Consider the following 71,520-nt stretch of genomic DNA (forward strand, 5'->3'; position numbering starts at 1 on the left):
ATCTAGTGGAAACAATAAAAAAGGCAATGAATGGACTGGATCCCCAGGCTAAAAACTGCGATAGCAGTTTGGATAGAATAGTTTATCACATGGATAAATTATGATGTAGACATTGCAATCGGATGAATATGTATATTGAAACCTTTAGTATGTGGATCTGTGTAGGAATCAATGCATACCACATGTTTGCAGACAGAGCAGCAACCGCAGGCTCATTGGCCAGTGTGTGCAGGTAGCTGAGTGTCTGAGCCAGGTAAAATAGATGGCATCAAGATCTCACATAGATTCCTGTTTCTCGTATGGGCAATAGTAAGCCTCGCCTTTAAAGCATGAATGGCGACCAGGCAACATCAACAATATTTTATACTAGTATTTTAGCCCGTTACATTAACAGGTGCTAGAATATATGTCTGTCTTTATTTCCGTCTCTCTCTCTCTCTGTCCTGTTGTCTTTTTCTGTCTGTCTCTCTCCCTGGCCCCCTTTGTCTGTCTGTCTTTCTGTGTCTCTCCCTGTCCCTGTGTCTTCCTTCTTTTCTTTCTGTCTCCCTTCCTCCCCCTGGTGGTAGAATATATGTCTGTCTTTCTTTCTGTTTCTCTGCATACCCCTGTCTTTTTCTTTCTGTCTCTCTTCCTCCCTCTGTCTGTCTTTCTGTCTCTCTCCCTGCCCCTGTCCCTGTGTCTTTCTTCCTATCTCCTTCCCTACTTCCCTGTCCAGCAGCTGCAGCATTCCCTCTCCCTCTATTTACCGCAAGAGGAGCCTGCACGGACCTAACAGCCCGAGCCCCCAGGAGTGTAACTTCCCGGCGGCTCCTTTCACGATCGCCATCTTCTCCGACGCAGGAGCGGCTCTTGAGAGGAGCCGCTGCAGCGTCTTTGAGAAGTTGAAAAAAACTTTGGCCCGTCTCCGTGCTCGGCCGCGGCGGGCTCCAGTTGCCGCGGCCTGCAGCCACCGACAGCCGCCGTGGCCGACATCCGCCTTGCTGTATTTTTTTTTTTTAGTTGAAAGACGCGGCGGTGGTTCCTCTCATGATATGACGCAGGCGGGGATCATGAGAGTAGCCACCACTGCGTCTTTCAAAGAACCGTAAGCCGCGCATGCGCACTTCCTATGGGTCACTACAGCTCACGGAAAACGGACCCACGCGATGGGAGTGCGCATGCGCAGCATAGCATTTTATTATATTAGATAGGGAAGAAAAGAAACTGAGTTATCAGCTTAATACCCTTCACTATTATGGTCTGAATGCTGATATTTATTATATTGCCTTCTTTAAACATTTAAACATTACATATTACAACTGTTTTAAACATTTATTTATTTAAATAAATACATCTTTTTTTCACTTGCAGTCCATTCGTTGTCCTTTGTGATGGTTTCCACCAGATGGCGCCATTGTAATTGAAATACTGTATCTTTTACTTTGCAGCCCATTCATCTTTCATTGTCTTTTTTTACCGTTTCCACCAGATGGCGCCATTGTAATTTAAATACTGTATCTTTTACTTTGCAGTCCATTCATCATTCATTGTCTTTTTTACCATCTCCACCAGATAAACATATATTTTCCCCATCAGTTTCAGCTTATTTAAATTGTGTGTTTATTTTCTCGCCCACGATTTATCTACAGGTTGATTTTTATTTTATTTTGCTATGTATTTATGGGTGTTTTCTGTATTGACTTGCACTCACTAAATAGCCACATCGCATTTCACCTTCTGTTAATCATATGGTTTGTACTTTTCGATGCTTTCTCCACTTGACTTATTTGCATATTTTGTCATACTTTGTGTTGTCTGGATCTTCTGTTGTGATATATAATGACTTACCCACTCTTCTAGAGGGCCAAGTCTTTTCTGTGCATGTCCCTAAGGGCTTTGGTGCATTGTAATATTTATTTGTTAGTATATAGTGCTATCTTGAAGTATGTATACTTTTAAAGCACTGTTTTTGAATGGAAAATTAATAAAGATTAAAAAAAACTTCAACCTAACGGAAAAGTTCATTTGCGAGAGTGAAGCCCCTGCAGCCTGTGGCCAATCAGCTGCTCCCAAGCAAGTCCCCGGATGTGTCTCCAGCAGCCAATCAGTGGAGCCAGAGCGAGTTTGGTGACGTACTTCCTGCAGTCGAGGGTGCGTTAACCGTTACTGTTATTATCATCGTTTTGTAAGTTTGTCACTTTCATTTGAACTACTTAATTTATTGCTTTTTAACAACGCATGTAAAATTGTAGTGCCAATAAAGTTATCGTTATCCTGAATCGTGACCGCGGAAGGAGTTCGTTCGCGTTTCCTGTCGTGCTGCCTGCAGCCAATCAACCGAGTCCTTTCTTCTGAGGCTGCCTCGAGATGGGGCGTGGCGAGGATAGCGGGTTGTGATTGGCCTGTCAGCTCTTCCCATTTGCTTTCTGGGTTTGTGTGCAGAGCAACCAATTAGCTAAGTTCTTCCGGTGCTGCCTCCAATAGGGGGTAAAGGGTGGTGGGAGCTGATGCTTTAAGGTACTGAGTGATGCGTTGAATGATGGTGGTTGTGCCAAGTGCTGCTTCTCTCAACTAGACTGCACCTAATATTAAAAGCCAGTTACAGATCTGTTTACAAAGCATTGTAGTTTATAGGCTACTTGGGTTAGTGGTCTGTCCAGTTAATGTTTGTTTGTTTTGAGTTCAATATGCTGCCTTTTGTGCGAAGCAAATAAGGCATTTTGCAATCAGACATAATGAGAAGGAAGAGCAAAACTCCAGACAGACTCTGAAGGCTGGAACTAGTCAAAGAGGAGAAACCCACAGTTAATGAGATATACAGTACTTTGCAGCTAATTACAATGTCTGGGTGGCACAAATAAGCAATTCCATCTGAGTTTTCAGGATGAGAGATTTGCATACACATTACTTCAGTTGTGTGTAGATGATCTGATGGATATTCATTAGGGATATCCTGATAACTCAATTGGATTGGTGTCTGGTGTCCTCTAATACTGAGGGCTGACTAACTATGGGACAGTGGTGGCTGCATGGTACACACCTCTCAGTCTGGCACTCCATCTCATCTGCCCCTGTGTCTCAGAGAGGGTCTGTTGGTACAGGCAGACAACCAATAGCAAAATATGAACGTGCTATGCAACTTATAGGATTCCTCTTTGCTGATGCCTCACTAGAGGGAGACAGGATTAATGGAAGATAATATCCAAAGAGGTCATGGAATAAACAACACAAGGGACATTTAACTGGTAACCATAACTTGAACGCTAGTTTTCAAGTTTAAATACCTTCTTGACTGTGACATAAATACACAGGAGGGAAGTTTCTCTCAATTGAAAGGAAACTCTGAAATGAGGAGGCATAGGATGACGGTGAAAGGGGATAGTCATAAATAATGTAAGGAAATACTTTTTCACAGGAAGGGTGGTGAATTCATGGAATGGCCTCCCAGTGGAAGTGAGAGGAATGAAGATTGAAATAATAATTTTAAAAAAAAGCTTCTAAGTACATAGGATCTCTAAGGAAGAGGAAAGGATGGCATGAATGGACAGACTGGATAGGCCATATAGTCATTTTTCTCTGTTTCTCTATTTCATTTTTCTGTATTACTGCTGATCGTGCTTTCTGTGCCAGAAGCTCAGGATTCAGAATGTAAACTAAACCGTTTAGATAACCCTGATAGACAGAATATAAAGTGTCTAATAAACTTGAATGTTGATGAATTCAGAAAGAAGAGTGCATGGATAAGGCCTATGCACATTTAGTATAATTTGTTAATGTCAAATCTAAGCTTACTGTGCAAATTCTGTATTTCAGTTTTCAGAAGCGTCAGCATGGCTATGTTCCGCTCAGGTGTCCTGGTTCTGACTTCACCTCTGTCTGCCCTGTCTTTGCGAATTGTTCCTATTCTGACCTCTGCCTCCAAGATAGTGGAGGACACACTTTATGTTCATTTCCAGCCAGGACTTTGTTTATCAGGCCCGGCCCAGCCCAAATCAAGCTATATCCCAGCTACAAAAGAGGTTTACAACTTGGTGACAAAACTGTATTCCAGCACCAGTACCTGCAGCCACTTGGATGTTCGAGTTCTTTTATCTAACATTAGGAACCAGAATGCACATCAACCTCCTCTCTGCTCAGTTCAAAACTTGTCTCACCCTCCAGAGGTGGTTCTCACAGATTTCCATAGCAGTGAGGGAGGACAATACAACCCAGTGAAGCAGCGCTTGGAACGCTATGCAACCAGCTGTTACAGTTGCAAGCCCAACTTGATATCTGTGCTACTGTATCCAGACTATGATGAACCTGACAAGAGCATGGTTTCAAAAGAATCATCTGCAAATGAAGCCCTGGAAAGCTATAATGATGTGGTAGTAGGTGGGACCTTTGATGGACTTCACAGCGCCCACAAGATCCTTCTGAGTGCATCTTGTTTGCTGACAGAAAGCCGCCTCCTCATTGGAGTTTCAGATAAAGACCTGCTGGAAAGTGAGTCTTTATTTGCTCAGTGGATTATCCAGAGGGGTAACCAGTCTTGAGGTAGGTTAACCTTTGTAGGTTAGGGCTCACTTTCAAGTAATGGGAAATCGCTGATCTCACCATAAACCAACTTAGTGTGGGAAGATTGTTAAAGATGTATGGCATGGTTGTATTGGCTTGGCAGATTTCTCCTGCTTCTTTTGGCATCCAGCTCTGCCAAAGCTGATCATTGTGGGGCTGCAGCTAGCATGAAGCTTCTTTTGCCATTGTCTGGGGTTTTTCCTCTTGAGATCTCTCTTTCACCCTAGAAAGCTCAGCAATGGCCACAGACTGTGTCTCCTGCCTGAACCTCGAATGCAGTGTCCACCCCCCCCCCCCCCGCCTCAGATTGACCTGTAGGTGTCACCGTTACTACTACTGCTATTAATTATTTCTATAACGCTTCCAGATGCAAGCAACGCTGTACAGAGCCACAAAGAGTAAGAAAACAGTCCCTGCTCCAAAGAGCTTACAATCTAAACAGGCAAGACAGACAAACAGGATGTCAAGGATACAGTTAAGGGGAACGGCTGGAGGGCAGAGGAGTAAGGTTAAGGATTGAAAGCTATTTCAGTCTGCTTTTAAACAAGGGAATTGTGGCTGTGAATGCTGTCTATGCAGTAATCCTGGCTGACCTAGGGAACAGTATTGGCTGAACCCAGGAATTCTGCATAGCATTACACAGTGTGCTGTTGAGACATCAAATGGATCCAGTACTAATTTTAAGCAATTGCTTTTAGTATACAAAAAATGCCTCCCATCTCAGCATCTTAAGTGATTTTGGAGCTGAAACAGATAAGTTCCTTTTTATTAGTTTTAAATGTTCTGTTTCTCCACCCAGAGACTTACTCCTGTAGGAGTTCTGCACAATGTGAAAGATGCATTGCCTTCCCCTCACCAATACTCCCTCTAAGGATTGGTCAGGTGTGTGCAAATGTTTTCTCATGTGAGCAACAAAGTTCAAACTTTTTTTTATGTTTGAGCAACAAGTTCTAAAACCCAACAATTTTCCAGACTTGCAAGTATTTTGACCATGTAAAATCTGTGAACTACACTCCTAGAATGTATGAGCAATTGCTTAGCTAAGAGGGAACATAGCCCCAGACCCAGAATTTACCATCTTCTTTACAGAATTTATAAGAGCTAGCTTCATGACCCTATGAGAAGCAGAAATATGGTGCAGCTATCTTAGGTCTGTTCACTAAGCAGTTGCTAATAGACGTAACATGGGAGAAAGCTAGAAACATGATGGCAGCTAAAGGTCAAATGGCCCATCTAGTCTGCCCATCCGCAATAACCATTATCTCTTTCTCCGAGAGATCCCACGTGCCTATCCCAGGCCCTTTTGAATTCAGACACAGTCTCTGTCTCCACCACCTCTTCCGGGAGACTGTTCCATGCATCTACCACCCTTTCTGTAAAAAGTATTTCCTCAGATTACTCCGGAGCCTATCACCTCTTAACTTCATCCTATGCCCTCTAATTGCAGAGTTTCCGTTCAAATGAAAGAGACTCGACTTGTGCGCATTTACATTACGTAGGTATTTAAATGTCTCTATCATAGCTCCCCTCTCCCGCCTTTCCTCCAAAGTATACAGATTGAGATCTTTAAGTCTGCCCCCATACTCCTTATCACGAAGACCACACACCATTTTGACTCCATCCTTTTTATATCTTTTTGAAGGTGTGGCCTCCAGAATTGTACACAATATTCTAAATGAGGTCTCACCAGAGTCTTAAACAGAGGCATCAACACCTCCTTTTTCCTACTGGCCATACCTTTCCCTATGCAACCTAGCATCCTTCTAGCTTTCACCGTCACCTTTTTAACCTGTTTGGCCACCTTAAGATCATCACATCCAAGTCCCGCTCTTCCGTTGTAAGTTCTTCATCCCCTAAACGGTACTGTTTCTTTGGGTTTTTGCAGCCCCAATGCATGACCTTGCATTTCTTAGCATGACTGTTTCTTTGGGTTTTTGCAGCCCCAATGCATGACCTTGCATTTCTTAGCATGAAATTTTAGCTGCCAAATTTCAGACCATTCTTCAAGCTTCGGCAGGCCTTCATGTTGTTCACACCACCCGGCATGTCTACTCTATTGCAGACTTTGGTATCATCTGCAAAGAGGCAGTATCATTTATAAAAATGTAAAAAAGAGCAGGCCCAAGAACAGAACCTTGAGGCACACAACTGGTAACATCCCTTTCCTCAGAGCGATCTCCATTGATCACTATCCTTTATCGCCTTCCACTCAACCAGTTCCTGACCCTGCCCGTCACTTTGGGTCCCATCCCAAGGGCACTCAGTTTATTTATTAGACGTTTGTGTGGAACACTGTCAAAGGCTTTGCTAAAATCTAAATACACCACATCAAGTGCACATCCTCTATCCAATTCTATGGTCATCCAACCAAAGAAATTGATCAGATTTGTCTGATAAGACCTACCTCTAGTGAATCCATGTTGTTTCCGGTCCTGTAATCCAGAGGATTCCAGGACCATGCTCTGTTTTAAAAGCATTTCCATTAATTTGCTTACCACTGAAATCAGACTTACTGGCCTGTAATTCCCTACTTCCTTACTTCCACTTTTGTGCAGAGGGACCACATCCGCCCTTCTCCAGTCCTCCGGTACCACTTCCAACTCTAGAGACTTATTAAAAAGGTCAGTCAGCGGAGCCACCAGAACTTCCCTAAGTTCTTCAGCACCCTCGGATGTACACTATCTGGCCCGTCACTTTGTCTACCTTTATTTTAGCTTGCTCCTCACAAACAACTCTCTGAAAATCAATTAGGGTCTATTATTCCTCCATTCCTATTCACATTTGTCTTTTGCAGTCCCGCTCCCAACACTTAAGCCAATTTTCTACCACTCTCTGGGTGAAGAACTTCCTTATGTTTGTATGGAATCTATCCCCTTTTAACTTTAGAGAGTGCCCTCTCATTCTCTCTACCTTGGAGAGGGTGAAAAACCTTCATTATCTTGAATGTTTCGATCATGTCTCCTCTCAGTCTCTTGTAAGCACTAAGTCCAGTATGACCCCATCCCGTGCGGGTTGAATTACCAACTGCTGGAACAGTTCTCCTTGTAGAGAATCCAGAATCTCTCTACTTCTAGAAGATCCTGCAATAGGGATACCCCATCAACATCCGACATGTTAAAATCGCCTATTAGCAAGACTTCCCCCTTTTTTAGATATATTCTGAATGTCTACTATTAAATCTCTATCTACTTCCTCAGTCTGTGAAGGAGGCCTGTATATCACACCAATGTAAATATATTCACCATCCCCTCTTTCCTAATTGATCCACAGTGCCTCTTCTTTGCCCTTCCTGCAATTATGTGGCTTTAATATGTTCTTTAACATATAATGCTACTCCTCCTCTTTTTCTTCCTACCCTGTCTTTCCAGAACAGATTATAGCCCAGCATAACTACATCCCAGTCATGGTTCTCTGTGATCGCCACTATATCCAACTCTTCTTCTTCTATCAGGAGGAGCAGGAAAAGCCACTCCAGCCTGTGGTTATCAGCAGTGCCCAAAGTTCCACAGTGTTCTCCAGCAAAGGACTTCAGGCACCATAAGATTCACAGTTTGAAAGGCACACATTGCATGAATCAGACAGAGAAAAGTGCATTGGAAGGGAAAGAATAATCTACATTTCTGAGTTGCATGCACCACCATCACTGCCAGATTCACTCCAAAGTCTCAACCATGTAGCGTCCTCTACTCTCTCAGGTCCTACCATCGCCACAGTTACAGCTTTGACTTGACATTGAAGCTGGCAGAGGAAGAGGCAGACACAAGTGAAAATAATCACAGGCAAGCTTGGGGTGGTGGTGGGGATCAAGGTACGGGACCTGGATGGTCACCCCTCTCACTCCAGGGACTGCCCTGATTAGAGATCTCTCATATGCAAATATACCATTGTGGAGGACTTGAAGCCTGGAATTGGAACCATTACTTTATGGGAGCGATTACCCTGCAGTCAGCTAACTTGCATGTGATCTCTGACTGTCTAAACAGAGTTCCGTTTATTTGAGGTAGAAGCTGGCTTGGTGTTATATTACTTCATCAGTACTCTCCTTTTCTGACATTTTAGATAAGGTTCTGAAGGAGTTAATCCAGCCTTACCAGCAGCGTGTGGACAAGCTGTCTCAGTTCCTAGTGGACATTAAGCCTTCTTTACAGTATGAGATTGTGCCTTTGCTTGACCCCTATGGACCATCCATCACAGACTCAGCATTGAAGTGCATTGTGGTCAGTGAAGAAACTCGAAAAGGAGGAAGCTCGGTGAACAAGAAAAGGCTGGAAAATGTAATGTATTTAGTGTTGGCAGAAGACCGTGTCTAATATAAATATCTATACTCTCTGTTGCATGCTGGGGAACCTTCACTGTCCAGTTAGAGAGCTGGGTGGTTGCGTCAAACATTTAGCCTCATTATTTGGTATCACCCACTGATGAAACCCCTTTTGCTTTTTACCTTTTAACTTCTTGTTCGTGTCAGGATTCTGTGCTAATCACTTTGATGTGTCGGATGGTAAAAACTATATGTTAAGCACAACCTCTGCTTTTATGAGTTCCAGGTAGATTACCCAGTGATTACTACTTGAAGTGAGCATGGTTAATTCTGCTGAGCTTGAGGAGAGCAGCGGTTTATGTAAAATCTTACCCACTGACCAAGGGCGAGCTGTGAAGTCTTGCAGGGAAACCATGTCCAAGATCGATGTAGAGAAAATGGTCACTGTCTAGGAAGAGTGTGAGTTGTTGAACCCAAGTGGAAGTTTCTCCTTATGGATCATTACTCTTGCTTTATTCTCCTAGAACCTGCCTGAGCTGGCTGTCCATGAAATTCAATTAGTAAAAGACTCCCAGCATACAGAAATTGAGGAGGAAAAGATAAGTTCTTCCAGTATCAGGATCCGACTGCTAGGATCACTACTGCAGCCCCCAAAAGTAAGTTTAGGAAAGGCTTCTGTAGCTGATGAGTTTTTATTTTTAATTTTTTTGGGGTGGGGAGAGGACTTTCAGTGCTTTTTTTTTTTTCTTTGGAAATGCCATGCAATTCAGCTTTCAGTTTACATATATCATCTTTGATTCAATTTTTAGAAAAATGTAAACATACCTTCACACCCTTATGTGATCGGACTAACAGGGGGGAGTGGAAGTGGCAAGACATCCATTGCGAGGCATTTGGAGAAGTTGGGTGCTACCCTGATTGACAGTGACAAACTTGGCCACGAGGCCTATAATATCGGGGGTCCTGCATACCAACAAGTCATCAAGGAATTTGGATCAGGTATTGATAAAATAGAGTGAATCTACATATATGGAATATGATCTAGCATGAGGTAATGAAAAAAGGCAAAATTTTATATCAGTTTAACAGGAATTTCAAAAGCTGTCTATAGTACAAAAAATATTTGACCATATCTATTCCTCACACTCACCCCCACCCCCCAAGTAAGGTGCACTGGTGTTATTTGTAGGGTTATCAGATGTCTGGCAAAACCCAGACATGTCCTCTTTTTAGAAGACTGTCCAGGTGTCCGGACAGACTTTCCAAAATCCGGCAGTTTGTTCGGGTTTTGGAAAACCCTGATGAGCTCTGGCCGCATCTGGAGGGCTTTTGAGCATGTGCAGTTGATGTTGCACACATTCGTGCATGCTCCAGACCCTCCATATGCAGCTGGAGCTCGTCGGGGAAGAAGAGAGGAGGCGGGGCGGGGGTGTAACTGGGTGTGACAGGGCCATGTGTCCAGGGTTTTGTGGCCCCAAATCTGGTAACCCTAGTTGTTTGTGAGTTTCTTAGATATACAGTAATTACACAGTCTAGAGCAGGAGTTCTTAACTCAGTCCTCGGGACATACCTGGCCAGTCAGTTTCCAGGGTACGCATAATGAATATGCATGAGACAGATCTGCATGCACTGCCTCCATTGTATGCAAATTTATCTCATGCATATTCATTGTAGAGATTCTGAAAACCCAATGGCTTTTAGAGCAAGCTGAAATACATGTTTTGTTCAGAAGGCATTGCTTTATTCAGTGTATAATAAAGAAAAAGATTCAGACAAGGCAGAGGAATATGTAAATCAAAGAAATGCTGATCCTTTGCATAGAAATACTACAATGAGAGTCTTGCTCACTTTTGTCCTGCAGATATTGTAAACAAAGATGGAACGATAAACCGAAAGATAGTGGGCAGCAAAGTATTTGCAGACAAGGTAAAATTCAAATGTTTGGCTGCTCTCTTTGCCCTCCACTTGTAGCTCCAGCTGTGTTGTAGGATCAAAGGATCTCCCTCCTTTGTAGTTCCTGCTCTAGGTTCACAGGATTGATATTCTACCTACTCTTTTTTCAAGCTCAGAACATAGCACACCCTTTAAGGGATTAAAATAAAATAACATAATCTTACATAAGACTCTGTTTCCCATTTTTCTACTTGGAATTGTCTTAGCATGTTGCCTTATCCTGTAAGGAGCCTCCAGAGTAGGAGAGTCACAAGGACTGGAAGTTTACTTAGCATTGTAGGGTGATAGACCAGGAATATTTGATCCTATTGGCACTAAATCACATGTTGATGTGAATACGTTTGCTTGTCAGTTAGTTTAGGAAGTAGAACCGGGGCTGGGCAGACTTTTATCATCTGAGCCCTGAAAATGGAAAGAACGAATCAGGATAGAGTACACTACCCCCTCTAGATTCATGGGTTTTGCACTCACAACTTAAATTATTTGTAGTTTTTATCCCCCAACCAGACCTCACTATAACTTACTTTTTAAAGCTTCCATAATTTACTTTGGGCCGACTCTGACCTACCCCAATCTCCCTCCTGCCTTCAGGACCCCTCTGCAACTTACTTTTTAAAGCCTGGTAGTCTAGTGGTGAAGTGGGGCAGGAGCCCCCATCACTCTTGACACTATATTATTACAAACCATTACATCGATTAAAATTCTTGGAGTCACCATAGATCATAAACTTACATACCATGAGCACATAAGTTGCGTCGTAAAATCCTGTTTTTATAGATTACACATGATTCGTTCTATATCAAAATTTCTTGAGCCCAAATCGTTAAATATACTAATCCACTCATTAATTATTTCTAAACTTGGCTGTAATTCCTTTTTAATGGGAATTACACAAAAGGAAAAAAGGCATCTACAGATAATCCAAAAGAGCCATTAAACTGAATCAGCTTGTTTAGCATGCTGCTGGCCCGACGCTGCTTAGGGAGTTAAGTAAGGCTCAGTTAAGTAAGGCTTAGGGAGTTAAGTAAGGCGAGTTTCCGATTGGAGGATGGGAAGGATGGGGATTTGGCTGCGTGGCAGGTGCTGAGGAGGGGGCGGTACTCGCTTAAGGGTCCTGCTGCACAAGGGATGGGAGGGAGGGCAGGATAGAAGCTGCACATGTGAGAGAGAGAAAGGAAAGAAGAAGTATTGGGGTGAAGGAGAGGAAGGGAGAGATGATCATGTACATACCTCAAAAATAAGACTTGGTGCCTTTTTTGGGCCTAAAATTAATATAAGACACTGTCTTATTTTTGGGGAAACATGGTAGGTATGCGACATCAAGACATTGTCTCTGTTACCGCTCCCCAACTTTGGAACACCTTACCAATATATTTAAAAGAAGAAAAAGACTTTGACCATGTCAAAGGCAACTTGAAGTATTTCTTATTTAAGGATACCTATAATTTATAATACACTATCGACAGATATTTCATTTCTCTTCATTCAATACCCTCCTAATTGTTCTTCCCCTTAAATGTTCCCTTTTCTCTAAGGATTATATTTCTTCCCCTCCTCTCCTTTTGTACCAGTTAGTCTGTATTTTTGCATTTTTTAATTTTCCTATAGTATTTTAATTTATATCGTACACAATTTTAATCAAACTGTATCTCGCTTAGCAATCTAGATAAGCAATTGAATTAAATTTTAATAAAAACTTGAAACTTGATAAAGGGCTGCCTTGAGTTCCGGGAGGTAGGTGGGGGGTGGGTCAGAGTCGGCCCTAAGTAAGTTGTGGAGGGGTCCAGGAGGCAGGAAGGAGGCTGAGATGGCTCTGAGTCAGCCTTAAAGTTATTCACGGGCCAGTTTTGCCCCCATCTCCTGCAAATATGGAGGGAGGAGTATATTTTATACCACATTAATTTTGTGTACTATGAGTGCAGGTGCGATTTATCTCAGTGGGGGGGAAGACAAAGTGAATAAAATATTGTTAGTACAGTAGAGTCTCAATTGATCAACATAAATGGGACTGAGCCATTGTCCCATGATTGATCCATGCATAAACGAAAGGCATAGAGCATTTGCTTTTCAAGTATTGTTATTAACATTATTCAGTAATAAACTAAGAAGACATTTTTAAAACAACAATTGTAATAATAATAATATAACAGTTTCTATGCCGCAGGACAGTGAAGTTCTATGCGGTTTACAATGATTAAAAGATGAGTAGAATTAACAAAGTTAAGTGCTAGTGATAAACAGCTCTAGAGGTCAGATATTGTGGACTAAGATTGTACAGGTCAGTTACCTAAATACTTCAGGAACAGATATGTTTTTAGGTTTTTCCTAAATTCCCCATAAGTAGTAGGCATAAGCAGTTTACCCCATAATGCTGCCTGATGTGAGAAAAGATGTTGATGAAGTCTTTTAAATTGACATCCTCTAACCGGTGGGGAAACAAAATTCAAGTGTGAGCTTGGTTGAGAAAGAGAAAAGGTCAGTTATATATTTAGGGGCTAAACCGAATAGTACAGAGCGCAATTGGAGCCCCATTTCTCACTGGCATTGTTCAGCAGCAATTGATCTAAGACTCGAAACAAAACAGCAGAGTCTCAAGGGGTAAACAAAAGTTCTTTATTTTGTGATTAAGGTTTGTTTTCTTGTTTTCCTTGCAATGAGCCTTGACTCCAAGTTGATTAAAATTTGATATACCATTTATAATAGCTGTCTAGGCAGTGTACAAAGTTACAGTATCAAAAGTTTAAAAATTTTGAGGGATACAACAAGGACATAAGACTGGAAGAAATGGAGAGGAGGGCTGAACTACAATTGAAATAGGACAGAACAGAAATGGATGGAATCGGGAGGAGTAGGGACGACAAAGGTCATAGGCATCCTTAAATAAGAACGTTTTTAAGTCTGTCTCTTCCTGTAAATATAGTCGAAGTGACTGATTTTTTTCCAGTTTTATCTAGTTTATGTGCAGGCTCACTTGAGTTCTTTTCATCAGCATCGTCTTCATTCTCACCCCCATTCATTCCTTTATGTCATCTTCACAAGCATTCTGACAGCCCAGTATTTCTTGCAACAAAGGAAGGCGATCATCTTTCTCGACTGCTTTTGGTTCAGTCCTTGTTCTTTTTCATCCTCAGAAATTAACTTTATCCATGATCTCGCTAGAGTCTGTGGTTTAATTTCATTCCACAATTAAACAGTCGTTCCTTATTAGAAATGATCAAAGAATATGGAGATTACGCTGGGCTTTGATTAAATTTGGAGAAATCCGAGGCATTGGCATCCTCGGTGGAGGTACAAGCCCTTTGAGGGACTCAGTTTCCGCTGACTTGGGCGACAGGGCAGTTTGTTTATCTGGGGGTTTTGATGTTCATGAAGGTCCATACTATATATCATACAAATGTGGATAAGCTACAGCAGAAAACGACACTCTTGGAAACTTGGAAGGATCTACCCGTCTTGTTAATGGGCAACACTAGTTTGGTTAGGGTGCTTATTTTTCCAAAGTGGCTTTATATGCGTCAGACTCTCCCACTGAGACTGACAGGGAAGGATCTGCGTCATTTTCACAGAGAAATGAATCGCTTTTGTTGGGCTGCTACGAAACCCCCATTTCCATTACCTATGCTCTTGAGAAATTGGTCACAGGGTGGGCTGGGTTTGTCAGATGCGTGTTTACTCAAACATTTGGGGGATTGGGTGAATCAGACTTGTTGCTATTCCTCTCTTCGGATGGAACAGGAGTACTTTGCTCCCTTTAATGTTTTTGCTTTGCTTCATAGTCTCAGGAGTGTGGTTCCTGCCCAATTCCGAACTCGTGTTCTGTTTTGTTTTTGCAAGATGCTTGGCGATGGCTTCTGAAATGCTTGGAGGGGGAGCCGCAGGTCACTGATCTATTGCCGTTAAGGGGCAATCCAGCCTTTCAGCCAGACTGGGAGAGGAGGGTTTATTTGTCATGGGAGACAAGAGGTATTTCCAGGTTTGAGCATCTCCTGGGGGAGGAGGGGGAATTAATGTCCCGTGATGACTTGCAGGTGGTGGTAGGGGATACCTGGGGAGCGCAGTTTGCATGTCATCCAGTGAGGCATTATGTAGGGTCCTTCGACAGCACAATTGGGTAAACATATGGGGACTAGATTACGGGGGGTTTTCTCCTGGGAGGAGGGGACCCCCATATCGGTATCACGAATCCATAAAAGTCTACAGGTTTTACAGCCACATAAAGACTATCTAACTATTCGGGTCATATGGGAGACGGAGCTGTGAGTAAATTTGGGATATTGGCGGCACTCTTCGGGCGACACCAGGGGTGATCCCGTGTGCTTGGTTGCAGGAAACATACTACACTTCTCCCTCCGGATTCGCGGGGGATAGGGGCAGAGCCGGACCGCAAATGGTGAAATACTGCGAATATCTTCTGGTCCGGCTCTGACCCACCCCCGTCTCCCTCCTGCCTTCTCCCGGCATCCCGGCCTTACTTGGTGGTCTAGCGGGCTTTCAGGGTAGGAGCGATCTTCCTATGCTCCTGCCCTGTGCAGATCGCCAATAGGAAATAGCTGTGGGGAGTTCCCGTTGTAGTCTCATTTTTTTTTTTTGTATACTATGCTTCTGATATAACAGATTCCTTATCTGAGTTGGGGGGAGGGATGATGGATGGACTTCTCCAGGGCTCATAAGATCAAGGGCCCTGGTGTGCTTTGCTCTTGCTTCTAGACTTAGGTCTGTCAGTAGGGAATTGTTGGGTAGGTGATTTTTATATATTATTTATAAAAACTGATGATGACTCTTTTCCTCTGCTGTGAATGTTGTTCCATTGTTTCTTGCTCGACTTTGATCTGTTTAGTCTGTTTATGATAAGAACATAAGCATCGCCTCTGCTGAGTCAGACCATAGGTCCATCATGCCCAGCAGTCCGCTCCCGCGGCGGCCCTCCCAGGTCAATGATCTGTAAGTGATCCTTTACTCAAAAAAACATTTTGCTCTATACAGTATCCCTCTAATTATACCCTTCAATCCCCTTTTCCTTTAGGAAATCGTCCAATCCCATTTTGAAACCCAAAATCATACTCTGCTCTACCACCTCCTCTGTTTTGCTATTTTCATCAATAAAATTGTTTGAACATAAACAGTCGTTCCTTTTCCTTCATCCAGTGCACAAACAAGTATTGGTAAAAGCTTATAGTGATATTTTTTCTTTAATGTTTCTGATATGCTCTGGTCCATTGGCTATATCATTCTGCCAATTATTTAGTACTAAATCACATATGTTTAAGGGGCTGGAGGAGTTGTCGTACAGTGAAAGATTAGAGAAACAGCCTCTTCTCCCTTGAACAGAGGAGATTGAGAGGTTGTTCACCCTCTCCAAGGTAGACAGAATGAGAGGGCACTCTCTAAAGTTGAAAGGGGATAGATTCCGTACAAATGTAAGGAAGTTCTTCTTTACCCAGAAAGTGGTAGAAAACTGGAATGCTCTTCCGAAGGCTGTTATAGGGGAAAACACCCTCCAGGGATTCAAGACAAAGTTAGACAAGTTTCTGCTGAATAAGAACGTACGCTGGTAGGGTTAGACTCAGTTAGGGTGCTGGTCTTTGAGCTACATATGTAAGAAATGTTTTGATTGCAATTGGGTACTGAATCCTTCCAACTGCTAAACTCTTCATTAGTCCACTTTTTATTGAAAGTATCGAGCTACTATTTTTATCTTTATATTTTTTATCTTTATCTTCATATATCAATCCATCTTAATAATGCAGTTACTCATACAAAAATCCATTTGAATTTAAGTCACTTAGCTTTAAGTATTGATTTAATCTTTTTTTTTTTTAATCTCATCAAAGCCACCTCTCCCAATATGCATGTTTCAAACGAAACTCTCTTCAGGGTCGAGGGGAGTGGACGTGGCAGCCAGGAAGGATGCCACTTTGGGGTCATCTGTGTTAAAGGCCACCTCAGTAATCCCACCCCATACTCAGGGGACTACTTTGATACATCCCTAGTGTTCAGGGTTACTAGACACATTGAACTAGAAAGAAAGATTAGGTTCTTATCTCAATAATCTTCTTTCTTGTAGACGTGTCTAGTAGCCCTGAAGTCTCGCCCTGTAAGTGGGCTTTGACTGCCCTTCTGCCTTAATATCAGTCTGTGCCTGGATTTGGAGAATTCTCTGTCTCTTAGTTAAGCTGAGATAAAAAATCAAAAAAGAGAGAGAAATCAGGACATGAGTAGCTACAAACTCCATAAATGTTAGTGCTGGTTGCACACAGTTGTTGTTTTTTTGTATTGGTTTTAATACTGTTAATTGGTATGTTTGTTAGGAAGTTTTCCCATTTCCCTCCTTATGGTTATATCTTTCATTATAATGATGCTTGACTGCTTTTGTACAAGCTTAGGGGGCAGGAGTAGCTGGCTGGGAAGGAGGTGGAGTTGAAAAGATGACTGACATAATTCTGCAAGCAATTTGCTGGTTCAGATAGATAACACTAGCGTTCAGGTCTACTATACACATTGCACTAAAAGGATTATTGAGATAAGAACCTAATCTTTCTTTAATTTTAGCTTGGTATTTTTCCAGAGATCATATGATTTTATTTGTTTTCTCAGGAGCAGTTAAAGTGTCTGACGGACATCGTCTGGCCTGCTATAGTCACGCTGACCAAACAGCAGATAGCAGAAGCTGCTGCTATAGGTAACAGTTTTTGACTGATTTACAGATAAAAATAGCAGGGAAGAATTATATCTCTCTCTTCTGGCTGGTCCCTCTACTCACCTCAGAGAAAGATAGCAGTGTGTAATCAGCAAGGCTGCACAAATGAAGGCATCCTGCAGGGACCTCGAAGGGGGTCTTTATCTTGGGAATGAAAACGTGAGAAGAGGTACCCTGCCAGACTTGGGATGGGAGGTAGCAGGATCAATTTACAGAAGTCTTGGATTAGAAACTCACCTCTTTAGTGTTTTCCTGGATGGGTTCTTAGCTAGCTTTCTCACTCCAGTCCTCCCTAGGGCTTTAATGCAGCCATGGCTAGGGAAGATCTCTCTCCTTCGGGATCCTCTCTCTCTCTCAGGGGACCTCCCAGAACTGATTCCACTCTGGAACAGATATATTGCTTCCTGCCTTAGTCCCACCCCTCTGAGTCAGGCCAGTTAGCACCACCTCCTGGAAGATAGCCTAACTGCCAGCTCAATGAACCCATGCCCTCTGCAGCCCAATGATATATTAGCATCATTATTGAGGGAGAATCTCTGACTCTGTCTCAATGCACTACACATTTTCTGTAAAATGGCACTTAGAGGTAGTAGTGTGTAATAGCAAGGGAGCAGAGCATAGGATGGCTTGTCTCCAAGTTACGCCCATAGCTTTTAGAATACTAAGGAGTTGATATTCAAAGCAATTTAAACAGCGAGAAACAGCTTCTGGCCATTTACTGTATATACTCCAATATAAACCAAGGATCCACATGGTTTTCTGGTATACAAATGACATGTTATGTTGTTTTGTTATGTTATTTTTGGGCCCCAAAATAGTAATTTATATTCGAGCCTCCTTTGGATGATGGTGCTTTTTTTCTTCCCCTCCCCACCTGATGGCCAACAATGCTATTTTCCACTCCTCCAGATCCTCCACCCCCTTCCCATGACCGGCACTGCTATCTCCACTGATGACCATTGCTATCTCCTCCTTCTCCCCTACTGATAACCGGAACTCCTATCGCCCTTCCCCCATGGCTGGTACTCATATCTCCCCCCTCCCTCGTTGACCAGCACTCCTATCCTCCACCACCTGCTCCCCCATGCCCCAGACCAACATCCCACTTTCAGTCCCGGAAGCCAACGTCAATGCTCTGGGCTGGGCTGAAAGGCCTTAAGCGTCTGTGCTGGCTCCCGCCTCTCCAGGATTCTCGAAGGGAGACGCTCAAGGCCCTTCACCAGCTCAGCACAGGGCGTCAACGTCGGCTTCCGAGCATCAGGTTGTAAGTGCGATTTCAGTCTGGGGCAGGGAGGAGCGGGTAGTGGAGGATAGGAGTACGTAAGATGGTATCCTCCTCTGTACTTTTCTTTTCACTTGGGTGGATCGCAGCAAAGGAACAGTGCAGGGAAGGCCGTGGGCAGCAAAAGGAAGGAGATGGTGGCACATGGATGGCAGGAAGGGGAAGAGATGGGGCACATGGATGGAGGAAAATGGAGAAGGAAGGAAGAGATGGACAGTATATCAAAAATTAATAAACTTGGAGTTGGTGCACATGGACGAAGGGAAGGGGAAGAGTTGGAAAGTTAGATTTGAGATGGAGGCAGAAAAGTGGAAGAAAACTGAATACGAAAAGGATGTAGTGCAAAAGGTGAAGGAGAGGAAAGAAACAGCAAATGCATAAGGAGGCCTTAGAAACAGAGTTAAAAGCACAGATGGAACAAGATGACCAGAAAAATAAAATTGCCAGATAATGGTCTTTATTTTCAATTTAGTGATTGAAATATGCCAACTTTTAAAATTTACTTCTGTTGTTTTTCTATTTTGCACTGTTCAGGAAGAAATGTGGTGTACTGTGTGCAGAGTCTGACATGTTAGGGTTTCATTTGTGTACTTTTAGTTTGTGGGTTTGTATTTGGAAAGGGTTTTTTTCTGTATTCTGAATGTGTGACTGAGGCCAGGTGTTCTGGTGGGGATGACAAATGACACTCACATACCCAAATTTCTAATCCCCCCCAAAACATCGCTGGCAGGAGGGATGCCCAGTCCCTCCTGCCGGACACCCATAAAGTAGCCCCCCTCCTCCAAACCCCCCCATTCAGTTTTTGGATTTAGGACTCTGTACAGGTGTGTCTAACACATGTTGGTTTTTTGAGGGCAAGATGAATTTGTATAACGAACCTTCTTTGGTTAGCTATCAGCTTAGTCCAAGACTGCTTGCTAATAATCAAGATATCACTGACAGACCTTTCTTTCTGATGATAAATTAAATCTTTCCCAGGCAAAGCTGTTTGTGTGCTGGATGCTGCAGTGCTCCTAGAAGCCGGCTGGGAGGATATGGTCCATGAAGTGTGGACTGCCATTATCCCTGAACAAGAGGTATCTTTCCTGTGCCTAAAAACAACTGTCTTTATTTTCCACAGATCATCTTTGAACAGTTTTGGTTCTTCTATGCTCTGACTCGTATTATGGACAGTGACTCTGCTTCTTCCAGGCTCCAACTCAAGTACTGGACAGAGACTCTGCTTGTTCTAGGCTCTGACATATAATGGACAGAGACTCTGTTCTAGGCTCTAACTGATAATAGAGAGAGATTGTGCTTGTTCTAGGCTCTAACTTGCACAATGGACAGAGACTCTGCTTGTTCTAGGCTCTGACATATAATGGACAGAGACTCTGTTCTAGGCTCTAACTGATAATAGAGAGAGATTGTGCTTGTTCTAGGCTCTAACTTGCACAATGGACAGAGACTCTGCTTGTTCTAGGCTCTGACATATAATGGACAGAGGCTCTGTTCTAGGCTCTAACTGATAATAGAGAGAGATTGTGCTTGTTCTAGATTCTAACTTGCACAATGGACAGAGACTCTGCTTGTTCTAGGCTCTGACATATAATGGACAGAGACTCTATTCTAGGCTCTAACTGATAATAGAGAGAGATTGTGATTGTTCTAGGCTCTAACATGCACAATGGACAGAAACTGTGCTTGTTCAGGGCTCTAATTTATGTAATGGGTGGAGACTGCTTCTTCTACATAAGAACATAAGAATAGCTTGTTCTCACGTTGGCCAATCCAGGTCACTAGTACCCAAGGAGTAGCAACATTCCATGCTACTGATCCAGGGCTTTAACTCACAGAATGACAGATGCTCTGCATGTTCTAGGCTCTGACTCGTATAATGGACAGAGATGGTGTGAGTGAGGACGCCGCCAGGATGAGGCTTTTGAACCAGCTGAGCAACAGCGAGAGAGTAACACGGTCCAATGTAGTGCTGTGCACACTCTGGGATCCTGAAGTCACACAGAAGCAGGTAAGGGAGATTCTAGCGCAGAAGGATTCCATTCCAGGTTTTCAACTCCTCCTTCATCTCCAAACGGCTCTGCTGCCCCCGTCAGTTTTCCTTATGCACACAAGCCATAAGGTGTATTTCTGATCTGCTCTGTACATTTTTTATTAATTTTAGTGTTTTCACGTTTTTTGTCTTGTGGATTTGGTGCATCAGAGCACCCCAGTGCAGGGGAAGGCTCTGCCTGTGTAGAGAAGAAACAGACTCTGGTCTACAGCTGACAGGTTAATCCCTTGGGGACCTGTTTGGCCGTACAGAAAACTTTGTGGAGCTTACTGAATAGCAGGGGCTTGAGTACAGACTGTCAGGCACCTGCAGAGGACTCAGCGGGGCCCTTCAAGGTGCTGGTTGCATTTTTGCTTCCCTCTAAAACATTTTGCCCGGCCGGTAATCTCAACCTAAGACGTTTATCGGAAAAACTTTTTAGCACTGATAATTTAAACCTCCCTGACGACAAACAAGTCGAAACTCAGCTTGAGTTGGAGGCAGGAAGTAACTGGCAGCAGCGGACATTTGTATAGAAATGAACATGAAGCTTTTTACTGACATTGTGCAATATCACTGAGTCACTTTATTTTGTACTTGGTCACGGCTGTGCCGAAGAGGAACTAGAACTTTGAAGAATATGAACTATATGATTTAAAAGAAGTTCTTTGCTAGTTTACACCATAGGGCTCCTCCACTTTTGGCTAACGCCATTTGCATGGATCATTGAGCACTTAGTTGAATTGAAAAGTTGTCGTGAAAATTTGTTTTGTTTTGTGGTTGTGTGTTATTTAATGTTATTTTATAGAATAATTTTAAACAAAATGTTTTCAATTTTATTTAAAATATTTGATTGCAAAATCCAAATCAATTTACATTTTATTAAAAATTAGGTTAAAAAACAAGCAAAACAAGACAATTAGAAATGAATTAGAAAATACCACACTACATACGTTCTCCAAATTCTACAGAGGGGTGTGGCAGCATGTGAGGACACTATCTTCGGGTCCTTGGTATTAGAGCAGACCAGAGGTCCCGCCCTAAATTTCTGGATCCAGAATGACAAACCTATTGCACTAGAAAAAAAGATTAAGTTCTTACCTTGCTGATATATTTCCCAATAGATAGGTGTCATTCTGGAGCCTCGCCCTATCAGTTATTTACTCTGCCTGTCTACTGTCACATTGAGAAAGTTTGAGCCAAAGCTGAGATGTTACTGTCAGTCAGACCTCAAGGGCATGAAGAATAAGCTAGTTCATTAATACATTGGGGAATGCTTGAGCTCCATAAATGTTTCTGTTTGGTATGGTTGTTTTGAAGGTTGAATTGTTTAATTACAATATTTATTATACTTTCAGAGCAGAGCAGAACAGAACTGTATTTCAGGGAGTTTCCCCTTACCCCTCCTTCTTTGGTACAAACTGAAGGGGACAGCAGAGCCCTCTGGAGATAGAGGAGGAGTTGAAAACCTGGAATGGATTCCTTCTGCATGGCTTGTGAGCATGTGGAGAATACTGTCCAGAATGATATACATATCTATTAGAAAAGATATTAGCAAGGTAAGAACCTAATCTCTTTATAGAAAGAAGCTCAGCTAAAAATATGGTGAGATTTTAAAACTGTAGACCTCACTGTATCCTGCAAAATTATGGCTTACCTTTTCTTGCCTTAACCACTTTTTTGGATTTTCTTGTTCTTGTTCTGAATATTCTTTTCATTCACATTCTTAATGTGTGTTATTCCTTAATTATTTTAGGGACGATAATCAAACATTGTTCCACAGGTAAACCCACAGTACCTCTAATTATTCTCCATTCCATCCCTGTACAGACAGAAGTGCACCTGTGTTCACAATGTGCATACTTTCACCTATTGTGGAAAAGGAGCAGAGTTAGATCATGATCTTCAGGATGCACTGTACAGAGACACCTATTCCCACTGTTTCTAGTCTAAGAACATAAGTGTTACCATATGGACAGATTGAAGATCCATCAAGCCCATTATGTTGTTTCCAACAGTAGCCAATTCAGGCCCACCCTGTCTGTTCCCAAAACAGTTTAGCCTCAGCTGCCTCTCTTTCATCTCTAGATCCAGCATTTACCCTCCTCCTGCAGCCCAGCAGCTCGCTGACCCTAGTGAACTTTATCACCTTCGCAGCTGGCAGCAGAGATGCACATTCACTGTGTGTATTGGCTCCAAAGGCTTCCATCTGCTGTATCCCATCAGAGAGGGAGCAGGAAGTGATGTCAGTGAGGGTGGGATGCAGCAGGGCCGGTGTAGACAACAAAAGTGCATCACTGCTTACACTGAATCTGGAGAAGAAAGAGGGAGAGAGATGTAGGACAAAAGGGGGGGGGAGTGTAATGCCCATCCATCTCAACTGTGAACCCACCCAGAATGAGAGCTCTGGCTGTGCCACTGCACCAAATGCACCTGGTTTTCAAAAAGATAGTTAATAAAACATATTTTTGAGCAGTGGAAATGAGAAATTTAAAGTTGGGAGTTGGCTTTAGGGGGCTGGAAGTGGGTTTTATCTACATTTGCAGTTTTATATTTTGTATATTATTGTTTTTTGATGTGCTTTTATGGTTGGGATGCAATCAACTGAATATATAAGTAAATGGAGTAAGCAGGGTCACGGTGGAGGCATCTCCTCATAGCAGTTAAAGCCCCCACACACACACACACACACACACACTTTTAGCAATGCTGACGGAGGTGACACTGAAGGATATTAATAGCTCGTTCTGTTTTCTTTCTGTTACAGGTGGAGAAAGCTTGGGATCTTCTCCAGGAACGTATCGTCAGAGTAAACTCTAGCACCTGACCATTTTAAAATGTGCAAGAAGTGGAGTGTGCAGATGAACAAGTCCCGATTTTTTTATTTTTTCCCCCACTGTAGCCTGAATCTTGTACACCAGATTCTCATATGCTGTTACTGCCTTCTTAACTGATTTTGTCTTCAGTCTGCCCTGGGTGGCATGACTTAGTAATGATTAAAATGTACTTTTAAAGTAGCATGATTGTTTAACTCCAGATCATCAGGGACATGGTCGTTCACGTTCTAAGTCAAAAGGAGGCTCTGCTGAGCTGCAGTACTGGGAGCCTTCATTCACAACCGGCTTTTTCATCTACCCTTCCAGCTCATTTTGCTCAGCAGTTGCAGCGACAATCTTCAGTCATGGTTGGACCGTGCACCAGGGTTCTGCTGAAACCCTGCAGTTATAGGCCCTAAACCTGGCCACTGGATATTGCCGTTATGCGAAAACCAAGACTCACATTTCTAGTCCTGGTTAATCCAGAAGCAGAAAATGTGAACCTGGAATCAAACCCAGACCTACTGGGCCAGCCTTCCAATCAGTTTTGTTTAATTTGGATGAGTGCCTCCTCTCATGTACAAGACCAAATACTGGAGTGCCCTGCTATCAGTAATATTAACTATTAGGCACTATTTCTAGGCTGGCCACTGTTGGAAAAAGAATAAATAATTATAATTAACATCTTGACTGGTTACCATATAAGCTGCATTCACTCAGTCTGGTCAGCCCCCAGGATGGCCCGCTGTTGCAGTCGTTATTGTAGCGATTTTAAAAAAACAGGTCATTCTCCAAAAAACGCTCATACAAATGAGGTTGGTGGAAAGTAGTGAAGATTTGCTAAATTTACATGTGCCTATCGCTGGTGATAGTGATGGACACATGAGCAGAATAAATGCAAAAACCCCAAACCCCAACAAATCAAGTTGCCAAAATCAAGCAACCCTGGCAGCAGGAGAGATGCCCACTCTCTCCTGCCGCATCGCACAATCGCCTGATACTGCTATCCCACCCCCCCACCACGGTAGCGGGAGAAATGCCCACTCCCGCCGCCAGGCAATGCCCCCCGACACCCCTCTGGCAGCAGGAGTGATGCACACTTCCTCAGCCACCACCGTCAAGCAACCCCCCCCTGGCAGTAGGAGAGATGCTCACTCCTGCTGCCATGCAACTCCCCTGACACCCCATGTGCCTCCAACAACCCCCTCCCTCTCTCCCTTACAATGGCTGGCTGGAGGGATGCTTGATGCCTCCAGTGAACAGGCCTGCCTCTCCCCGGTGCATCCTGGGATGCACCAGGAAAGGGCCTAGGTTGATTGGCCCAGGTTGTTTAAGGTCCCTCCTACACATCCCTATGGCCAGCCATCATAAGCAAGGTAATGGGGAGGGGATAGGCAGGTGTCAGGAGGATGCATGGTGGCGGGAGGGCATGGGCATTTCTCCCGCTATGGAGGTGGGATTAGCAGTTTCAGGTGATTGTGCAACATGGCAGGAGAGAGTGGGCATCTCTCCTGCCGATTTTCAATTTGTTTTAATTTGCGCTCAGGCACTGATCAGAAAGTAATGCAACAACAGCTCAGACCTGTTGGCAAATTTTGGCTGTAAATGTGGCACAATGAGGTTAGAGAATCGGCGATTATAGAGAATCTCTCAGAGTGATCATTTTAAGTTTCAAATTTTATTTACAATTTGATTCAATGGCTTATCCTTTTCTCTCCCCTTCCTCTCCATCCCTGTTCTCTGTGTTTGTTTTTTGTTATTTATTTATAATTTTACATAAATTTCACAAGATAATCTTGCTCCATGAAATACAGGGAAAGAAACGTTTCATAAAAAGAAATTTAAGAGCACAACTCTTATAATATATAATCAAAATCATACTAATAACCCCCTTCTTAGACCACAATATTAGGGGGAATGATCAAAGTACATGAGAGTAAATATAATTTTCCCCAAAAAGAAAAGCTTAGTGGTATTTAACAACTGCTATATTTTAAAAAATCCCTCATAATCATTCCTTGATGATCTTTTTGATATCTATAAACTCCTTCAAATGGTCAGGAGAGAAAAAGGTGCATTTGATTCCCAAGTACTTGACCAAGCACTTACAGGGATATGCTAATAAAAATGTTGCGCCCAATTTAAGTATCTCCTGACGTAGGGAAAGTAAAAGTTTTCTTCGCTCTTGAGTAGTCTTAGCAACATCTTTTTAGTCGGAAGGTAATAGATTTTATTAATTGGAGATATATTGTTTAAGAAAATCTAGAGGGAATACTGCTGGGAACAGTGGAAAATTTAAAAAGCAAAGATTTAGTATAAATCATGTTTTATTGGCACATCAGCAGTAAATACACAATACAGCACGACAATACAACAAGGTCGCGAACACCAAACGTACCATCAAACACATTTTCACCCCAACCAAAGAATCCCCCCAATCCCCACCCCCTCCAAAGCCCAAACCCCCACCCCATCCCAAACCCACACCATGAGACCCAATCCATATCCAAAAACCCCCAGCAAGAAAGGAGTATGCTGAGCAAGCTGTTTGCTTATGCCGCTCAGAAAAGCAAAGATTTAAACGTTAGTTGAAATTTTCAATCTGTTCCAATTTCCTATATATTAAGGTGTTATCCTTAATTGTTGCCACCTTAAATTGCTGCAAATTATGTATCTCATCCTGGGTTTGCCTGGCCTGGTCTGTGAACTCCGACTTCATTAAATCTACAGTTCTAGTTAGAGAATCAAGTTTGTCAGTTATTTTAGATACCTCTTCTGTAGATTTAATCATTTTTGTCTCCATTTGTTGGAGGAGCCGCCAGATATCATTCAGGGACGCCTCTGTGGGAGCAGGTGTAGTTCCCTCTCTCTTGCTTGTAGACATCAGCTGTTCTGTCGCAGGCGTTATGCCCTTGCTGGGAGACCCCCTGAGTCTCCTGCTCCAGCGCCACGGCAGTTGCCAGACACAGAGGGTTGAGGGATTCCGGAGGGAATAATAATATTTCCATGCCCGAAAGGGCAGAAGGTTCTCCCATACCTCTGCCCAACGCCGAGCTCTCTGTTCCTCCGGATATGTGTGCAGTTGCAGGGGATGCCGAGAAGAAGCAATCCATAGTCTGCTGGATCGGGGTACAGACCAGGGACGGTGAGGAAATGGTCCTAATCACCCCTTTCCTCTTTGTATGGGGCATAGCAGCAAGCTGAAGACTTTCAATGCAGAAAACTGGTAAGGCAAATCAGTAGAAGAAACCAGAGACTGTTGTTGTATACTGCATCTCCCTTCTCAAACCACTGCCATCTTGCCACACCACCCCCCCCCCCCCCGACCCTGTGCACTATGTCCTCCCTCTCTTTCCCTCTCCTATGGTCTGACATGTCTTCACCCTTTGCTCCTCTCCCCCTCCTATGGTATGGGATCTTTATTCTCTCCTTCACACAGTCTGGCATCTCTCTCCCCTCCTTCATTTCCCTCCTCCCCACTTTGTGGTCTGGCATCTCTCTTTCTTTCCCTCCCCCTGCCTTAGTCTGGAATCTCTCCCTCCTCTTTCCTTTGCTTAATCTACAATCTCTCTCTTCTCCCTCCCCATTCAGTGATTTGATATCTCTCTCCCTTTCCCCTTGCCTCCCATGGTCTGGCATCTTTATCTGCCCCTTCTCTTCCTTCTCCTGGAGGTCTGCCTTCAGCGACCTGGAAGCTTTTTTCCTCTGCTACTGCCTCCTGTCCCCATATAAGTGAGAAGCAGTAACAGAGAGAAAGCTTCCAGGTCACCGGAGGCAGCTTGTTTACTTTGCTCACGCTGCCTGAGGGCCGAACAGTTAGAGCAGTGCCGCTGGGATCAAGAATGGTGAGTGAGCACCAGATCTCGCCGGGGGGAGGGAGACGGGACTCTGGATAGGTGCACGGGCCTTGCAATGTCTAAAGACCACTGCTGTAGGGTTCCAGATGTCCAGTTTCCCCGGACAAAAAGTATCAAAATAAAAAAGTCAACAGTCCTCAAAAAGAGGGAAACCCAGACATCTGGTAGCCCTAAGTATGATGACATATAGAATGGCCTATATTGTATGAGACAGTAATGTATAGCATGGCCTTTATGTGATAGGGATGGTAACATAGAACATGGCCTATATGGTTGTGATGCCAGCGTTTAGTCATGAAGAAGGTAACCTGCATAGAGTGGCGAGTGTGGTTCTGGCCACCTTGGAGGGCAAACTGGATGGACCATGTAGTGTCATTTATTGTATTACTGTGTTGTTTATTTATTCAATTTTCTTTCCTGTTCTCCCAGGGAAGCTCAGAATGGTTTACATGCATTTATTCAGGTACTCAAGCAGTTTTCCCTGTCTGTCCTGGCGGGCTCACAATCTATCTAATGTACCTGGGGCAATGGGGAGATTAAGTGACTTGCCCAGGGTCACAAGAAGCATGTGTGACTGTGTGTTCAGCTGCAGGCTTCTTCTGTGTAATTTTATTTATCTTATTTTGTTAAATCAAGCCATAATTACAAGAAGGTTTTAGACGGCTTACAGTATATTTTACAGAACCAGAAGTCTCAAAAAGTAGAAATGAAAAGGCTAAAGCCACACATAGAGCTGAATCTATTAAATGATTGGTTTTATTTGTTGCAACTCAGCCAGAGCTTCACCTCTCACCAAATGCGAGGTAGGAGGATTCAGCCCTTAGCACAAGAGGAAGTCAGTTCCAAGATATGAGTCCCTGAAGCCTCACCCTTGAGGGCAGGGAATATTTCCTTAAGAGTATCTGAGAGAGCGTGATGGAATGTCTAAGCTAAGCAGTGAAGTCAGGTAGGGCAGCAAGCTGACAAAGCATGAGAATTTTTATATCTAAAAATAGCAACCAGGCAGACAGAACACCTCACCTTGAAATCAAGGGAGGTGTCTTTTCAACCAATGATAAAGTCTATATCTCCACTCACACTGGCTACCAGTTCAAGCAAGAATACAATTCAAGTTCTACTGTCTTTATTTAAAACCATGAACAGAAACAGCCCAATATACCTAAACAACCGTCTAATCCGAACCACCTCAACCAGACAAAGGAGAACCCATGCTCCACAGTATTCCAGATGTGGGCGACGTGCGCCCACATCTGGAATACTGTGTCCAATATTGGTCGCCGTACCTCAAGAAGGACATGGCAATACTTGAGAAGGTCCAGAGAAGAGCGATGAAAATGATAAAAGGTATGGAAGACTGTTCGTACACTGACAGGCTGGACAAGCTGGGGCTCTTCTCCCTGGAGAAGAGGAAACTTAGAAGAGACATGATAGAAACTTTCAAGATCATGAAAGGCATAGAGAAGGTAGACAAGGATAGATTCTTCAGACTACAGGGAACCACAAGTACGAGAGGGCACTCGGAGAAACTGGAAGGGGACAGGTTTAGAACCAATGCCAGGAGGTTTTTCTTCACTCAAAGGGTTGTGGACATATGGAACGCGCTCCCGGAGGAGGTGATCAGGCAGAGTACACTACGGGGATTCAAAGAGGGATTGGATGGATTCCTGAAGGATAGGGGGATTGAGGGGTACAGAGAGATGTAGATAGGGTATAGAAAGAGTATAGATTAAAAAATAAGGGGGCTATAGGGCTAAATCAAGAAAACCTGACAGGTCATGGACCTGATGGGCCGCCGCGGGTGCGGACTGCTGGGTGCAATGGACCTCTGGTCTGACCCAGCGGAGGCAACTTCTTATGTTCTTATGTTCTCATTCACATACCCCCAATCAGAGAAGTCAAATGGAAAAAACTGTATAATGGCCTCCTGGCCACACAAGCAGCGAGATTAGACCGCCAACTCTTTACTTTGCTGATAACAACCCCTGACTACAGAACATTTAGAAAATAAATAAAAGCCTTACTATAAAAAATCCCTGATGCCCAACAATCGAAACCAACCTAACGCCACAAGAACTACTTCATCCCTATGAACCAAGTTGACTACTCCCTAACTATTCTAGAATTCCTCTGGAAATGGCCAGATAGATCCTTTTTGTAATCCGCCTTGAAACACAAGGTAACGGCGGAATAGAAATCACTAATGTAATGTAATGTAAAATCTTTATCATTGGTTGAAAAGACACCTCCCTTGCCTTTTCTTGTTGTTCTGCTTATATCTGAAAATAGGCCAGTAATGAACCTCCCAACCATTTGCTATGCAGTCTTAAAAATACTACTCAAGCGCTGACTAACTGAAATAGTTTTGCTAGGGAAGGGTAGGTGAATTGAGCTGCAGTATTTCCCTATCTCATCAAAGGGATTCCAGAATGGAAGATGGCTTTTTCACAGGGCTAAAGTACAAAAATGCTCAACAAAGGGCACTCTTGTAGTGTGCCAGGCAATGGTCTGGTAGTGTGTGGGGGGTTTAAAAAAAAATCAGTGTTAATGCTTTTAGGGCCATGCAATGAGACTAGAGGTCTGCACGGGAATAGGGATTACGGGAACCCCGCGGAGATCCCCCTAGGTCCATGGGATTCATGCGTGGATTCCCCCTAGGTCCATGGGACTTCCACTGGGATCCCCCCTAAATCCACAGGACTCCCACAGGGATGGACACTGGTTCTCCCAGGTTCCCATGGAAATGCCAGCCTACCTTTGTTCCAATGTTCTCTCTAAACTTCTTTGATCCCTCAGTGTATCAGTTGCTGATTGCCACTCAAATGGGACTGCTCTGTACATCCACCATTCTGGAAGACAGAGCTGTTCATCAAATTCTGCCTTAAATCTGTTTCTTTGGGATAGCATTTTGTTGATATGCCAACCCCACCTGACTGGGGAGAGGGAGGGAGAAGGGGTATTGGTTTAATGCCTGTTCTGGCAGATGTCTGACTTTGTTTTGAATTTTCTGTGAAACAACTAAAATCAAAACTGTCAGAAGTAATTACTGCTTTTTAGGGGGGACGGAGGAGATTTTGGTAGGAATGGGCAGGGATGGGCAGAATTCTGGCGGGTACGGGTGAGATTTCTGTCCCTGCACAACTCTCTAAGTGAGACTAGGGAGGAGAAATACTAGAAATAGAACTGCATAGCTTGCCACCCCAATTTCAGCCATTAGATCAAGCCTAAAGTAGCCAAAACCCTCTCTGATTTGATATCTTGCTATTGCTGTCCAGCTTTACCAGGCAGTCCTACTCTCCAGCTCTTGGCCTGTCTGTTTAAACATCAGCACCATGATCAAAGGCACCTTCAGTAGGACTTGAGGCCCAGGGCAGGCCTGGAAGTTCCTGTCTTGTCCACTACTACGGTAGTACCAGATTTATTTGTGCTTATGGTGCTGAAGCAGAAGAGTCAAGCGCTGGGAACTGGGGAGGAACTGATGTTGGAGAGGGGATCAGGAGGGAGCTTTGGTATTGGGGAAGGGAGGGAGCTGCTGCTCTTCCTACATGCCGGCTCATCTGATCGCTGTAGGGCAGGGGTATCCAATGTCAGTCCTCGAGGGCCGCAATCCAGTCGGGTTTTCAGGATTTCCCCAATGAATATGCATTGAAAGCAGTGCATGCAAATAGATCTCATGCATGTTCATTGGGGAAATCCTGAAAACCCGACTGGATTGTGGCCCTTGAGGACCGACATTGGACACCCCTGCTGTAGGGGAATTACAGCACTGGTATTTTGTGCACAAACCCCCCCCCCCCCCCCATCAAAGCGGGAGATTTTAGGTCATTCCTGAATTGTGGCCAACCTCATCCTGATGCAACACCAATTTCAATGGGTAAATCAGAGACTTCAACTCCCATACTGCTTTGCAATGTAAGTTCAAAATCAGGACTGGTCAAAAAGCCTCCCTCCTTAAACTGGGTGAATAATGGGCTCTATTAAGCTTGCTCAAAAGAATGATGAAACTTACTATTTTAGGATTTAAAAATAAAACAATGGATTGTGAAATTGTTCAGAAGATAGCCAATTTTGCATAGTATGTAACATAGTAGATGACGGCAGATAAAGACCCGAATGGTCCATCCAGTCTGCCCAACCTGATTCAATTTAAATTTTTAAATTTTCTTCTTAGCTATTTCTGGGCAAGAATCCAAAGCTCTGCCCGGTACTGTGCTTGGGTTCCAACTGCCGAAATCTCCGTCAAAACCTACTCCAGCCCATCTACACCCTCCCAGCCATTGAAGCCCTCCCCAGCCCATCCTCCACCAAATGGCCAGATACAGACACAGCCCATGCAAGTCTGCCCAGTACTGGCCTTAGTTCAATATTTAATATTATTTTCTGATTCTAGATCCTCTGTGTTCATCCCACACTCCTTTGAACTCAGTCACCGTTTTCCTCTCCACCACCTCTCTCGGGAGCGCATTTCAGGCATCCACCACCCTCTCCGTAAAGTAGAATTTCCTAACATTGCCTTTGAATCTACCACCCCTCAACCTCAAATTATGTCCTCTGGTTTTACCATTTTCCTTTCTCTGGAAAATATTTTGTTCTACGTTAATACCCTTCAAGTATTTGAACGTCTGAATCATAATGCTTATATACCAAATATTTTTGGCAGGACTGTATGAGGATTGAGGGATGGATCATAAAAATATTCTAATTTACTGGAATTGAGCCTTGAGGAGGAAATATTTCTTTTCCTGCTGTGTTCAGCTTGTTGTTCCGGGCTTTATGTGAGATTTGTCTGCTGCTGCGACTGGCACAGATTCAGGTATAAAAGAGAGAAGTAAAGTTCAAATCCAAATTGTCAGCAGGAAAGTTTCATCCAGAAAACTAATATGGTGCAACACAGTCTGGAGATTTCACAGGGTTACAAACAAATACAAAAAAATCTTGCCTCTGGAACTGGATCCCATTCTGGTGCATTATGGAACTTGCAGTACTGATTTCAATGGGCAGGATCAGGTACTAGAAATCCCATACTGCTTTATGATATAAATTCAGAACCAGAACTGTTACAAAATCTCCAGCCTGGAACTGGGTACCTTGGCATCTCTGACAGCTCAACAAATTCAGTTCTGATAGGGCTTCTAATATCTTCCATGTCACAAAAGCCAATTAATCTAGTTCTGTTTTTACCCCAACCCATGCCTAGACTTGTATCTTTGTTTTCTTAGGAATTGCAGCCAAACAGCTCCATCTATGTGATAGGACCTATGCACAAAGCTATCATTCATGTGCCTTACCACAAGGTTACCAGAGGACATGAGCACACAAGTTAACTTGCATGGAAAACATGGCTGTCTGCTCTGTTAAAATGCATGCCAATGAGCTCCTTCAAAATACGTATTTTGGGCAAGGCACAGTTCATCGTATATAACAGAGTGACTCTTCAGATCATCTGATTTTGCTTTTTTTTTTTAAATTTCCATTATTCTTCCATCAGATTATGTGCTACTTTATTACTACTTTTTCCACAGATTAGAGGAGTACGGTATAGACACGACAGCTCAACTCCTCGTTTGCTTACGCTGTTATTACAATCTGTTTACATTACTTAAGGTTTCATAAAAATTTGAAAAAGGATTCAAGAATGTCAAATGTGTGGGAACCTTTCAGTCTCAAGGCCAGACAAGCAGACTTCCTCCTCAATGTAAAATTTCCCATGATCTGTCGTGGTAGAGAATTGCTACAGCTCATCACTGTTCTGTTTAGCTGAAGACCAGACTCCAGTTCAACAATCACAGGCAACAGCAAAATTTAAGATGAGATGATCCACTGTATGCGTGACGAGATTTGCATTTTGCAATAGCAAAATCCGGTTCCCAGTTTTGCGCTTTCATTTAGCTTACTGAGGAATTGTCATCTCCTTTGCTTTTAACTGTAAGCATCAGATGTAACTTCAGTAAAAGTAAAACCAATAAATGTTATCCTGTACTTCTTTACAAGTAAAAGTGTAAAAAATAGTTTACTTAACTACGGTAACCAGTTACGTTTACTTAGTTACTATATAACACTGGCTAGCAGTATTTATGTTACTAAAAGGTATATTCCACTCTTTCCTCAGTACTTGGTGAAGTACAAATTTAAATACATAATGACAGAAGCCACAAACAAAACACAAAATAAAGGCATAATGTAATATACATTAAAACCAGCTGTTTTTCCATATGATACAGAAAACAACCTAGGAGGCATTGATCAATGTCTTGCATCTTTCATATCACACATTAGCTGAGAGACTGAGTGAAATGGTTGACGGGGGCCACAACCCAGTTTGGTTTCCAGGAAATCCACAATAAATATGCATGAGATCTATTTGCATGCAGTGGAAGCAAAGAATGCAAAAAAGATCTCACACACAATCACTGGGGAAATTCTGAAAACCAGGCTGGGTTGTAGACCTCAAGGACTGGATTTGAGGATCTCTTGACTGGGGGAAGGGCAGCTACAGTTCACAGAAACATGGCAGCTGCTACAAATGAGGTCCTATCCTCTGGAGCCAGTGCAATAGTATTAGGGAATCCCAGGTGAATCTTCCGCCTTGCATCCTCCTAAGATTCTGATAATTAAGCTCAGCCCTCATGATCACTACAACACCACCATCACCCCCAGAACAATTCTGGAATATCTATCGATTTATATACTCACACATATTCACAATGGGGCAATTTCATAAGCGACCCAATTATAGGCAAAAAATGTTGAAAGTTGCCTCAGTGACTTCAAATCTATATAACAGTCTTTCCTTCTGCTTTTAATATTATTAATCACTGCTTGACACACTCTCCTCGCTTGGATTCCACAAATTTGTCTCCTACCTCTCCCATTGCCCCTTTAGGCCCAGAGTCTATAAACGGCACCCCGATTGTAGGCGGCCAACAGCTGCCTAACCAGCCACTCGGGATGCACATTTTTTTAAATAAAGCTCCCGAGGCAGGCCGCCTACATTGCAGTTGCCTCTGGGAGCCTAGGGAGGCACGCAAGCCTGCCTAAACTTGCCTAAGGCTAGGCGTGGGCGTGGCTTGGGCCGGAAGTAGCCTTAGGCTGACCTAGACAGTCATATGCATCTCCGTAGGCCAGCAGTAGATACATAGAATGTAGGCCGGCAAAATGCTGGCCTACATTGTAAGCAGCCACAGCCGCTGAGCTTATCACAGCAGGTAGGGGTTGAGGTGACCTTTTGGGGGGGGTGACTTTTCAGAGGGAGTCCTGGGGTTGGGCAAATATTTGGAGGGTGGGGGGTTTCAGCAGGAGGGAATGAGCATCCCTTCTGCTGGGGAACATTGAGATGGGTTCAGGGGTGCCAGGCAGGAGGGACTGGACATCCCTCCTGCCGTGATCATTGGGAGGAGTTCCAGTAGGAGAGATTGGGCATCTCTCCTGCCGGGGAACAATGGGGAGGGTTCAAGGGTGCCAGGCAGGAGAAACTATGCTTTCCTCTGGCCACAATCATTTGAGGGGGGAGGGGGATTCCGGCAGGAGGGTTTGGGCCTAGTAGAGACCTACTTTGTGCCTTCTTTGCCTGTCACACACACTCCTCAAGACGATGGAAAAAGCTCTATGCAAAAGACTCAATCAAAACACTCCTCTCACTTCCTCCTTTTGAGTCTCTGTATCTATATCTGTAGCGACATTCAAAAACTGTTCTTCCTTGAGTTTTTCTTGTATTACCTTACCATAATTGTATTTGGCTCTGATCTTGTCATGATCCTATGTTATTTGAACTTGCATCCTCAGCTCTCATGTACGGTCTTCTACTTAATCCCTGTTAACCACATCGAACTTCATGGTGTATTACGGCATACAAATAAAACTTTATGTTATGTTTTGACATCATGCGCATGCGAGTTATGTAATCGTGTTGCATCCGTGTCTTCCAGACAAAGTGCTGGGTTTTGAAAACCCGTCCAGGTAAATCTGGACGTCTGGTAACCCTGCTTATATGCCTCCCTGAGAACTCTGTCTCTCGGATAAGTTGCTTTTATCTGTACCCTTCTCATCCCTTGACAATTCCAGACTTTGTTCCTGTCATCTCAAAGCCCCTTTCCTTACCTTTTTCAAAAGTAGAATGAAACTCCATCTTTTTGAGATTGCCTTCAACTCTTAACTGTCCTCTGCTCTCTGCTCATCACCCTAGCCAGCAGTTTACCCATCCCCCCTACCCTGGCACCTTGATAGATTCAAAGGTCAAGTTTTAAAAATTTTTGTTTAAAGAATTCATACGAGACCTTAAAATTCAAACAAGACCTTTCTTCTTTTCCTTATAAATAGGTAAGCCCCAACCTGAAGTTTTTTGCTTTTATGTTTTCTTTTCCTATAATTATTGTCGTTCTCCCCGCTTCCCTTTCGTACACCATTGTCATTTGTTCACCAAAGCTCTTGCTTGAAGTGCGGACACCCTAAAGCTACTTTATCTCGCATATTTTGGACATGTCCTTTGGTACATATATGGGGGTATTGTTTTTTCTAAGGTTGATCATGTGGCACACCAAATGGCATTGTAATAGTTATAGTCTCTTTTGGCTTTTTGATCTTCAACATCCTTTCCTAGAGGCCTAAAAGCATTTCTTTGAAGAGCAATTTTATCAGGTCTAAAGGTTATACTTTAGCTTTGGATTGGAACCTTGAGCCCTACCTATGTTCTCAAATGTTACATCTTTTGATGATGAAGCCTATGCAATTATCAGTCTGAGATAATAGAGTGTCCAAGTAAGGCTACCAAATAGTAAGTAAATGGCGAACCTGTCCAACACCACATACCCACAGTTGTATTTTAATTAATATGTCATGAATTGATTTCTTAATTCCTTTTGTAATCACAGCTCTGGGATGGGGATGGGGAAGAAGTGGGGGAGTTGAGAAAATTTGTTTTTATTGATATTATTAAACTATTGCAAAATTTTGTTTCTTTACTGCTGTTTTTGTAATGTTATTTATCTTACCTGTATCTGAAACTTTAATAAAATATGATTTTTTTAAAAAATTGTATTACATCGCTTAGAAATTTTGATAATGCAATATAATCAAATTTTAATGAAACTTGAATCTTGATTAGATTGTAAGCTCATTCAAGAAGGGACCGTCAACTTTGTGACTCTGTACAGCGCTGCACACATCTGGTAGTGCTCTAGAAATAATTAATAGTAGTATTAGGGGAGGAAGGAGGGGACACTGGAAACAATGTGATATGAGGAGTGCTGCCAAAGCAAGCTGGCTCAGGATGCCACAACACCTTGACCTGGCCCTGGCTTCTTCTGCTTACTTAACTCCCGCTGACCAGCTCCTGACATAATATTCAGTGGCATCTAATCAACTAACCAGATAGTGACATCAATGATCATGTCTTGCGGCCACAGCACTAACTGGAAAGTACCAGGGCAAGCCTGGGGTCAGAGCCAGGCCCTGGATAACTACCAGACAAGTAGGACTGCAAAAGGCATTCATCTGAATAAGTGGCACCTTTAGAGTTGGATAGAGCAAATTGTGCTGAAACGTAATGCTTTGGGCATAAGGAGTTACACCAACTGAAACTAGGTGTAAATCTTGGCATACAAGTTGAGCGTAGATCTGGATATTCTATAACACTGCATGTATTTTAAAGGAATGCCCATCCCACGGCCTTTGCAGCTCCATACAGAAGCACCTGGGAGCTGTTATATAAATAGTTGTGTGTATGCTAAAACCAAGAGCTTGAAGATAAGAACATAAGAAATGCCTGCACCGGATCAGACCTTGGCTCCATCTAGTCCAGCGATCCGCACACGCGGAGGCCCAGCCAGGCCTACCCTGGCGAAAACCTTAGTTTTTTCGTATCCCTCAATGTGGCTTTCAAGAAGATGTGCATCCAACTTGACCTTAAATCCATGAATGGTGGTTTCCTCCACAACCTCTTCCGGGAGAGTGTTCCAGGCGTTCACCACTCGCTTTAGTGCCGGAAAACTAACGCCTGGTTTGGGCAGCGTTGAGGGTTTGTTAAGAGAAGAGGTATCTAACAGCACCCTTTATCTCCCATCAACTTGATCGCCCTGCCCTGCTAGATGGACTCCACCCTCTCCGGGCAGAGGTGGGACATCGCAATTTTGAAGAGGGCAGCTCAGAAGCAGGAGGAATGCTGCTCGGCCTGGCAGGAGGGAGTTGGGCTTGGCTTGGCCCAGTCCGGCTGGGGGGGCTTGTATGGGTTGGATGAGGTGGGGATTACACTAGACCACCAAGGCCAGTAATAACTGTGGGGTCAGGCCAGACCTATTTGGTCTGCTCGGGCTTGGGCTCAGAGAGAGGGTCAACATCTGTGGCATGCTTTTTTTGATTTGACTTTCCTGTCAGTACCTGAGCCAATCAGTATCTCACTTGGAGTGTTGATCTCCTCATAACATAAGAACATAAGAAATGCCATTCACCGGATCAGACCCTAGGTCCATCCTGTCCGGCGACCCGCACACGCGGAGGCCAATCCCGGTGTTCCCTGCCAAAGACCCTGTTTACCCGTACCCCTCAATATGTTTTGCAAGAAGGTGTGCATCCAACTTGCCCTTGAATTCTGGAATCCTCCTATGGCTTCCAGTAACACCTCTGTACTGAAACCCAAACCAGAGTCTCAGCCTGCCTGTCCAACATTGCTACCTAGATGTCTCACCGCCATCTAAAACTGAACATGGCTAAAACGGAGCTGCTCATCTTCCCACTTCCCCCATTCTAACATAGTAACATAGTATATGATGGCAGATAAAGACCCAAATGGTCCATCCGTCTGCCCAACCTGATTCAATTTAAAAAAGAATTTTCTTCTTCTTAGCTATTTCTAGGCAAGAATCCAAAGCTCTGCCCGGTACTGTTCTTAGGTTCCAACTACTGAAGTCTCTGTCCACCCTCCCAGCCCTTGAAGCCCTCCTCAGCCCATCCTCAACCAAACGGCCATATACAGACACAGACCGTGCAAGTCTGCCCAGTACTGGCTTTAGTTCTTCAATATTTACTATTATTTTTTGATTCTAGATTCTCTGTGTTCATCCCACGCTTCTTTGAACTCCGTCACCGTTTTTGTCTCCACCACCTCTCTCGGGAGCGCATTCCAGGCATCTACCATCCTCTCCGTAAAGTAGAATTTCCTTACATTTCTCTTGAGTCTACCACCCCTAAACCTCAAATTATGTCCTCTGGTTTTACCATTTTCCTTTCTCTGGAAAAGATTTTGTTCTGTGTTAATACCTTTCAAGTATTTGAACGTCTGAATCATATCTCCATTGTCCCTCCTTTCTCTGTCTCTATGGACAACACTCTCATCCTCCCTGTCTGCTCACAATCTCGTGGTCATCTTTGACTCCTCTCTCTCCTTCACTGCCCAGATACAACATATCACTAAAACTTGCCGCTTCTTCATCTATATAATTACTAAAACCCGACCCTTCCTCTCTGAGCACACTACCAAAACCCTTGTCCATGCCCTCATCACCTCAAGCTTAGACTACTGCAACTCACTAATCTCAGGTCTTCCACTTAGACATCTCGCTCTCCTCCAATCCGCAAAGAATTCAGCTGTATGACTCGTATTCCATGAGCGCCGCTATACTCATGTTACCTCTCGCCTATAGTTACTTCACTGGCTTCCCATACGTTTTTGAATACAATTCAAACTCCTCTTACTGACCTGCACTACAAAAATATTCACTCAGCTGCCCCTCACTGTCTCTTCACTTATTTTCCCCTATGTTTCTCCCCCATGAGCTCCACTCAGCTGATAAGTCCCTCCTGTCTGTGCCCTTCTTTTCCTCTGCCAACTCCAGACTCCAGCCCTTCTACCTTGCTGTGCCATATGTTTAGAACATGCTGCCTGAATCCCTACAGCAGGCTCCATCTGTGGCAGTGTTCAAGGCCCAGTTAAAAACCTTCAGCTCCTAAATCCTCTCAGCTGGGGGTTTCACATCTATAACCCTATATGTCATGTCTGTCTGTCCAAGTTAGATTGTAAGCTCTTCTGAGCAGGAACCATCTATTAAATGTCAAAATGTACAGCACTGTGTACGCCTTTCAGTGCTATATAAATGATACATAGTAGTAGTAGGCACTGACAGGAAAGTTAGTTCAGAGTAATGAGCAGCAAATTACCACTGCGTGAATTTATATGCTCATTACTCTGATGATGCTGTGCTGATTTTTCAACATGAGATTTGTGGTAGAGTTTCCTGCACTCCAAATCTTTTGAGCATGGGCCCATTAGAGATCCCCTGTGCTTGTCTCACATTTTCTTGAATACAGATACTGCCCTCACCCTCCCTTTCTCTTCTTCCTGCTGGTTTAATCCCTTCATTTCTCTCCCTTTCACCCAACTATGGAAGACAGAAAGTCAAGTCCAAGTACTATAGTCACAATGAAATTAAGGCATACTACTGTATAAAACTATACTGTGGTCAAGGCCTGTAAATATATATCAACTTCTTGTGCGCAAAAAAACTGAAGATAAGGAGTGAGGTAACAAAGAAAAAAACACAGTTATCTGCAGGGCTTGTTTTCTGAATATTAGATGATGAAATTAATAACATGAATATGAATTTCCCATATCCAAAAAGAGAGTCTAATTTGTGATGTGTGGCACAGTGGTTAAAGCTACAGCCTCAGCACCCCACGCTTCTCCTAGTGACCCTGGGAAAGTCACTTAATTCCCCATTACCCCAGGTACATTAGATAGATTGTGAGCCTGCTGGGACAGACAGGGAAAATGCTTGAGTACATGAATAAATGAATGTAAACCGTTGAACTCCCTTGGGAGAATGGTATAGAAAATTGGAAGAAATAAATGTGCTGAAATTGTCTGGGTAAGTGGCATCTGGAAATGTAGAACTGGGTGTTGCTCTTATGTAATGCGCCTGAAAAGTCAAAGTCATCATTTGCAACAGGGGAGGGTGAAAGGAGGCAGTGGGCTCAGAGCCGTATTTCATCATGCACCACTTTCCAGATTCAAAGCTATCTGTGAAGTAACACAGCATTGCTCAAAAGTTCATTCATTCCAAATTCAAAAGACTTACATAGACCTCAGTTTATGGCAACTGGGGACAAAGAGAGATTCCTGTGTAAATCTATTTGATGACACAAGGGATTCATTCAATTTGCTGCTGATTAATTGAATTGGTTTATTCATGCTGTATACAACAGAGGTCTTTTTCTAAGTGGCCAGAGCTGCCAAGTGGGCCAACCCACTAAGCAAGAGAATCAGGGTTCACCCCAAGCTGGCCCCACCCTGCCCCATCCCTGGCATAACCGATTGGTGGTCAGAGGCAAAAGGCGTTGTTTCCAAATGCTGCAGCAGCAGGAAAGGCCTTCAAAATGCATCATCTCCCATTGCCATGGTATTAGCAGCAGCAGGAGATGACATCTTGTGGAGGCCTTTCCTGCTTAAGCAGCATGTAGGAGCAACTCAACAGGAGATCACGGCTCATCAGCGGAAGGGCAGGAGAAGACCCACAAAAGCAAGAGACCTGGCAGATAGTTCATATAGCATTTGTTTTAGATATTTATTCAGAGACTGTGAGAGCAGCCATTTTAAAGCCTGTCTTCCCTATGGTGTGCTAATGTAAGCTACTTTAACCCTGGTTCTGCTCATAAAAGTCCTGGGCACCAACTTAGCTTTTTGGGACAGGGCCCCAGACTAGGTGATTACAAAACAAGAGTTCTGATTGTTGAGCTGGGCGCAGGCCACGTCTGGGCTAATCCCGGTAGGATTTAAGATACCACCCCTTATCTGTCACAAAATAAGGGCAAGCAGTATGAGTCTTCTCAGACAATGCTACTGCGGTAGCCTATGTCAATCACAAGGGAGGCACCAAGAGTTCCCAGTTGGGTCTGAAAGCTCACTTACTGTTCAAGTGGGCGAAGCTTCATCTTCAGGCACTCTCAGTGGCACATGTAACATTAGTGGACAATGTCCAAATTGATTACCTCAGCAGACAAACCCTGTATCCGGGCGAGAGGACACTGTCTAAATTAGAAGTCCAAACTATTGTATGTCACTGGGGTTGCCCAACGTTCGATCTCATGGCAACAGCACAAAACAAGAAGGCAGATTATTCAATCGAAGGTGAGCCTGGAAGCATGGGTCTAGATCAGGGGTGTCCAACCTTTTGGCTTCCCTGGGCCGCACTGGCCAAAAAAAAATGTTTCTGGGGCTGCACAAACGCTGCAGCAAGAGAGAGGAGGGAGCCGGCAAGACGGTAAACACTCAGGGAAGCAGAGTAAAACACTGCATCGCCCTCGACCAGGGCCGCACAAAATACTTCACTGGGCCGCATGTGGCCCTCGGGCTGCAGGTTGGACACCCCTGGTCTAGATGCTCTAGTCCAGCAATGGCTGCAGAGCAAGCCATTGTATGTGTTCCCTCCATGGCCCATAATAGGGAGGATCCTCCACAGGATCACAAGCCATCGGGGAAACTTCATTCTTGTGGCCCTGAACTGGCTGTGAAGACCGTGGTATAAAGATCAAGTTTATTAAAATTTTTGATTAAACACAAATCATAGTTTCTAAGTGTTTTACAAATTATATTTTTTAAAAAGGGAGACAAAATAGACAAATATCCACTTAACAACACTTAACCAACGGAAACATTAGGAAAGTTGGGAGAGTTACAATTTAAAAGTAGAGAATACATAAAAGGTAAACCACAATAGGGAGGGGAGACCATCAGGATTATCGAGCAGCTCTGGTTATGATAGTAATCTATTTAAAAGTCATATGCATCATGGAAAAGGTAAGATTTCCCTTAAATTTGTCTAAGTTTTTCTCTGCCCTGATATACAGAGGTAAGGAATTCTAGTTCATCTTCAGACAGGTCCCAGTCTCAGGCTATGAGTGCAACCAGACCTTCTTTCTCAGGGACCAGTAGTCACAGAAGATCTGGATTGCTTTGCTTTTATGGTATGGCTCTTGAGCGTAAGGCGTTAGCATGCAAAGGATACTCAGAGGTAATCACTGCTACTCTGCTCAAGTCTAAAAAGCCAACCCTGGTCTCTGCCTATGCTAAGGCTTGGAAAATTTCCCAGCACTGTTGCATCAAGGAAAAGGAGGAGCCTTTCACTGCTCCGGTCTCTGTGGTGTTAGCCTTCCTCCATGCTGGCCTTGACAAGGGACTCACACTGGCGTCCCTTAGATTCCAAGTAGCGGGACTCTCTTATTTTCATGCTCAAACCCAAAGGACTACACTAGCATCTCATCCAGACATAGCCAGATTCCTAAAAGATGCCCTATGTATCAGGCCCCTGCTGAGACCTCCATTCTCTTCTTGGGATCATAATGTAGTTTTGCAGGTCCTCAGTCAGGCTCATTTCTTTCTGGTGGCTATTACCTCAGTGAGAAGGGTCTCAGAGTTGCAGGCCCTTCTTCAAATTTACTGAGGCCGGAGTCTCTTTGCTTTCTGTTCATCCTTTTTGCCGAAGGTTCTTTCAGCATTCCATGCCAATCAGGAATTCAGATTGCAGGTGTTCCAGTCTACAGATTCCAAGAAAAAGGACCGGATTCTGAAGAAGTTGGACGTTAAAAGAGTGCTTCTCTAATATCTTGAGGTCATCGAGTTCAGGTCATCTGGCCATCTTTTCAAGCCTACCCATGGCTAAGCCACTGCTTTAGATGTCAATATATATATATTCTCCTTAACCACTATTCATTATCCTCCAATTAGGGTTACCATATTTTGAGATGCAAAAACCCCGTTTTGCCTCTAGCCCCGACCAGTTCCACCCCCAGAAAGCCTCATCTCTTTTTCCCCGACCTCCGGAATGCACCTGGAGGGCCTCGAGTATGCGTGGATGTGTGTGACATCATCTGCACAAGCTCAGAAGCCCTCCAGATGCGGCCAGAGCTTGTTGAGGCTTTCCAAAACCCAGACAAACTGCTGGGTTTTGGAAAGTCCGTCCGGGCACCTAGATAGTCCTCTAAAAAGAGGACATGTCTGATAACCCTACCTCCAATTGGCAAGAGGAGTCCGTGAGCAGCACTTCTTCCCTACTGCTTCCTCCTCTCCAGGGGTTTCCTTCCTAGTCAGAATCACAGGGAGGTGGAATAATTGTGGGAATTTTAAAGTGCTTCTTTGCCTAGGGCCTATCATAGGGTTAATCCTGTCCTGGGGAAAAGATGATGTTGGGAGCAGTAGAGAAAAGAATAAGACAGAAATGAGAGATGAAAGACAAGGAGGGGAATGAATGAGGAAGCTGAAGATGTGATATACAGAAAAGAGAGGAGACAAAGAGAAAAGATATCTATGACAATAAATAACATGAAAGAAATAGCACAGTTACTTACCTATAAGGCAGATATTCTCACGTGGGTGGCAACATCCACAGACCGTCCAAAGTGAACTGCTGCCAACTCCATCAGTTCGGTAACAAAGCTAAGAAGCCAAGAAGGGGAAATGGGTAGGTTGTGAAAATATCTACCTGCTGTCCTTGGATAACACCTGTTACAGGTAAGTAACTGTGCTTTATCCCAGGACAAGCAGGCAGCATATTCCCACATGGGAGGACTCCTCAGCTAACAAACAGAGATGGAGGGAAATTGGCTTCAAATTATAAATCAAACTTTGGAGAACTCTGTGGCTAAACTGACTATCCTGTCTGGTAAGATTATCCAAACAGCAATGGGTAATGAATGTATGAAATGAGGACCAGGTGACTGCTTTACAGATGTCCTTGATAGGAGTGGAGCATAGAAGTTGCCCAGAAGAGCCCCAATAAACTCCAAAGTCTGGGTGGGCTCTAGGTGGGATTTGGGATAATTGACTGCAAATCCCAGGAGCTTAAGGAGTTGACTTGCTGCATGCAAAGCCTGTTGAGGTATGAAGGATTTGATCAACCAGTCGTCCAGGTAAGGAAAAATGTGGAAACTGTATGAACAAAGTATCACTGCCACTACCACCAAGCACTTGATGAACACTTTGGATGTTTAAGCCAGTTCAACTGGATGTAGAGAATGGCATGGTGACAAAATTCATCACCGTTCCCGTCCCCGCGGATAACCGCGGGAAACCATCTTCATGTCATTCTTTAAGGAAAGAGGGAAAAATCAGAGTATGAATGGCCACAACCACTGACCCGCAAGCTTTGCTTTGAATAATGCCGGTGTAGAAGGTCAGAGGATGAAATAGACACTATAAAATGACATGGGTTTATTTCCCGCAGTTATCTGCGGGGACGGGAATTGTGATGAATTTTGTCACCGTGTCATTCTCTAACTGGAAGTACTTTCTACTGGAAATGGTGTGTTCCCAGGTGAAAGTGAAGGTATTTTATGTGAGCAGAGAGAATAGAAATAGGTGTGTATGCTTGAGATCTAGAGATCATAGCAGTCGTTCTTTTCCAAAAGGGGTAACAGGGTTTCCAGAAAGAGCATCTGAAATGTCTCCTTCAACAGGTACTTGTTTATTGATCTGAGCTCTAGGATTAGACGAATACCTCCGGACTTCTTTGGGATAAGGAAGTACCTTGAATAGAACCCCTTGCCTTTGCCCTCGGAATGGGTCCCAAAGTGACGGGCTGGGTCAAGAACGGTTGAGTGGAAGGCGACACAGGGCAGTGAACAATGGAGATCGCTCTGAACAAAGGGATGTTACCAGTGGACCTGTTCTTTTATACATTTTTTATAAACGATATTGCTGAAGGATTGTCAGGTAAGATTTGCTTCTTTGCGTATGATACCAAAATCTGCAATAGAGTAGACACGCCGGATGGTGTGAATAGCATAAAGAAAGACCTGGTGAAGCTTGAAGAATGGTTTGAAATTGGGCAGCTAAAATTTAATGATAAGAAATGCAGGGTCATGCATTTGGGCTGCAAAAACCTGAGGGAACGGTACAGTTTAGGGGGTGAAGAATTAATGTGCACAACATAAGAACGGGACTTGGGTGTGATTGTATGTGATGATGTTAAGGTGGCCAAACAGGTTGAAAAGGCGAAAACTATAAGGATGTTAGGTTGCATAGGGAGAGGTATGGCCAGTAGGAAAAGGAGGTATTGATGCCCCTGTATAAGATTCTGGTAAGACCTCATTTAGAATATTGTGTACAATTCTGGAGGCCGCACTTTCAAAAAGATATAAAAGGGATGGAGTCAATCCAGAGGAAGGCTACTAAAATGGTATGTGGTCTTCATCATAAGGCGTATGGGGACAGACTTAAAGATCTCAATCTGTATACCTTGGAGGGAAGGCAGGAGAGGGGGATATGATAGAGACGTTTAAATACCTATGTAATGTAAATGTGCATGAGTCTTTCATTGAAAGGAAACTCTGAAATGAGAGGGCATAGGATGAAGTTCAGAGGTGATAGGCTCTGGAGTAATCTGAGGAAATACTTTTTTACAGAAAGGGTGGTAGATGTGTGGAACAGTCTCCCGGAAGAGGTGGTGGAGATAGAGACTGTGTCTGAATTCAAAAGGGCCTGGGATAGGCACATAGGATCTTTTGGAGAGAGAGAGAGATAATGGTTACTGCAGATGGGCAGACTGGATGGGCCTTTTGACCTTTTTCTGCCATCATGTTTCTCTGTTTCCTTAAATCCAGGGACCTAAACAGCAACCCACCATAAGGGTCAATTTGACTGACTGATTTGTACTGTATATGCAAAAAAATATGAAGGAATTCCTGATGAAATGCTTAGGCATCAGACTGCTTTTCAGGGAAGAGGTGAAACTGAGAAAATATTTTGATTTTTGGTCCCATTTCTATAGAGGCAGAGCTCACCATAGTAGATTTGCTTTTTTTAATACCTCTTTTTCCTTGTTGAACCAGAAATGAGTGCATTATTTCCACATGGCTGTAAAATTAAGCGTCAGTGGCAAAAAGCCACCCAGAATACCATTCACACCAAGGTCAGAAGTCATCTGTATGGCTGCATCTGTGCAACCTCATCTTTAGAAAAAGCCCCTGACCTTCTACTTCTGTTAAAAAGAAACATCCCTCCCTCCTCGGATTTGGAGAAGACGAGTAATTCCAAATTCCAGTCCAGTCAGCAGCCAGTGTAACAAATGGGCCAATTAAAGGAACAGCTCAATTAAAGGAAAGAAGGGGAGGGGGTAAGCAGGGTAGCCAGATCTAAAATAGAAGAACTAGAAAAATGCGTAGCTGTTACACAAATATCTGCTACTTGCAGCAGCTGAAGCTTTTTGTTTAAAATAATTGCATATACTGTATTCATAATTGTTCTAGCAGCAAGCTCTTCTCAAAGAACGTCCTTGTGCTCCTCATCTCGGGTTGCAAATCAGCACGAGAAACTACTGGCAACGTTCCATTCATTAAAAAAGGTTTACAAGGCTAGAGCAAAGATTGGCTACACCACAGGGGCTGTGTCTTTTTCCTCCTATCAGCTACGGGGGCTGTGCCCTCCCGCGTTGTTCCTAGTATAGCCAATCCTTACTGACGTCAGTGAGTATCTTACATTCCAAACCAAATAAAAAAAATACGCAATGTTCCCCTGGCATGGACAGAAACTCTAATCTTGCAAATTAGGGCATCTAGAGAAGAAGTGTTGAACAAACGCAAAAAGAAACAGTTAAGGAAGCCGCAGGAGGGAAACATCTCAGATTTAGTAGTAAGAAATGGAAGCACTGCTGTGCAGGTCTATTTCAATACACAGAAGCAAAGGTCAGCATGTGATACCTTTCCATCTGATCTGACCAACCTATTGCACTTGGCAGTAGCTGTCAGACTTTCCCCCCCCCCCAGAGATTAGAAATAAATAATAAATATCTGCTAATAATAACAAGCTTTTGATGATATTGACAGGCGTTGCCATCCAACAAATAACATATAATTGGAAGGATTGTTGTCACATGTATAAAATGGAAAGAGCGTTGGCAGTTCAAAAAGGTTACTATAATAAATTTAAGGATGTGTGGAGACCATTATTAAAGTATTATAATGAATAATTTACACTTTTCACAATTTTAATACTCATGTGGATTTGGGGTGGGGAGGGAGATTCTTGGTTTTCCACTAATAATATATTTATGAATGACATAAGATATTATTTTCATGTGGTATATTTTAGTTGTACAGTATATGAATTTGGGAGGGGGGTGGGGGTTAAATCTTCTTGTTGTAGGATATTGTAGATTTTCAAGTGATGTTGTACTAGAATTGTTTGATATTTACTGTACACTTGATGTAAGTTATAAAATGAATAAAGAAATTAAAAAAAAAAAAGAAAGAAAGAAATAAGGGGGAATTGGGTCAAAAAAATCCAAGGCCCAAGAAAAGCATTTTTGTTGTTGTTGGCCTGTGTATAATTTATAGTATTCCAATGTGTCTAAATTGAAGGTCAGAATTTACAGCTGTAAATTCTGGTACAGTGGCTGTCTGACCTTCCCATCAGTTGGAGACAATGAGGAGCAAATAGATGAGTTTTGGGCATTCTTCTAAAAGTTTGATACGAACAGAAATTCTTGCGCCAGAGGCCAGCTTGGTAAGCTACTGTTCTATTGAAAAACTGCTTGTAAATGCAGTCCTTTATTACTGGAAATTAAAATAAATGAAGTTTGTGCAAGGTTGGTTTTCTATCCATAAAGTTAAAACGATCCACAAGGTAAGTAGGCTCCTCCTCCAGAGGTGCTGCATCAGGAGGGGAGGGGCAAGGAGAGAGCGAGCTGCTGGACAAGAGGTCAGGTAACATAGTAAATGACGGCAGATAAAGATCTCAATGGTCCATCCAGTCTGCCCATTAGTTATTCTCATGAAAAAATACATGATTAAATGAGCTTGTCTCTTCTTTGATAGTTCTGGGGCAGGTAGGGACATAGGCGCCAGCTCTGTGGGTGCTGTGTGCCTGAGTACCCCCAATATTTTTGGGACCTAAACATGACCAGGGCCGACGTGCAGTAAAGGCATCTCGTCCCCTTCTGTCCATCTCCCGCTCTCCCTTCCCCTCAACTTCCTTTCAAAATCAAATTTATTTTTTTTCCCAGAGGTGCCCAGGCAGGGCAGCCTGTCTTATAGACTTCCAGTGCTGCCTCCAAGCTTTCCCTCTGCTGTGATCCGCCTCCCTCTTACGCAACTTCCTGTTTCCGCCTGGGTGGATTGCAGCAGAGGAAAAGCTTCAGGGCAGTGCCAGCTGCCTGTGAGAATGGCTATCACGCTGGGGCCCCTCTGAAAAAGAAGATTTCAACTTTGAAAGGAGACCGGGAAGGTGATGGGAAGGGAGGGAGGGAGGGAGATGGACAGAAGGGGAAGAGATGCCTGGGCAGTGAGGCCCCCTGGAGCTGTTTTAAGTTAGCCCAGGGTGGGGGTAGGGGCAGAGAGGGATGAAAGCAGGGGGAAATGCAGATGGAGGGGGGAGGAGACAGAGATGCCAGACCATGAGAGAGGAGAGAGGTCAGGCTGTGGGAAGGAGGGGAGAAAGATGCCAGACCATAGGAGGAAGAAGGAAAGGGGGACGACAGAGATGTCAGACCGCAAGAGAGGGAGAAGGGAATGGGATGGAGGGAAAGGGGAGAGAGCGGAAGCAGATGGTGCACAGGAATGGAAGAGAGATAGAAGAAATGCTTCTTATGGATAGATGGGGGGAAGATGGTACACATGGATAGATGGGAATGTAAGACCTGGAAAAGTAGATAGATTTTGAGAAGAAAGCAGAAAAATGGATGAAAGCTGAATGCTAAAAGTTAATGTCAAAGATGGATGTAGGGCAGAAAGTGAAGCAGTGAAAACCAGTAAATGGATAAGGCGGCCCTGGAAACACAGTTAAGAGCACAGGAAGAAGGAAGTGCAGGTAGGGAAAATGATTTTATTTTCAATTTAGTGATTGAGATGTGTCAGTTTTGAGAATTTATATCTGCTGTCTATATTTTGCACCGTTCAGGAACAAATTACTTTCTATTTCTCTGGTGTTGTACTGCTTGTAGAGTCTGGTATCATAGGGTTTCATATGTGTATATTAGAACTTATAGTTTGTGGTCCTGTATTTGCATTATCTGTGTTCTGCACGTGTGACCAAGGCCAGGTGTTCTGATAGGAATGAATGTTGAGAAGCATACAGTTTAGATTAATTTTGTGGATCTCTAAGGGGGAGGAAAGGAGATAGTGGATGTTGTTGATGGGCAGACTGTCATCATGTTTGTTTCTATGTTTCTATTTAATCTGCTTCACTCCAGACTGCCTGGGCCCTGATGCAGGTGAAGAACCTTTTCCCAAACATGAACCACATTGTGGGAATGTGCAGTGATAAGTTTACGCACAGTCTACCAAGCTCATCAGGGGGATGAATGGTTATACTAAATAAAGCTCAATAAGCAGTTACATGATAGGTCAGGTGACCCACTAGAGGGCATGGAGGACCGTGCCCTTCTCAAGCTCTCTCAGGGCATTGCTTTGGGGAAATAGGATGTTACAAATGTTAATTAACCCCTTCTTTAATCAAGCTGCACTGCAGAGCAGTGCAAGCTAAATGCTGAGCCATCCATTCTATTCTTATGGGCAGTTCGGCAGGACAGCTTGATGGGGGTTCAGGGGTGGTAAGTAACATTGTTGTAGCTCGAGTAATATATTTTTTTAACAGTTCTGTTGTGAGTTTCATTATTGGATGTTCTATTAGGAGGTTAATTAAGAAATGGGCTTGGGCCCAAGGGAAAGGAAGAGGGAGATAGTGATAAGACAGGAAGCAAGTAGAGATGGAGGAGAGGGAGCAGAATGATGGGCACTGGGTGGGTCATTCCAGATCCATGGGTTAATGGAAATATATATATGCAACTACTTAAAACTGGCAAAATTCTTTTACTATGTTTGCAGAGATCAAGGATGAGTTGTAGAAAGCAGAAATATGGACAGCCTGGATAGTTTTTAAGGGTTTTACATAGAAACATGATGGCAGATAAAGGCCAAATGGCCCATCTAGGGCTAGATTCACTAAGCAAACCGATCATGTACCTATTGGTTTGCAACCCCTTTGCAACCCGATTTTCCTCCGACCCAATTCACTAACCTCTGAACCAATACAATTCCGATCCGTGCATGCAAATGAGGGGAAACGGCATGCAAAATAGGCGGGCAGCAATTCACTAATCTTGAACACCAACTGGGCTGGCCGATCAACAAGAAGCGACTGCTGGTGAGCAGTCGCACATGTCCGACTCTCCTGCCAGCCCTGCAAACCTGAAATAAAACTGCTCTCTGCCTCCCTGACTCTCCTGCTCAATGCTGTGACCAGCTCTTTGCCTCCCCCGACTCTCTGCCGCCCTTCCCTGCAATGCAAGCCCGTGGTTTTAACCCGCTTTAAACCCGTGGGTTAAAACCATGGGCTTGCACTGCAGGGAAGGGCAGCAGGGAGCAGGAGAGTCAGAGCCAGTAAAAAAAAGTTTTTTAAAAACCCCAACAGACAGCAAACACATGCGCAGACCATCTTTAGCAGGGGTGTCAAAGTCCGTCCTCGGCCGTAATCCAGTCGGGTTTTCAGGATTTTCCTCAATGAATATGCATGAGATCTATTTGCATGCACTGCTTTCATTGTATGCGAATAGATCTCATGCATATTCATTGGGGAAATCCTGAAAACCTGACTGGATTGCAGCCCTCGAGGAGGGACTTTGACACCCCTGATCTATAGGCAAAGTAGATGGCCTGCAAATTTGTAGCGATCTGTGTCGTCAGATGGGGGCGTGCCTCCGATCATCCCCATTTGCATGAAGATGCATGAATCGGTTGGCCTGCCTCCAATCACCCATGGATCGGTCACAGATCGGAAGGTTAGTGAATCTAGCCTCTAGTCTGCCCATCCGCAGTAACCATTATCTCTTTCTCCGAGAGAACCCACGTGCCTATCCCAGGCCCTTTTGAATTCAGACACAGTCTCTGTCTCCACCACCTCTTCCAGGAGACTGTTCCATGTATCTACCACCCTTTCTGTAAAAAAGTATTTCCTTAGATTACTTCGGAGTCTTTCACCTCTTAACTTCATCCTAAGCAGTTTCCTTTCAAATGAAAGAGAGTCAACTCATGCACATTTACATTACATAGATATTGAAACTTCTCTATCAATCTCCCCTCTCCCGCCTTTCCTCCAGAGTATACAGATGGAGATGTTTAAGTCTGTCCCCATATGCCTTATTATGAAGACCATTAGTAGCCTTCCTCTGGTCCAACTCCATCCTTTTTATATCTTTTTGAAAGTGCGGCCTCCAGAATTGTACACAATATTCTAAATGAGGTCTTACCAGAGTCTTATACAGGGGCATCAATACCTCCTTTTCCTACTGGCCATACCTCTTCCCATGCAGCCTAGCATCCTTCTAGATTTCGCTGTCACCTTTTCAACCTGTTTGGCCACCTTAAGAGCATCACATACAATCACACCCAAGCCTCACGCTTCAGTCGTGCATATAAGTTCTTCACCTCCTAAACTGTACTGTCCCCTTGGATTTTTGCAGCCCAAATGTATGGCCTTGCATTTCTTAGCATTAAATTTTAGTTAATTCTATGATTTTCTTGACACTCAAAAAGCTGTTTGGCGTTTATAAAAGATTAACTGCACAGATGCCCTCCTCTTATATCTATCAGTGTACCTGCAATTATTTGATGCACGCTTGGCCTTTCTAGATAATTCCCTTTTATGAACATGGGAAAGATGCTTGGGAGCTCCATTTAGTAACTCCTATATTTAACTTTGTCTTGTGAATGGTTTTTTTTAATTTGATCCTCCACCTTGTCCCCTGACTTGCATTGTAACCGAGTACAGCTGCAATGGCCCTAAATTATGAGGGGCGCTGAAAAGTTCTCAGCCCAACCAAGAGAATGAGTTATTTCACATTTTTTTATCACTGAAACGAAAAGTGTGGAATGACTTGTAAATTTCATGGCTTCACATCACTCTTTTTTTTTGGTTGGGCTGAGAAGTTACTATATACTACAGGACAAGATTTATTGCTCATGCCTGCTCAACGTCCTGGGCAAAAGCCTGGCAGCTGCGACGCCTCAGCAGACCGGTCCCGGGAAGAACGCCCCATTGTGACGTAACAAAGGGGTAGGATTCGGAGGAGGCAGGGCCTCCCATTGTGACGTCACAATCACTTTTTTATTCCACCCTTTGTGAGGAAGGAGAGCTGCGACGCGTCAGCAGACCGGTCCCAGGAGGAACGCCCCATTGTGACGTCACAATCACTCTTTTATTCCACCCTTTGCGAGGCGAAGGAGCCGGCACAGTGCGAAGCTGAAGGTAGACGGTCAAGAGAGCAAAGTTTGGGTAGCCATGACTAGCAACAGCAGCAGATGCGCGGCCTTCCTCCTCCGACGAGCACTGCTGGAAGCAGCCGAGAAGCGATCGAGTGGGGCAGCGAAGCTGAGGCGGCGGCTGGATCGCAGCACGCACCACGGAGTTCGGTAAGAGCCACGTGGGGAGATTAATGACTATTTGATATATCGCCTATGGTAATACTAAGCGATTATACAAAATCTGTAAAATCAGGGGGGACACAAAGACAAAGAGGAGAGAAAACAAAAAAGGATAAAAGAATGGGGAGGGGGAGGAGGAAAGTAGGAGATTAGATCATTGTTCAAAGCTTTACATTGATCTAGGCTCGATTCCTCTCTAATGTAAGGGGGGGGGAGCAGTTACGGTGAGTAGGCACGGAAAGTAAGTTTTGGGAAGAAGATCTGAGGATTGAAGCGTTTTAAATGGAAGTAAGGCAACTTTAAAGTGAGTCTGACTCCCATTTCGCACAAATTTCTTAAAGATTACTAATTTAAAGTCAAACTCGCTGGTAAAACAGGACAAGGAGCAGTTTTCTCTGTGAAATGCCTGGAATTTCCCCCCTCCGCCGGCTCCTGACTATCACATGAGTTGTGTCCTTCCTCACTTAACCCTTTTGCTCCCACTCTTAATCTGCTTCCTCTTCCCTTCCTTTCTTTCAACTCCACCCCCTTTTTTGTCCTCATCCTCCCCCATCTCTTAATAACCCCCACCCGGTTACAGGCTCCCTTCGCCTTCTTTGCGTCACTTTAGAGAAGTTGTAGAACAAAAGGTCTTGCTGCATTTTTAAAAAAATTATTTCCTGGAATTAGTCATTCTGCTTCCTCTTGAGTAGTGCAGTCCGGTAAGATGCCAAAGGATCTTTGAAGATGAATAAGAACTTGAAGTCTAAATCCCAGTGGTTTCTTTTTTTAATTTTTATTAAGTCTTTATTAATTTTACATCTTACAACAAGTGTAACAATAGATTACAGTTAAATTGAATTGAATACAACACTTGAATCTCTATTATAGTCAACATTAAAACTTTTAACTCATTCCCTCCCAATCCAACTATAACCTATGTGTACACAAAGCTCATATACATTATTGCATTTATAATGGAAAAATGGTATTTATTCATTACAATCCCAGTGGTTTCGAGCTAAAAAGATTAAGGCCCATAAAGTTAACAGAAATAGGTTGCCCTCCACCCCCATCCCGAGGTCCACTGTGCTTGAGTCATTGAATATTCGAGGCTCTGTCTCCTCTTCCTCATGTGGACATTGGCCAGGGGCCAGGATTCTCAAAAACCCACATTAAAAAGCGAGATTCTCAAAACATTGCACATGCAAATGAGGTCGGCGGACAGTGAAGATTCGCTAAATTTGCGTGTGCCCATCACTAGTGATAGCAGGGGGCATATGTACAGAAAAAAATGTGGTGGGATATGGCTATACCGGGATACAACTTACTTTGGCGGGACAGAGAGGGCAAAATGGGAGGAGGGGTAGCACTATACACTAAACAGGACATCAAAGTTACCAAGATCGCATATGTCAAATACACCGGGGAATCCTCTGGATGAATTTGGCTAGAGGGAAGGACAAATGCCTGTATCTTGGTGTAGTATACAGACCTCCAAGACAACAGGAGGACATAGATATAGAATTAGTCGAAGACATTGAGAATATCACTTTGCGTGGAGACACAGTATTGTTAGGAGACTTCAATATGCCTGATGTGGATTGGAACAAACTTTCCGCTGCGTCCAGCGGCAGCAGGAAGCTATTAACCTCTATAAAGGGAGCGAGACTCAGACAAATGGTATTAGAGTCCACTAGGGATCGGGCGATACTAGACCTAATACTCACCAATGGAGAAAGTGTCACAGAGGTCTCGGTAGGCGATATGTTGGCCTCCAGTGACCACAACATGATATGGTTCAACCTCAGGAAAGGTTTCACTAAGTCAAGCACATCAACCAAGGTCCTCGACTTTAAGGGCACAAACTTCGAAAGCATGGGAGATTTCGTCCATCAGGCACTGCAAAACCATGCCGAAACAGATAATGTAGAGATAATGTGGTCAACTCTGAAATTAACCTTACACGAAGCAACCAACTGCTATGTCAAATCAGTAAGTAAATGGAAACAATAGACCGCAGTGGTTCTCTGAGGAGATCTCAGACCTCATAAAAAAGAAGAAAAGAGCGTTCATCATCTACAAACAATCGGGGAAACGAGAATCCAAGGAAGACTATCTGGCCAAGTCAAAAGCGGTCAAAACGGCAGTCAGGGAGGCTAAACTCCGAATGGAGGAGAACCTTGTGAAGAACATCAAGAAGGGCGATAAATCCTTCTTCCGGTATATTAGTGACAGAAAAAGAAACACAGATGGGATAGTACGCCTTAGGAAACCCCACGGGAACTATGTAGAATCGGACTCTGACAAAGCCAAACTTTTAAATGAATACTTCTGCTCGGTCTTCACTTGCGAGGCGCCGGGATCCGGCCCTCAGCTGCCGACGAGGGAAAACCCATTTTGAAATTTTGAGTTTACGCCCAGCAGTGTCTACAAGGAGCTATCAAGACTCAAGGTGAACAAAGTTATGGGACCGGACAAACTACACCCCAGGGTGCTCAGGGAGTTGAGTGACGTCCTGGCGGAACCGTTATCCGCACTCTTCAATCTTTCCCTAAGTACAGGAAGAGTCCCGTTGGATTGGAAAATGCCTAACATCATTCCATTCCACAAAAAGGGATGCAGGACGGAGGCTGAGAATTATAGACCGGTGAGTCTCACATCGATAGTGAGTAAACTTATGGAAACACTAATCAAACGCCAATTGGATACGTTCCTGAACGAGGAGAATCTACGAGATCCCCATCAACATGGTTTTACGAAGGGAAGGTCCTGCCAATCAAATCTGATCAGCTTCTTTGACTGGGTAACAAGAAAGCTGGATATAGGGGAGTCCCTGGATGTCGTGTACTTGGACTTCAGCAAAGCGTTTGATAGCGCCCCACACCGCAGGTTATTGAACAAGATGGGTTCGATGAGACTGGGTGAAACATTAACCGCATGGGTTAGGGACTGGCTTAGAGGTAGACTTCAGAGGGTAGTGGTAAACGGTACCCTCTCCGATACGACGGAGGTGATCAGCGGAGTGCCGCAGGGCTCGGTCTTTGGCCCGATCCTATTTAACATCTTCGTAAGAGACTTGGCTGAGGGGCTTCGAGGTAAAATTACATTATTCGTCGATGACGCCAAACTATGCAACATGGTAGGCAACCGCACAACAGATGAAAGCACAGTGCCCGATAAAAGCTAAATGCCCGACAGTATGACGCAGGACCTACTCCTGCTGGAGGATTGGTCAAAGACTTGGCAACTAAGTTTCAATGCCAAAAAATGCAAGGTCATGCACCTTGGTGGCAAAAATCCATGCAGGACTTACACCCTAAATGGTGAGATCCTAGCAAGGACTGTAGCAGAACGTGACTTGGGGGTGATCATTAGCGAAGACACGAAGACTGCCAATCAAGTGGAGAAAGCTTCATCCAGGGCTAGACAAATCATGGGCTGTATCCGTAGAAGTTTCGTCAGCTGTAAGCCCGAGGTCATAATGCCGTTGTACAGATCCACGGTGAGACCCCATCTGGAATATTGTGTACAATTCTGGAGGCCACATTATCAAAAGATGTGCGGAGAGTTGAGTCGGTTCAGCGAATGGCCACCAGGATGGTCTCAGGACTCAAGATCTCCCGTATGAGGAACGACTGGGTAAATTGCAGCTGTACTCACTCGAGGAACGCAGAGAGAAGGGAGACATGATCGAGACGTTCAAATATGTCACAGGCCGTATCGAGGTGGAAGAGGATCTCTTTTTCCTTAAAGGACCCACGGCAACAAGAGGGCATCCGTTGAAAATCAGGGGTGGGAAATTTCATGGTGACACCAGAAAATATTTCTTCACCAAAAGGGTGGTTGATCGCTGGAATAATCTTCCACCACAGGTAATTGAGGCAAGCAGCGTGCCAGATTTTAAGAAAAGATGGGATTGGCATGTGGGATCTCTTCATGGAGGTAGTTAGGGGAGTGGGCCATTAGTGTGGGCAGACTAGATGGGCCGTGGCCCTTTTTTGCTGTCATGTTCTATGTTTCTATGTTAAGACCCCCCTCCCCCCAAAAAACACAACCAGTGTCGACCAACAACCTCCCCCCAGCAGCGGGAGAGATGTCCACACTCCTGCTGCTCTGAAATCCCGGCCATTTGTGCACCCCACCCCATGCAGCAGGAGAGATGCCCCTCCTAGCTGCCTTCATCGTCTAAAATGGGCCTTCCCCTCCCCGGTGCATCTTGGGATGCACCAGGGAGGGGCCTGGGGCTCTGATTGGCCCAGGTTGTATAAAGCACCTCCCATGGGAGAGGTCTTAAACAACTTAGGCCAATCAGAGTCTCAGGCCTCTCCTTGGTGCATCCCAAGATGCTCTGGGGAGCGGAAGGCCCATTTTAGATGATGCAGACAGCTGGGAAAAAGGAGTCCATGCCCATCTGGGTCATTTCTTTTGAGGTGAGGGAGAATCACTTGCCAGCGGGGGAGAGTGAGCATCTCTCCTGCTGATGGGGGGGGGGTGTTGCCACCATTCCAAGAAGGGTGTTGTATTTGCCGCCACTGCAGGGAAGGGTTGTTGTGATGCAGCAGAGAAAATGAGCATCTCTCCTGCTGCATCACAACACAGGGGCTTTCTAGCAGTCTCTGACACTAACTGGCACCCCTGGACCAGTTGCTTAATTTTGTCATCAAAAGCCAATGCCGCGTTTTGTAAATGGCTCAGTATTTTTTAAGAATCCACCGAAGGGCTCATTTCTGTGTTGAAGAGCCCATTTGCATGTCGGTGTCGGAGACTGCTAGAAATCTCGCTAAAGACAGAGATAATCCGTTTTGATGATCCATCGCTAAACTGCCAGAAAACTGTTTAGTCTTTGTTAGGCTAACAAAGCAATGCAAAGGACTCCAGTTCATGAGCTCACACAGAACCCTGTGCTTAACTGCTAGTGGTTTTATTTTATAGTGTCTGGAAGCCTGAAATCTATCTTTCTGTTCCTGGAAAGCTCACAATCTTTTGCAGTTGAGGCAATGGCAGGATAATTGATTTGTCCAAGATCAGGAGACCCAGTGGGATTTGAACCTGATGCCCCTAGTTTTAAGCCTGTGGCCGCCACTGCTGTTGCTGTCTTCAAACTTTGAGTAAATGGGAGGGGAAAGAAGTAGTGAATGAGCTTGGAGGAAGAGGAGAGATCTGCTTTTTTGTTTTCATAATCTGGGGTCATGTGCAGTGGCGAAGCGAGGGTAGGAAGCATTAGGGCGGTGGTGCGCTCACCCCTCTCCACTCCTTCGGCCCCCCTGCTCCTTCCCTGCCCTTCACACCACAGTTGCGCCTCACGTTCCCCCTCCATATATCTCTTTAAATCTTTGCCAGCGCAAGCAGCTTCTCCGGCCTGCTGGTCACACCAACGTTGGCATTCCCTCTGAAATCACTTCTGGCTCCACAACCTGGAAGATTTCAGAGGGGAATCAGGCCAGCACAAGCGGCAGGCCAGAGAATATGCTCGTGCTGGTGAAGATTTAAATAGGTACAGGAAGGGAGTGAGGGTGGCAGAGAGGTGCTGATGCCCTCACCAAGATGGTCTCTTCCACACACCCCCTCCTGGTCATGTGAATTGTTAAATGTTTAAGTGATATCTTATTGAATACGTGTTTGGAATGTGTTGGGTTTGTTTGTCTTTAATCTGACCCATATTTGAACTCCTTTATTTTTGTGAGTTTTTATATGTTAAGTCCTTAGATTTTTCCCTAGCCCCAGCCTTTAGCTTTGCTCTTTGGCATGCAACGAACTGATCACTTTCATGGCCATATCTTGTTTCAACTTTCACCGTTTGGCTAGATGTCTTGATCAGGCGCAGCAGGCCTGGAACGGATCCCAACCGATAAAGACAAGCAATCTTAAGCAAGTTTCAGTAATTTAATGACTTGGCCTGCCCTAGCTGAAAGCGAGAATGAGGCAATAAAGCATAAAGTCTGATGGCAGGAGGTTAAATATTCCAGTTCAAGTTCATAGAAATTTCTCAGCTTCAGGCTCAACAGGTTATAACGTTATTAATCTTTAACTTGGTGCCACGTCTTAAGTGCGAAACTGCATAAGTTCTTTCTTGGGCCTTGTTATTGCTAGGATTAAAGAAACAAGTGTCCAGTGCTAAGGGTCTGATGCCTATGCTTGGCTTGTTTGCTGTACAAGTGGACTGGAGCGGGAGACTGTCCAGTGTTGACCCCTGACAGTTGAGCTTTAGGGGTCTATAGGTGCTCTGGTCTATGCTTGAGAACAGTTGCTCTAATGAGTGAACTAGAGTGAGTTAGGATGGGATTTAAATTGGGGGAGGGGGATTTCCAGGTAGTCTTAGAGGCTCATGGCATCAGATCCTGGCCTGGGTCTGCACAAAAAGAGCAGCAGGAAGTTGCAAGGTCCCCCAAAAAATGGTAGTGACCGAGTTTTTGCTTCAGGTTTCTTAAGTGTAACATGAGATTCCAGCAGATGGTTTCTAATAAAAGGCTCAACCTTGGCTCTTATTTCCTTTCTTGATCCTACAGGTATTTAAGTTCCTGTGGAATACTGGCAACCCCAAGCACTAAACTACCTCAACTATCCCCAGCCTTGGCATCCAGACAACAGGCTCGATCTTTCCTTAATCTGGCAGCACCTTTGATGGGAAGCAGAAGAATGGACTACGCAGAAGCCAGGATACTTGGGTGAGGACATCTCTGGTACTAGTCGGCTTTATCCCCTCTTCCTCTGATGTCCTTTGACTGAATAACTTTGAAGAGCCATCAACTCTCCTCATGAAAAAATCCTTGGGTGCACAGCCATAATGAGATGTTCTTTAGTCCTAGTCTAGCGCTGATTTTTTTTTTTTTTTAAGTCTTCTAAGCAAAAAAGAAACAAACCCCAAAACAGTAATAAGCCTTTTGCCACAAAGAGGTCTGTGCTTGGCTTTCTACTTTATCACCCAGGCTTGGCTAATTCTCAGTTAGATTTATGTACCCAATCGAATGGCCTTGTCTTGTTTACTTGAAGGATTTAAGCCAGAAACCTTTTAAAATGTTTGCATAACTAGAAAACTAATTCTCAGCTGCAAATGATGAATTATATGCAAATTCTGCTAGTTGACAACACTCTAGAACTGAGGATACTCTGATATCAGGGTGTGGTAAAATGCATGTTATTTATTGCTTTGCACTCAAGTCACAAGACACTCTGTCTTCTTGCTAGACACCAGGATCACCTCCTTTTGTCTCAATCTCAACCGCATTGTCTGTATTTCATCTAACTGTTGTGAACCGCCTAGAACTCCCTGGGTATGGCGGTATACAAAAATAAAATTATTATTATTATTAAAACATTACAAGATCAGATCAGTGCTGTGTAGCCAAAGTGACAGACAGAGATCCTTGTTTAAAATTCAAATGAGCAGTAGTGAATATGCTAAAGTAGTCTAATTACCCTTTTTTAATGAGGTATACTTCTAGATTCTGTGGTCTTGCATCTATTTTTAGTGCACAAGTGTGATCCAGCACGCATGTAGTCAATTTAAAATGTCACTCAAATTTATAAATATATATATTTTTTCTAATTCTTTCAGATATTCGATTGAACAGATGTATAATGTGGTAGCTAATGTGGAGAATTACAAGTTGTTTGTTCCTTGGTGCAACAGTTCAAAAGTCCTTTCCCGTTCCAAAGGGATCACGAAGGCAGAGCTGGAAGTCGGTTTTGCTCCAATTGTGGAGCGCTATGTGTCTGAAATTTCTGTTATACCTCAGCACCAGATTCGGGTAAGGGTCTTAAAAAACAAAACAAAACCCATCTTGACATGTGGTGATTGCTTCGAGGTGGCAGGGGGGGACAGAACAGAGTAGTTGCCTTGTGAGAGAGTAGCAAACAGAAGACAATGTCCCAACAAGGATCCGAATTTCAGCATCAACAGATGCCTTCATCAGGGGACACTCAGACGTAGTTAAAAGAAAGCCAGTAGTTGGGTCAAGAAAGCGCTTATGATTCAGCAAACCAAAACAATAAGGAGAAGCGCTTTCTTGACCTAACTACTGGCTTTCTTTTAACTACATCTGAGTGTCCCCTGATGAAGGCATCTGTTGATGCTGAAATTCGGATCCTTGTTGGGACATTTTAATAAAGGTTACACATAGGTTATTTAGGACAGTGGTTCCCTGTCCTGGAGGACCACCAGGCCAGGCGGGTTTTCATGATAGCCCTAATGAATATGCATGAGAGAGATCTGCATATAATGGAGGTGTCAGGCATGCAAATCTGCTCTATGCATATTCATTAGGGCTATCCTGAAAACCCAACTGGCCCAGTGGTCCTCCAGGACAGGGTTGGGAACCACTGATTTAGGACATCGCCCTTGCCTTTGAGGTGGCTACCGGACAGTTTTGCGCTTGCTGATGAAAATCAGTGATCAGCTCGCCTTGTCCTGTGTTTGGGACTGGCTGAGGTCCAGTCTCTTTAATCCCAACTGTTTTTTTCTTGGTTCTTGTTGTGGATTCTGCTCAAGAATGTACATGTGGTGTAAACATTAAATGCTCTAATACTGCAAAATAAATGAAATTGGACACTAATGATCCTTCTCTTCTTCCTGCAGGCTGTTTGTAGTGAAGGGAAGCTCTTCAATCACCTAGAGACCATCTGGAGGTTTGGTCCAGGGATCGCTGGGCAGCCTGACACATGCACTTTAGATTTTTATGTAAGTATAAAGGGTTATTTCAGCTGCTCATCAATTCTTACATCAGTATTAGGGGGAAGTATAAGGTAGCAGTTTGGCGAATCTAGTGAGATATAATTGACTCTATATTAAGGCACCCTGTTTGCTCACTTCTAAAGCCATTGGGATTTATAGATTTTTCTAACTACTGAAAATCTGTATGCACCATGATATCTTTATATATAGTACAGGAGCAATAAACAGCTCTTGTCTAGTACTAAGCAAAAGTGATGCAGACATCTGATATCCATTGTGTTAGAGCAGTGTCTCGTAAACTGTGTGCTTCGACGAGGCGCTGGTAAGGAGGAAAGGTGCTGGCTCACTGCTTATAGGATTGTACCTCTTGCGGTGAGAGGCATGTCCTGTAAATAGTTGGCTAACTCTCTCCCCGTACCTTCCCCTCCTCCAGGATCCCCCACCGAAGTGACGGACTCAGGGTCACGGACAGATGGGGCACTGGGAGTAATTTGCCGCTGGCTGAAAAGTTTGTGGGACACTGTGCTAAAGCAATATTGTTTACAATTCTGGAGGCCGCACCTTCAAAAAGATATAAAAAGGATGGAGTCTGTCCAGAGGAAGGCTACTAAAATGGTGTGCGGTCTTCATCATAAGGCGTATGGGGACAGACTTAAAGATCTCAATCTGTATACTTTGGAGGAAAGGCGGGAGAGCGGAGATATGATAGAGACGTTTAAATACCTACGTAATGTAAATGTGCACGAGTCAAGTCTTTCATTTGAAAGGAAACTGCAATGAGAGGGCATAGGATGAAGTTAAGAGGTGATAAGCTCCTGAGTATTCTGAGGAAATACTTTTTTTATGGAAAGGATGGTAGATGAATGGAACAGTCTCCCAAAAGAGGTGGTGGAGACAGAGACTGTGTCTGAATTCAAGAGGGCCTGGGATAGGCACGTGGGATCTCTTAGAGAGATAATGGTTACTGCAGACGGTCAGTCTGGATGGGCCATTTGGCCTTTATGTGCCGTCATGTTTCTATTCCCCTGGCTCAGAAGCCTGAGTATGCATAGACAGGACTCCTCCCCAGTTCATTCTGCTTCTTCCATGCCTCTATAACGGAAGCAGCTGATCCCTTGCCCAGAAAAAAGACAGCAGGGGCAGCATGGAGAACAAACTAGGTTCCACCCTTGGTGCTGTTTGCCATCTCTGACTTCTTTTTCATTAATTTTGTAGTTCAAATAACATTCAGCATATGTTAACCAAAAGCAGAATAGAACTAATAATAAGAAAAACAAGCAGGTCTCTTCAGTAAGCTTGAATAACTGTGTGCCTGAACACTGCTTCCAGAATTCACATGTCTCTAGAAACAACTGGACTATGTTTTTTTTCCTATCTGTCAGGTCTCCTTTGAGTTCAAGTCCCTCTTGCATTCCCAGCTGGCCACAATCTTCTTTGATGAGGTGGTGAAGCAAATGGTGACGGCATTTGAGAAACAGGCAGCAAAAATGTATGGACCACAGACGGTGGCCCTGATGCCTGAGAGACAACGGGCTGCGAGAGCTATGTGAGACGGCTGAAATACAAGGACACTTTTATAAAAGATGACACCTCCATCTTTGGTTAGCTGAAGACTTGTCTTCATAACAGCCATTTGCCCAGATTATTGACTGGGCTCTGTTTCCAATCTTTATTTCTATTTATGATATTTAACTTGCACAGCTCTGAAAGAAAAGAAGTTTAAGTTATTTTGAATCGTATGCCATCTATTTAACTTGAATCTGTTTGTTTGAGGACCAACAATGTCTCTGTAAATAACTTAGTGTTTTAAAGATTGATTCTTCCAGGACATATTTTTTCACAAACTGTTCCATTTTTAAGCTGCAACCAAATAAAAATGTTCATTTGGGTTTTACATGTGCTGTCTTCGGTGACAAAATAGTTGCTTGTCTGTCTAACGCCTTTGATTTAAAGTAGACTAGGAAACATTTTCCATACAAGGGGTCATCAAGGTATGCTGAATGGAGGGAGGCTCAGAAAAAAAGCGAAAGTGCTGAATGCCTAGAAATAGCCGACCTGGACTGAGGCAATTCTGATGGAATGGACCTCACCTGTCAAAGGTTGAAGAGCAGGGGCTGGGGGAAGTGATGCTCTGACTAAGCAGCCAAAATGGTGTGGGAATTGCTACCAGGTCTAGCCCAACTTGGATCAAACGTTTAGCAAGTTGGGCTATACCTGGTGGAGTGAAGAAAATTTAAGACAGTCCTAGACCATAAAGATTAAAAAAAATATATATATATATTTTGATACTCCCTGACCGGGCTTAAAGAAATTGAAACTGCTTTGTCACCTCTGGCTCCAACTACCACTGAAATGCTTTCTTTGCTTATTTCTGATTTGAGGAAGAAGGGGTTACCTTCAAAAGCTAATCATAAACTACATTATTATTAAAAAAAAAAAAAAAAATTATATTCCGCATATCCTACAATTCTATGTGGATTACAAATTATTCAGATACACAAGCATTTTTCCCTAACTGTCCCAGTGGGCTCCCACTCTATCTAACGTACCTGGGGCAATGGGAATTAACTTGCCCAGGGTCACAAGGAGCAGTGTGGGATTTGAACCCTCAACCTCAGGGTGCTGAGGCTGTAGCTGTAACCACTGCACCACACACTTCAATATACAGAGCTCCATACATCTAATAATAATAATTTTATTTCTTATATACCGCTATACCATAAGTTCAAAGCGGTTTACAACGGAAGATACATAGTCAGGGATAGAGATACAAGATAAATAACGTTTGGTCTGAAGTACAAAGAATATTTGGTCACAAGTGTAGAAAGAATTTAGTCTGAATTACAATTAGAGTTGAAAGAGTTCTTCAGTTGACTTAGAAGATTGAAAGTTATTCCAGTGATGCAATTGAGAAATGGATGGGTGTTGGGAATTGATTATGGGATGGGTAGGACATGTTTTGATGAAGAGATAAGTAGAACCTGCTTTGGGATTTAGAACTTGTTAAACAGACGTGTCTTCAATAGTTTTCTAAAGTCTGCGTAAGAGGTAGCCTCTAGTATGGGTTTTTCGAACCATGTGTTCAGTTTAGCTGCCTGAAATGATAACATTCTATTGCAGAATTTCTTGTATTGGCAAGCTTTCAGGGGGGGGTAATTAAATAGATTTATTCTGCGGGTGCTCTTGTTGGAACAGTTTAAAGTGAACTGAGAGGCAAGGTAAGCTGGTAGCATCCCGAAAATGGCTTTATAGCTAATGCTGGCAAACTTGAAGAGAACTCTAGATTCCACAGGCAACCAGTGAAGCTTTTGATAGGACGGGGTTATGTGTTTCCATTTTAAGCGGCGCTATAGAAATAAGCGGTATGAGCTGTAACGGCAGGCGTGCACAAAGAGGCAAACTGGCAGGGTTGCAGTCTGTTACTCTTCTGCTTGCCTGTGTTGGAGGGCGGGAGACAGTTGCTTCTCTTCCTTTTATCCCAGGACAAGCAGGCATGATATTCTCACATGTGGGTGACGTCATCTACGGAGCCCCAGCGCGGACAGCTTTTCAAGCAAACTTGCTAGAAGTTTCAAGTTTGCACACTGCACCACGCATGTGCATGCCTTCTCGCCCACTAGAGGGCGCATCCCACCTCGTGGTCCTCAGTTCAATTTTTTCCGCGGAGCCAGAAAGCCCTGTGGATCTGAGCTCCAGTGTATTGCCTTCTAGCTGCCGCGTTTCGTTGTTCTTTTATTGGAATAAGTTCGCGGTGCTGCTTTCTTGTTTTTTCGTTTCTTTCTTTTCAAAAAAAAAAAAAAATAAAAATTTATTTTTCGTTGGGCTCTGGGGGCTCCCGGAAGCCGTGGCCGCGGGACGTCGGTCGTTCCCGGCCTTCTTCTTCGTTGATGTCCCGTCCTGTTACGGGATTTAAAAAGTGCAGCCGGTGTGAGAGGTTACTTTCCATCACTGACCCTCACCGGTGGTGCATTGTCTGTCTTGGGCCGGATCATCCGACAGCGTCGTGTGATCGCTGTGCTACTTTCCAAAACAGAGCCCTCCGTCGCCGTAAGGCCAGAATGGCGGAATTGTTCGCCGTCGACACGCCGCCTAAGGCCTCGACGTCGGCCTCGGCCTCGGCCTTGACCTCGGCATCCTCGGGTGCCTCGGCTTCGCCTCGGCCCTCGTCTTCGAAGGCGTCTACAGGGAAGCCGGCTTCGGGTAAGTCCTCTGTTCCATCCCCTTCAGCAAAGAAGCCATCTTCTACTCAGGCTAAGGCGGGTGGGTCGACCCCGGCCCCGCCTCGGACCTCGACTTCGCACACCCCGAGGGAATACTCGAGACCGAGGTCGCCCTCCAGGGAGTGTGCTCCGGACTCGGAACTCCCCACCTTCGTGGGGATTCCGGCCTTCCAGGAACTCCTTCGAGCCCTGATTTCATCGGAGCTGACGGGGGCCCTGGAAGTGTTGCAGCGGGCTGCGGTTCCGGCGGCCTCGACCTCGGCCGGGGCGCCTTCGGTCTCGGAGGCTCCGGCCTCGGCTCCCTCGACCTCGGGAGCCCCGGCCTCGGTAACCTCGGTCTCGGGTACTGTCGCCCCCTTAACCTCGGTCTCGGCCCCGCCCATGACCTCGACCTCGGGGGGGGCCGCCTGAGCGGAGTGTGAGGCCCAAGGAAAAGTTGCGCAGAGTGCGCCGTCTTTCCTCCTCTTCCTCGGGGTCTTCCCGGGACGCCTCGCCCTCGACGCGACCTCGGACGAGGCGCCGATCGAGGAAGTCTAAGCGGCCGCGAGGCTCGCCTCGGCACGATCGTTCCTCGCCGCTCGGGGGCGAGGCGCTGCAGGTGTCGGAGTTGCGCCTCGACAACCCGAGGCTCCTCCGGTCACCTCATGGGAAGTCTTCCCGTGCTGCCTCGCCGAGGAAGTGGGAGAGTGCCCCCCGGACCCCGGTGTCCTCACCCAAGGGTTCTGCGAGGCGGAGAATTTCTCCTTCCCCCTCGAGGGCCTTGGGGAGGGGATCCTGGGACTCGGGGTCAGTTAGGGATCCTCATTATTCCCATGAGGCCTCTCCCCTCTCCTCGGTGGGGCGGTCGAGAACCCCGTCTCCCCCGGCCAGGCCGTCCTCATTTTCATCCTTTGTTCAGGACATGGCCCGAGCCCTGGGGTTAGACCTGATGGTCGGTTCTCAATACTCCAAAGAATTTTTGGAGGAACAGGACCTTCCCACTCCTCCTAGAGAGGTGCCTAGGCTCCCCCTCAACAGAGTCCTTCTGCAGACCTGGTTGAAGAACTTGTCAAACCCTCTTACAGTCACGTCTGTGCCTTCAAAAATGGAAGCGAAATATAGGACGGTGCCCCCTAAAGGGTTCGAAAAGGCGCAGCTCTCCCACCAGTCTCTTCTGGTGGAGTCTGCCCTTAAAAAATCACAGCCCTCACGGGTTTCTGCGGCGGTTCCACCCGGCAGGGAGGGGCGGACCCTGGACAAGTTTGGCCGTCGCCTCTATTCAAATTCCCTGATGGCCACCAGGGTTCTAAATTACGCCTTCACCTTTTCCTCCTATTTGCGTGGCATGGTGAAGGACCTTCCTCAATATCGAGACTCGTTACCGGACTCCCAGAGAGCAGGATTCGATAAGTTTATGTCTAACCTGTCTCAATTGCGGTTGTACCTATTTCATGCGGTGTATGACGCATTTGAGCTGGTTTCGAGGGTGTCGGCCTTCGCAGTGGCCATGCGCCGCTTGGCCTGGCTTCGCACCCTCGACATGGACCCAAACCTGCAGGAACGTCTTGCAGATTTGCCTTGTGTGGGGTCCGAGTTATTTGACGAGTCCTTAGATGCGGCGACCAAGCGGTTGTCGGAGCAGGAGCGCTCGTTAGCATCCCTGGTCCGCCCCAAACCTAGGCCCCCGCCGCAGAAACCTTTCCGGCCTCCGCTGCGCCGATATCCTCAGAAGTCGACCCCGGCTTTCTCAAGACCACCTCCGAGACGTCCGTCTCAGCGAGGCAGAGGGGGACAAACCCAAGCCCCGGCGCAGGGTCCTTCTAAGCCCGCGCCTTCCTTTTGACGGGCTGAGCGGACAGGGCGGGTTCCCCTCCGCAATATCACAGGAACCCCTTCCTATCGGGGGGCGTCTTCGGTTCTTCCGGGTGGCATGGGCCGAGATAACCTCAGAGGCTTGGGTGCTCCGGACCGTCTCCGAGGGCTACTCGCTCAACTTTGTATCCTCGCCACCGGACCATCCTCCAAATCTGGCCTCTTGCAACTGATCGCAGCTGCCGACCCTTCTGGCCGAGGCCAGGGCCCTCTTGGTACTTCGGGCGGTCGAACCGGTCCCCCAGGACCAACGGGGTACGGGGTTTTATTCCCGTTACTTTTTGGTTCCAAAAAAGACCGGGGACCTGCGCCCCATACTGGACCTCAGGAAGCTCAACAAATTCCTGGTCCGGGAGAAGTTTCGAATGCTGTCTCTCCCGGTCTTATATCCTCTTTTGGAGGAGGGGGACTGGATGTGCTCCCTCGACTTGAAGGAAGCATACACCCATGTTCCGGTGCATCCCGCCTTCCGAAGATTTTTACGATTCCAGGTGGGGGATTTGCACCTACAGTACAGGGTCCTGCCCTTCGGCCTGGCTTCCTCTCCACGAGTCTTCACGAAGTGCATGGTGGTGGTTGCGGCAGCCCTGAGGTCTCGTGGGCTTCATGTGTTCCCTTACCTGGACGATTGGCTTATCAAAGCCCCGACCAGGGAGGGGGTTATCTCAGCGACCCGACGGTCTATTGCCTTCCTGCAGAGCCTCGGGTTCAAGATAAACTTTCCAAAATCTCAGTTGTGCCCGGCTCAGTCTCTTCAATTTATAGGCGCGGTGCTGGACACGGTGCGCCTGCGCTCCTATCTCCCGCCCCAGCGGTTGGAGGCCTTGGTCCGGATGGGCCGTCAGGTTTCTCAACTATCGGTGGTGTCGGCCCACCGCATGATGATACTGCTCGGGCATATGGCGTCGACGGTCCACGTCGCTCCGTTTGCCAGGCTGCATCTGAGGATCCCACAATGGACCCTTGCTTCCCAGTGGCGTCAGGAGTGCGATCCAGTGTCTCGCCTCATTGCGGTGACTCCGCTTTTGCGGAAATCGCTGCGTTGGTGGACAAACTCTTCACATCTGTCCAAGGGTTTGCTGTTTCTCACCCCTCCGTTTCGCAAGGTTCTGACCACAGACTCCTCGGAGTACGCGTGGGGAGCCCACATCGACGGTCTTCGCACGCAGGGCCTGTGGTCTGCCGAGGACCGTCGGTGTCACATCAACGTGCTAGAGCTTCGAGCCATCTTTCTAGCACTCCGAGCTTTCGTTCACATAGTGCGGAATCAGGTTGTCCTCATTCGCACGGACAATCAAGTAGCAATGTACTATGTGAACAAGCAGGGTGGAACGGGCTCTTGGCCCCTCTGCTCGGAGGCTCTTCGCCTTTGGGAGTGGGCGGTCTCCCGGAACATCTTCCTTCGGGCGGTCTACATCCAAGGAGAACTGAATTGTCTGGCAGACAAACTCAGTCGACTTCTGCAACCGCACGAGTGGACTCTACACTCCGCAGTTCTGCGCGAGGTTTTCGTTCGCTGGGGAACGCCACAGGTGGATCTGTTTGCCTCTCCGGAGACCCACAAACTGCCCCTGTATTGTTCTCGGATGTACTCGCGGGACCGTCTGGAGGCCGATGCCTTTCTTCTCGATTGGGAGGGGAGGTTCCTGTATGCATTCCCTCCTTTTCCTCTAATCATGCGAACGTTAGTACATCTGAAATCGTCCACGGCCACGATGATTCTCATCGCACCTCGGTGGCCGCGTCAGCACTGGTTCTCCCTGCTGCTTCAGCTCAGTGTCAGGGAGCCTCTTCTTCTGCCTGTGTTTCCTTCTCTGCTGTCACAGAGTCAAGGATCCATGTTACATCCCAATCTGCAGTCATTACACCTGACAACCTGGTTTCTTGCTCCTTAACTGCGCCTGATCTGTCTCAATCGGTGAGGGAGGTATTGGAAGCCTCACGCAAGATCTCGACAAGGCTTTGTTATTCGCAGAAATGGACCAGGTTCTCTACCTGGTGTTCATCTTTTCACCTGGATCCGGTGTCGGTTCCGGTGTCCTCGGTTTTGGACTATTTATTCCACCTGTCGCACTCTGGTCTGAAAACCACTTCGGTGCGTGTTCATCTTAGTGCTATTTCTGCCTTCCATCAACATCTGGATGGCCGCCCTCTGTCGCTCCATCCTTTGGTGACACGCTTCATGAAAGGGTTACTCAGGGTTTGTCCCCCTCTTAAGCCTCCTTCAGTCGTGTGGAATTTGAATGTGGTTTTGGCTCAACTGATGAAACCTCCTTTTGAGCCACTCAACAAGTCTCTCTTGAAATTTCTGACTTGGAAGGTGGTGTTTCTGATTGCCCTCACCTCCGCTAGGCGGATTGGGGAGTTGCAAGCCTTGGTTGCGGACCCTCCTTTCACTGTCTTCCATCATGACAAGGTGGTTCTCCGCACCCATCCTAAGTTTGTACCTAAAGTAGTTTCTGATTTCCACCTCAATCAGTCCATTGTCCTTCCTGTGTTCTTCCCTAAGCCCCACTCCCATCCTGGCGAGACGGCGCTTCACACGCTTGACTGTAAGAGGGCGTTGGCATATTACCTTCAACGCACCAGGTCTCATCGGAAGGTTCCTCAATTGTTTTTGTCCTTCGATCCCAATCGATTAGGGCATCCGGTTTCCAAGCGCACTCTGTCTAACTGGTTGGCTGCTTGCATTTCCTTTTGCTATGCTCAGGCTAGACTTCCGCCCCCGGGTCGAGTCACGGGGCATAAGGTCCGAGCGATGGCAGCTTCAGTGGCTTTCCTCCGATCCACTCCTATGGAGGACATATGTAAGGCTGCCACTTGGTCTTCGGTTCATACGTTCACCTCTCATTACTGTCTGGACACTTTATCCAGGAGTGACGGCCGGTTTGGCCAGTCAGTTTTGCAAAATCTGTTTTCCTAAATTGCCATCCTCCCACCTGCCCTTTTTTAGTTGGCTTGGAGGTCACCCACATGTGAGAATATCATGCCTGCTTGTCCTGGGATAAAGCACAGTTACTTACCGTAACAGGTGTTATCCAGGGACAGCAGGCATATATTCTCACAACCCGCCCGCCTCCCCGGGGATGGCTTCTTTGCTAGTTATGGAACTGAGGACCACGAGGTGGGATGCGCCCTCTAGTGGGCGAGAAGGCATGCACATGCGTGGTGCAGTGTGCAAACTTGAAACTTCTAGCAAGTTTGCTTGAAAAGCTGTCCGCGCTGGGGCTCCGTAGATGACGTCACCCACATGTGAGAATATATGCCTGCTGTCCCTGGATAACACCTGTTACGGTAAGTAACTGTGCTATTTGGGCTAGAGGTGTTTCCTGTTTAGGGTCTGATGAGGATTGCCTCCACAGCAGTAGGAAGAGCTCTCCAAAGCTTAGAAAAGTGATCTCTTGCTGCCTCAGTTATTTACATGTTCTCTTCTGTCCTTATAGCCTGGATTCACCGGGGGGGGGGGGGGGGGTGTAACACTATGGGGGCAATTCTGTAAAAGGCACTAAAATGTAGCTGCCCAATTCATTTATTTGTTCAATTTTATAGCCCATCCTCCCAGAAGAGCCCAGATCACCGAAGGAAGTGATCAGGCAGAGTACAGTACAGGGATTGGACGGATTCCTGAGGGATAAAGGGATCGTGGGATACTGAGAGAGGTGCTGGGATGTAATACAAGTATAGAAAGCTAACCAGGTAATAAGTATGGAAACCCAACCAAGTCGTGAATGTGCAAGACCGGAGGGTTAGGACTTCGATGGGAAGATAGGACTTAAATGGGAAACCAAGGTGGCAAGGGGGCCCCTTCTGGTTATTCAGACAGGTCGTGACCTGTTTGGGCCGCCGCGGGAGCGGACTGCTGGGCGGGATGGACCTGTGGTCTGACCCGGCGGAGGCACTGCTTATGTTCTTATGTTCTTAATATGTATACAATATAATATAGGCACAGTATGATTTGCGATATGATAGCTGAAGA

At 44.8% G+C, this 71,520-nt stretch overlaps 2 protein-coding genes across 3 annotated transcripts; both read left to right on the plus strand.

The window, feature by feature from the left end:
• The first annotated feature begins 2,390 nt into the window (after nucleotides 1–2,390).
• Nucleotides 2,391–23,772, plus strand: COASY (Coenzyme A synthase). 2 transcript variants are annotated; one of them, XM_033919359.1, is made up of 10 exons: nucleotides 2,391–2,496; nucleotides 3,793–4,464; nucleotides 8,596–8,810; nucleotides 9,319–9,450; nucleotides 9,604–9,793; nucleotides 10,656–10,720; nucleotides 17,342–17,426; nucleotides 19,705–19,802; nucleotides 20,588–20,734; nucleotides 23,523–23,772. In XM_033919359.1, the coding sequence occupies exons 2-10, from the start codon at nucleotides 3,810–3,812 to the stop codon at nucleotides 23,580–23,582; spliced, it is 1,647 nt and encodes a 548-aa protein (XP_033775250.1). In that variant the 5' UTR covers nucleotides 2,391–2,496; nucleotides 3,793–3,809; the 3' UTR covers nucleotides 23,583–23,772. The 2 variants fall into 2 exon arrangements, with proteins under 2 accessions (XP_033775250.1, XP_033775251.1); XM_033919360.1 differs by lacking the exon at nucleotides 2,391–2,496 and adding an exon at nucleotides 2,508–2,622.
• Nucleotides 23,773–52,530: 28,758 nt separating this feature from the next.
• On the plus strand, nucleotides 52,531–63,369 carry LOC117347720 (coenzyme Q-binding protein COQ10 homolog B, mitochondrial-like). The gene is made up of 5 exons (XM_033919016.1): nucleotides 52,531–52,808; nucleotides 59,309–59,467; nucleotides 60,358–60,550; nucleotides 61,378–61,479; nucleotides 62,856–63,369. Exons 1-5 carry the CDS (start codon nucleotides 52,678–52,680, stop codon nucleotides 63,021–63,023), a joined length of 753 nt encoding a protein of 250 aa, XP_033774907.1. The 5' UTR covers nucleotides 52,531–52,677; the 3' UTR covers nucleotides 63,024–63,369.
• The last annotated feature ends 8,151 nt before the right edge of the window (nucleotides 63,370–71,520 follow it).

Source organism: Geotrypetes seraphini, chromosome 13 (assembly GCF_902459505.1).
Source record: "Geotrypetes seraphini chromosome 13, aGeoSer1.1, whole genome shotgun sequence".
NCBI classification, from domain to species: Eukaryota; Metazoa; Chordata; class Amphibia; order Gymnophiona; family Dermophiidae; genus Geotrypetes; species Geotrypetes seraphini.

Excerpts from the sequence above, each read along its gene's own strand:
- COASY (XM_033919359.1), top strand. The coding sequence starts at position 3,810 with ATGGCTATGTTCCGCTCAGGTGTCCTGGTTCTGACTTCACCTCTGTCT. Across the intron at positions 8,811-9,318 it reads ACAAGAAAAGGCTGGAAAAT|AACCTGCCTGAGCTGGCTGT; the intron begins GTAATGTATTTA and ends TTATTCTCCTAG. Across the intron at positions 20,735-23,522 it reads CTGAAGTCACACAGAAGCAG|GTGGAGAAAGCTTGGGATCT; the intron begins GTAAGGGAGATT and ends TTTCTGTTACAG.
- LOC117347720 (XM_033919016.1), top strand. The coding sequence starts at position 52,678 with ATGACTAGCAACAGCAGCAGATGCGCGGCCTTCCTCCTCCGACGAGCA. Across the intron at positions 52,809-59,308 it reads AGCACGCACCACGGAGTTCG|GTATTTAAGTTCCTGTGGAA; the intron begins GTAAGAGCCACG and ends TTGATCCTACAG. Across the intron at positions 61,480-62,855 it reads CATGCACTTTAGATTTTTAT|GTCTCCTTTGAGTTCAAGTC; the intron begins GTAAGTATAAAG and ends CCTATCTGTCAG.